Source organism: Elephas maximus, chromosome 6 (genome assembly GCF_024166365.1).
Source record: "Elephas maximus indicus isolate mEleMax1 chromosome 6, mEleMax1 primary haplotype, whole genome shotgun sequence".
Taxonomy (NCBI): Eukaryota; Metazoa; Chordata; class Mammalia; order Proboscidea; family Elephantidae; genus Elephas; species Elephas maximus.
In genome coordinates this window covers 4,744,797-4,816,885 of record NC_064824.1, presented here as the reverse complement: position 1 = coordinate 4,816,885, position 72,089 = coordinate 4,744,797, and the positions used below count along the sequence as shown (strand labels likewise).

Genomic DNA, 72,089 nt, shown 5'->3' with positions numbered 1-72,089 from the left:
AAATCATGATGGCAATTAGAAAAAAATTAGAATTACAAGATAATGAAAATATCATATATTAAAACTAGTGGGATGCAACTGAAGTTATATTTAGAAAGTATGTTATGTCCGCAACTACTGATAGTTTTTAAAAGAGTGAATGAGATGATGAGTTGCAGATTAAATCTAAACTGTGCTATTGAGAAGTTGAAGAAGGGAAGAAGAAAGATGGAGTTGGGATAGGTCTTCTGTTGGAGGGAGATTTGTTGCAAATAACAGTATGGGAAGATAAGAGGTGAAATTCAGGAGGGGTGAGAGTAGGATGCTGGAGACTGCTTGTCAAAAGCATTCTCATCTTCTAGATATACTGCTCTATTAAAAAAAAAAAAAAAAAAAAACTCCGCTGTAAGTGTCTGCTTCTTTCAGGTTGAAGAATTTGCCCAGTGTTTGAAGCCCCATATAGTTACAGAAATAAGACAATTAGGAAGTGGTGGGTCAGTGACAAAATAAAGGGAGCGTGCCTGCTTAAAAACATTCAAATTTGATCCACCCTTCCGCTCCTGCAACAACTCTGAGCCTCCCCAAAATAAACAAGTTTGCCTCTATTTGACTACCAGGCCAACCCCCCAGGTGTTAAATCTAGAATTATAGATTTAGGCTGAGAAATTATTTGAGTATTACTCATGAAATAACTCAGAATGAAAGAATTCTTTCCTCTTGGAATTAAAAATCTAATATTTAACCAAATAAAATATTTTAAAATATAGTCTTCATATTTCAGCATTTGTACACTTCTGTTCTACTCCACTTTCAGTAAACTACATCAATTTTGCAATGTGAAAGAGTTATTTTAGATTTTTTCTTTCTCCAAAGACTTCTATTTTCACTGAGCCCGAATGAGATCTCTTGCCAAAAGCACCCATAACTCAACCTAATAAAAGCTTGGCCTTCAATAAGACACCAGCCTGGGAGTGACTCTTGGCTGCAGCCATTCTCTTCACTGCAGTGTCATGGGTTGTAACACTGAGCAGAGGGCAGTGGGAAGGAATGAGCCCTCTGGCATTTTGGTGCCATCCATGGCCAAATCATTGGTCATCTGGAATTTGGGACTTAAATTCTTGAGTCTGTAAGGTGACTTCAAGCAACAATAATGTTGAAAGGATTTCTCAAATGTCCTATACTCAGCAGATGAGCAGACTACACCCCAGTTCTTGGTGTACCTAACAAGTTTTTTAGATTAGGGAATAGATGTGGTCTTGAAGGCACAAGTTACTTAGCAGGAGAACTTTGCCAGACCTAATTCCCTTTTTAACAACACACACTTGCTTTTGCATAGTTCCTTGTGATAGTCAAAGAATGTTTGCATCTGCCTCTCTTTTTTAAAATTTTTTTAAATTTTTTTTGTTGAGAATATACACCAATTCTTCACTTTCTACATATACAATTTGGTGAGATTGATTACATTCTTCAAGTTGTGCAACCACTGGGAGTAGGATGCTGCAGCCGCTTGTCAACACCCTCTTTTTCCAAATTGTCCCTCCCTCATTATCATAAACTCATTGACTCCTAAGTATCCTATCGAACCTTTGAGTTGCTGTTGTTAATTTGATTCCATATAGATAGTTCTTAAAAGAGCACAAAGTTCAAGGCAGACATTCTATACTAAAAAAAAAATTTTTTTTTTCTATACTAGTTAAGCTAAATTATGGTTTTAAGAAGACTTCAGGGGATATTTCTGGTTTAAGGTTTAAAGATTTTATCGGTGCATTACTTCAGGGATTCATCCAGCCTCCATGACTCCAGGAAGTCTGGAGTCTGTGAGAATTTGAAATTCTGTGCTTCATTTTCCCCCTCTTGATCAAGATTCTTCTATAGAATCTTTGATCAAAACATTCAGTAATGGAAGCAGGGCACCACTCAGTTCTTTTGGTCACATGGCAAAGGGTGAAGTTGTTCATGGAGGACATTAACCACACATTGCATTTCCTCCTCCTATTCCTGACTTTCCTTCTTCCTCTGTAGCTCCAGGTGAATAGAAACCAATTGTTGAAACTTGGATAGCTTTTTGTAAGCTTTTAAGACCCAGGCACTACGTAACAAAGTAGGAGGACAGAAACACCAAAAAAGTTATTAGGCCAATTATTCAAAGAATGTCCCTTGAAACTATAACCCTAAACCTCCAAGCCAAGGAACCAAAGCCCATGAGGTGTTTGGTTGTACATGAGCAGCCTCAGCAACTACTCACTACTCTCTCTTTTTTTTTTTTTTTGTCGTTGTCAATATATCTATCACAGAACTCTTTCCAATTCAGCATCTTACAGGTATACAACTTATTAATAGCAATTACATTAGTCAGCTGTGCAACTCTACCCTTAATCTCGATTTTCCCATCACCATAAACTGAAACTCAGTGCTCTACAAACAGTAACTGTCCCCTTTCCACCCCCCCTCCACCCCTGGCAACCACGAATAAACTTTGGTCTTATACATTTGCTTATCATTGTCTTTTTATATAAGTGAAGTCGTACAATATTTGTGCTTTTGTGATTGCCCTTATTTCACTCAGCATTTTGTCTTCAGGCTTCATCCATATTGTAGCATTTATCAAGACTTCATTTGTCTTATAGGCTAAGTAGTATTCTATTGTATGTACGTACCACATTGCATTTATCCATTTTTCTGTTGATGGGCATTTAGGCTGTTTCCACCTCTTGGCTATTATGAATAATGCTGCAATGAACATTGGTACACGTATATCTGTTTGAGTTGATGCTTTCAAGTCCCTTGGGTATATTCCTAGTAGTGGAATGTCTGGATCATATGGTAGTTTTTTTGAGAATCTGCCTTGCTGTTTTCCACAACACTTGTACTATTTTGCATTCCCATCAGCAGTGGATAAGGGTTTCAATTTTTCCACATCCTCTCCAACATTTGTTATTTTCTGTTTACTTTTTTTTTTTTTAATCTTACCCATCCTAAGCCAAACCAAACCTGTTGCCATGGATTTGATACTGACACATAGTGATCCTGTAGGACAGAGTAGAGCTGTCCCATAGGGAGGAATCAAATTGCTGACCTTTTGGTTGGCAGCAGAGCTCTTAACCACTGTGCCACCAGGGTTCCTAGCCATCCTAGTGGGAATGAAGTGGTATCTCAGTGTGGTTTTTATTTGTATCTCTCTGATGGCTAATGACAGTGAGCATCTTTTTATATGTTTGGTGGCCATTTGAATGTCTTCTTTGGTGAAATATCTATTCAAGTCTGTTGCCCATTTTTTCATTGGGTTATTTGTCTCTTTAACATGTTGAAATTTTGGTTATTTTGGTTATCAGATTCTCATCAGATATATGGATTCTGAAGATAGTCTCCCAGTTGGTAGCTTTTCTTTTTTTGGGGTGGGGGGCAAGTCTTTTGATGAACAACAGTTTTTATTTTTTATGAGGTTCCATTTATTTATTTTGTCTTTTACTGTTTGTGCTTTTGTCTTTAATTAAATAATTCATTGTTAAAAGCTAGGCCATACAGCCTTGCCTCTACATTTTTTCTAAGAATTTTATGGTTTTAGTTTTCATGTTTAGGTCCTAAATCCATCTTAAATTTGTTTTTGGGTATGTGTGAAGCATGTGTCTTGTTTCATTTTTCTGCATGTGGAAATCCAAATTTTCCAGCATCATTTATTGCCAACTCTTCTTTCCCCATCGATGGATTTAGCATCCTTGTCAAAATTCAGTTGATGTGCTGGTTTATTTATGGACTCTCATTTCTACTCCATTTGTCTAAACCAAAACTGATTGCCATCAAGTCTATTCCAACTCATAGTGACCCTGTAGGACACAGTAGAACTGCTACGTAGGGTTTCCAAGGAGCAGCTAGTGGATTCGAGCTGCCAACCTTTTGCTTAGCAGCTGAGCTCTTAACCACTGCACCACCAGGGCTCTTCCATTGGTCTATGTGTCTATTATTATAGTAGTACCAGGCTGTTTTAATTACTGTAGCTGTAAAATATGTTTTGAAATCATGAAGTGTGAATCCTCCTTTGTTCTTCTCTTTCATCTCTGCTTTAGCTCTTTGGGGCCTCTTGCCATTCCATATAAAGTTCAGGATTGGCTTCTCCAGTTCTTTAAAGAAGGCAGTTGGAATTTTGATCAGAATTGTGCTGAATCTGTAGATCTCTTTGGGCAGAATTTAGATCTTAAAAATATTAAGTCTTCCAATCCATGAACATGGAACAGTTTTCCATTTATTTAAATCTTCGTTAATCACTGCCAGCAGTGTTTTTGATTTTTAATTGTGTAATTCTTTCACATCCCTGGTTAAATTTATTCCCAGGTATTTTATTCTCTTAGATGTTGTTGTAAATGGGATCATTTCCCTTTCAGATTTCTCATTGCTGGTGTATAGAACCCCAACTAATTTTGTTTGTTGACCTGTACCTTGCACCTTAATTTCTTCTATTAGCTCTAGAAGCCCTTTTGTGGATTCTTTGAGCATTTCTATATAAATGATCATGTCATCTGCAAATAGAGATAATTTTACTTCTTTTCTGATTTGGATACCTTTTATTTCTTTTTCTTGTCTTACTGCTCTGGCTAGGACTTCTAAGACAGTATTGGATGGAAGAGGTAAGAGCAGGTGATGCAAGTGGAGATTACTCCCCCAACAACCATAGGCTCACTAGGGCTCTGAAACTAACAAGACAGATCCCTTGGAGGTACTTCTGGGGAGCGTTAGGTCTCCTTCCCCTGAAAAGGAGGAAAGTCTACCTGTGCTTTCCCTGAATGCCAGCTCAGATATAAGCAGCCCACAGAGAGCAGGCAAAGACCCACAGGCATAACTGAAGGGCAACACCCAGTCCCTAGCGGGACTCATTGGTGTGAAACTTTTTGAATCCTGATTAAATCAGGGAACGATAAGGAGGTATCACAAAGAGGTAAAGGAAGTGGTAAACAAAAGTTGAAAGCTATGCCACACTAAGAGTTTTTTGCAGAAAGTAGTGTGGGCAAAAGCACAAAATACTGGGGACATCTGAGAAAGTTAACACCCTCAAATTCCAATGCCCCAACAAAAATATCACAAGACACACAAAGAAAAGAGAAACGATTTCCCATCTAAATGAACAGAAGAAAAGGAGTGAAAGTGCATCAATGGAAGCTGGAATAATGAAAATAATGGAAGAATATAATATAAAAACATTAAATATAATTAAAGAGCTAAGAGCAAATATAGACAAATTTTCAAAAAGAAATAAGCAAAACAATGCATGAACAAAAAAATCTAGAAAAAGAGAGAAAAAGAAACAAAACAGAAATATTGCTACTGAAAGGGACAATAACTAAAAAGAGAAACACAATGAAAGTATCTGACAACATACTTAATTGGGCAGAAAAAGAATCAGTCAATTAAAGGATAAGAGAGTTGAAAGTACATACACTAAACAGCAATAAGAATGGAGACTCAAGAAGGCTGAGCACATTTTAATGGAATTATGCGACAGCATCAAGAGACTTAATATAAGTATCATCAGAATTCCAGAAAGAAAGAGGAGAAAGAAAGAGACAGAATATTTGAGGAAATAATGACAAAAAATTTCCCCAGTCTCGTGATGGACATGAATCTACAAATTGAAGAAGCTCAAAGAACTCCAAATAGGATAAACCAAAAAAAGATCTACAGCAAGATACGTAATAGGTTCTCAGAAAATCAGCATAAAGAGAGAATCTTGAAAGCAGTGAAAGAGAAGCAAACAACCACATACAAAGGATCCCCATTAAGATTAAATGCCAGTTTATTCTCAGAAACATCGGAGGCCAGAAGGCAATGGAATGATATAGTTAAAGTACTAAAAAAAACAAAAACAAACAAACGAAACTGTCAATCAACAATACTATACCAAGCAAAACTGTCCTGCAAGGATTAGGGTGAAATTAGGTACTGGTACAACAGGTATATAAACTAATGGAACAGAATTGAGAATCCAGACATATATCCATCCACATATGAGCAGTTGATATTTGACAAAGGCCCCAAAACAGTTAAATGGGGGAAAAGACAGTCTTTTTAACAAATGGTGCTGGCATAACTGGATATCCATCTGCAAAAAAATGAAACAAGACCCATACCTCACTCCATGCACAAAAACTAACTCAAAATGGATCAAAGACCTAAATATAAAATCTAAAATGAGAAAGTTCATAGAACAAAAAATAGGGAAAACGTTATGACCCCTAATACATGGCATAAACAGTATACAAAACATTACTAACAATGAAGAAGAAAAACTAGATAACTGGGATCTCCTAAAAATCAAACACCTGTGCTCATCCAAAGACTTCACCAAAAGAGTAAGAAGATTACCTGCAGACTGGGAAAAAGTTTTTAGCTATGACATTTCTGATCAGCGCCTGATCTCTAAAATCTACATGATACTGCAAAAACTCAACTACAAAAAAGGTAAATAACCCAATTAAAAAATGGGTAAAGAATATGAATAGGCATTTGACTAAAGAAGACATTCGTGTAGCTAACAGATGCATGAAGAAATGCTCACAATCATTAGCCATTAGAGAAATGCAAATCAAAATTACCATGAGATTTCATTTCACTTGAACGAAGCCAGCATTAATCCAAAAAAAACACAAAGCAATAAATGTTGGAGAGGCTGTGGAGAGATTGGAACACTTATACACTGCTGGTGGGAATGTAAATGCCACAACCACTTTGGAAATACATTTGGTGCTTCCTTAAAAAGCTAGAAATAGAACCACCATACGAACAAGCAGTCCCACTCCTTGGAATATATCCTAGAGAAATAAGAGCCTTTACACGAACAGATATATGCACACCCATGTTCGCTGCAGCACTGTTTACAATAGCAAAAACATGGAGGCAACCAAGGTGCCCATCAAAGGATGAATGGATAAATAAATTATGGTATATTCACACAATGGAATACTACACATCAATAAAGAACAGTGATGAATCTGTGAAACATTTCATAACATGGAGGAATCTGGAAGGCATTATGCTGAGTGAAATTAGTTGCAAAAGGACAAATATTATATAAGACCACTATTATAAGAACTCAAGAAATAGTTTAAACAGAGAAGGAAATATTCTTTGATGGTTATGAGGGGGGAGGGAGGGGGGTGTAAGAGGGGTATTCACTAATTAGTAGATAAGAACTACTTTAGGTGACGGGAAAGACAACACACAATACACGTGAGGTCAGCACAGTGGACTAAACCAAAAGCAAAGAAGTTTCCTGAATAAACTGAATGCTTCAAAGGCCAGGGTAGCAGGGGCGGGAGTTTCTGGACCATGGTGTCAGGGGACATCTAAGTCAATTGGCATAATAAAATCTATTAAGAAAACATTCTGCATCCCACTTTGAAGAGTGGCGTCTGGGGTCTTAAAAGCTAGCAAGAGCCATCTAAGATGCATCAATTGGTCTCAACCCACCTGGGTCAAAGGAGAATGAAGAACACCAAGGACACAAGGCAATTATGAGCCCAAGAGACAGAAAGGGCCACATGAACCAGAGACTACGTCAGCCTGAGACCAGAAGAACTAGATAGTGCCCGGCTACAACTGATGACTGCCCTGACAGGGAACACAACAGAGAACCCCTGAGGGAGCAGGAGAGCAGTGGGATGCAGACCCCAAATTCTCATAAAAAGACCAGACTTAATGGTCTGAGTGAGATAGAAGGACCATGGTGGTCATGGCTCCCAGACCTTCTGTTGGCCCAGGGCAGGAACCTTTCCCGAACCCAGCTCTTCAGACAGAGATTGGACTGCACAATGGGTTGGAGAGAGATGCTGGTGAGGAGTGAGCTTCTTGCATCAGGTGGACACTTGAGACTATGTTGGCATCTCCTGCCTGGAGGGGATAGAGGGGGTTAGAAGCTGGTGAAATAGACACGAAAAGAGAGAGTGGAGGAGGAAGTGGGCTGTCTCATTACAGGGAGAGCAATTGGGAGTATGTAGCAAGGTGTATATGTTTTTGTGTGAGAGACTGACTTGATTTGTAAACTTTCACTTAAAGCTCAATAAAAATTAAAAAAAAAAAAAAAGAATCAGAGTGAAATTAAAACATTCCCAGACAAACAGAAGTTGAGCAAGCTTATATCCCCCAGACTGATGCTACAAAAAACACTAACAGGAGTTCCACAGATGGAAGGGAAAAGACACTAGAAAGTAATTCAAAGCCGTAAATAAAAAGAAAGATCTGTAGTAAAGGTAATTGCACGGACAAGCATAAGGGCTACCCAGACCCAGTGCCGTCGAGTCAATTCCGACTCATAGCGAGTAATAAGGTGTTTATGCTTGGTAATTCTTACTGTTTTGTCTTTCATGCTTTTTAATGACAAAAGTATAAAAAGGAAGGATAAAATTATATTACAGGGCAGATGAAATATAAAGACATAATTAGTGATAACAACAACAAAATGGGGCGTTAGAGGTATAGAATTTCTTGTACGTCACTTGGTACCAATTTACCCTAGGATGTTATAAATATAAGCTGTTGAATGTAATATTCATAGTAAGTACTAAGAAAATATCTAAAAAACATACATGAAAGGAAAAGAGAAGGGAACCAAAATTGCTTACTATAATAAACCAAGAAAACACAAAAGTAAGCCGTAGTAAAGGAAAAAAACAAAGCTTAAGACACACAAAAACCAAATCACAAAATGGCAAAAGTAAGTCATTTCTTATCGGTAATTACAGTGAATGTAAATGGACTAAATCCTCCAACCAAAAGACAGAGAGTGACAGAGTGGATAAAAAAAAAAAATGATCCAACTATATGCCGTTTATAAGACACACCTGACACCCAAGGACACAAATAAGATGAAAGTGAAAGGATGGAAGAAATATTCCATGCAAATAATATTGAGGTGGCAATTTTAATATCAAAGAAAATTTTAAGACCAAAACTGTTAAAAGAGATAAAAATGAACATTATATAGTGATGAAAGGGTGAATTCATCAAGATTTAACAATCTTAAATATATATGCACCCAAAATCACCACACACACACACACACCACCCAGTGCAGTCAAGTCGATTCCAACTCATAGCGACCCTATACATCAGAGCACTTAAATATATAAACACTGATAGAAGTGAAAAGAGAAATAGACAACACTACAGTATTAGTTGGAGACTTCAATACACCATTTTCAATATCAGACAGAATGTTTAGAAAGAAGATTGACAAGGAAACAGGGGATCTGAATAACACTATAAACCAACTAGACTTATCAGATACATATAGAACGCTCCACCAAACGACAATACAATATACATTCTACTCCAATGCACATAGATCATTCTCCAGGACAGACCACATGTTAGGTCACAAAGCAAGTCTCAATAAATTAAAAAAATATTGAAATCGTACAAAGTATATTCTCTAACCACAATGGAGTGAAACCAGAAATCAATAACAGAAAAAAAAAAGTGGAAAATACACTAACATATAAAATTAAACAATGCACTGTTAAACTACAGATGGATCAAGGAAGAAACCAAAGAGAAATTACAAATTTCTTAGAGTCAAATGAAAATGAAAGCCCAACATACCCAAATTATGAGATGCGGCACAGTCAGTACACAGAGGGAAACTTACAGCAATAAATATGTATATGAAAAAAGAAGAAAGAAATAAAATCAACACCCTAACTCTACAACACTAGGAACTAGAAAGAGAAGAGCAAACAAAGCCTAAACCTACCAGAGGAAAGGAAATAACAAACAAAAGAACAGAAATAAAGGAAATTCCATTCATCTGTTACTTGTCCTCACCATGATGTGTGAGTTATGTAGACCCAAGGTTATGCTTCCTGTTTTACAGCTGAGATGCCTAGCACCATGAGATAAGTGACAAGAACGCTCATGGGCTGGATAGTAGTAGAGCCAGCCTACTTTACTTCTCTCTACTCCCTGACATGACAACCAAACTGCTCTTCTTTCTAAGCGATTGATTTCTAATGTTCCGTTCCTGTTCCTGACTCCTTCCTCCACCACATATTCAAAACTATAGCGTCACATTATTTCTGATTTCCAGAGTCTACTTTGTCCTTTAAGAGCCTCACATATCACATGTTTTGGAGTTCGTTTGTTTTTCTTCTCTCAATTAAGGGGATTAAAGGCAATTTTCCTTTTGAAAAATTTGTTTATGACAACTCCTGAGAAGCCATGCTTAGGAAGAGTCAGTCAAGTGACTTTCTTCTGTATAAAATATGTATGACAATCCTAACTAAGGAGTGCGGGGATTGCTTGCCCCATTCATGGCCTGTGGATATCTTAGGAGAGTTTGACAATTGAATTTTGGATACAGTGTTATCTCAAATCTCAAGCTGTTGTATGTTTTGGTGACAGTGGCTTCAGGACTCATTCGGGACTTCTTATTTCAGTGTATATCCTATTATTATTACTGATAGAAAACAAAGGCAGCTGCAGCATTAAGTCAGATAACCTTGTAGAAGCTGATGTCTGAGCCCAAGGCAGACAGAGGCATGGAAGAAGCTATAGTAGAAATTTTCACTTGCATGTGAGCATACTCACACACATCGGTGTTGCTTGAACATGAATGGCAAGGGGAAATATGACTCTTGGTGGGAAATTCCTCCCTGGTGGAAACAAAGCACCCCTCTAAACTACAGACATCCTTAAAGAATAAAACAAGGCAGACAACCCAGCCACCACATTGAAGTGAATGGCTATAAAATGCTTTCAAAAGAGAGAAAGGATTATGGGAAGGCAAAGAGCATTAACTGGTTATCTAACAAATGTCAAGTGATATAGCGAGAATTTTAAATTATTTAATTCCTGAAAGCATACTGGGAGAAAATTAATATATCACCCTCATTTTCAAATAGGAAAACTGAGATACAGAGGAGTTACATAGTTTGTCCATAACTCTTAAGGGGCTGAGACAAGATTTGAACCCTGTTTTTTTAGATTAGGAGTTTTGTTCGGTTTCCAGTGCTTCACAAACTTACCTGATTATCAGAGCACCTGGGGCACTTGTTAAAGACACTGATTCCTGGACCCTACCCCAAACCTACTAAGTCAAACTGTCCTGGGAACGGGCCTGGAAATGTGCCCAAGATAATTCTGATGGTGTCATAGATTAATTGTGTCCCCCCAAAAATATGTGTATCAACTTGGTTAGGCCATGATTCCCAGAATTGTGCGGTTGTCCTCCATTTTATGATTGTAATTTTATGTTCAGAGGATTAAGGTGGGATTGTTAAACCACCCATACTCAGGTCACCTCCCTGATCTAAGGTAAAGGGAGTTTCCCGAGGGTGTGGCCTGCACCACCTTTTAGCTCTCAAGAGATAAAAGGAAAGGGAACTAAACAGAAAGTTGGGGACCTCATACCACCAAAAAAGCAACACCAGGAGCAGAGCGTGTTCTTTGGACATGGAGACCCTGTGCCTGAGAAGCTCCTCGACCAGGGGAGGATCGAGGACAAGGACCTTCCTCCAGAGCCAAAGGAGACAGAAAGCCTTTTCCTGGAGCTGATGCCCTGAATTTGAACTTTTAGCCTACTTTACTGTGAGGAAATAAATTTCTCTTTGTTAAAGCCATCCACTTGTGGTATTTCTGTTGTAGCAGCACTAGATAACTAAGATAGTCAAGTGAGTTTTGGAACAGTGCCAAACGTCAGTTAATGTGGAAAGCCTTGAATGAAAGGCCCAGAAAGTTGGAGTCCATAGGCAGCTCTGATGAGCCTTTTCAGACTTTTGATCATGAAACGATGTTGAGTAACAGAGATTTAAATCAGTTGTGTTAGCTGATACGAACACGCAGGTCATCAATGAGGTCAGATTTCCATGTGTCATTTGTCCTTGGGAAAAGCTGGGCATAGGTTTCTTGCCCAAGAATTTGGTACTAACCAGTTGTATGACACTGGCAAGTCATGTCATTCTCTGGACCTCATTTTCACTGTTTAAGTTTCCCAGCCTCTGAAGGATGTTATGATGGTTTGCTTTGATTCTGTGACATGAACTTATTTTGAAAAATCCCAAAGAGCTCTACTGATTAAAGTAAAAAGGTTTATAGGAAACCAGAAGTTTGTTCAGTTTTAAAAATGAGAGTTTTGAATGGTGTCTTTAACTACATAAGAAGTTCATTCTGGTCAAAGGGTATCATCTGAGGCCCAAGCTGAGTTCCTACTAGCTCTTTCAGCCAGATCCTGGGTTCTTTTGGCCACATCTTAGCATGGGTAGACAGGACAAGTTCATCTACAGGGGACTGCCAGGCAAGGGAGCTGGCAGGCCTGTCTTTATCACTCTAGAGATGTTACTGTAAGGATTTGAGTAGACCATGGTCTGTAATGCCAACCTAATGCTAGCCAAGGCCAAGGATCCTGAGCCATAGTAACCAGGCTCTGAAATGTCCCTTCTCCTCCTCATAGGCAAGAGAAACTAGCTTGCCAAAATGTAGATCCTACTCTAAATAGCTTCTAAATGCATAAACAGAAAAACAGTGCCGTTGAGATTCACTTGCTGTGGCATAACCATCCTTGGAAAACCAGGTCAAATCACACCCTGTCCAGAAAGCTTTCTCTGATTATTCCTGTCTTCATCAATCTCTTCTTTCCTTATCATCCTACTTTGATGATTAACCTAATGGCGGTTAATACTGCTTCGGCTTTTGTTTGCTGGAATGATTTGGTTGATTTTTTTTGCAATTGTTTTTGTTGTTTGCTGTTCTATATTTCTTTATTAGCAAAGACGAAGTTTGTTCTTCCTTTTGTATTGATCAAAACTATAAGCATGAATTGTGTACCTGGTAGATACTTTGCTTATTTTGTTATTTATCCAGCCAGCTGGTATTTTCAGAGAACCTACAATGTTTCCAGCCCTTTGCTAGGTGTTGGGGGAGAAACCGGTACAGAGTTTAAGGGAAGGAAGAGATAAAGACTTTCTTGCAGTAGAGATGAAAGGATTTAATTACAAGCACAATGTATAAAGTACTATGAGAATGTTAACCACAAGTACATGCTTATAGTTCCTGAAAGGCCCACCACTAGCTTGTCTCTCCTATGCTATTTTTTGTGCTTTACTTAGACTCTTTATCTCCACCCCACCACCCTCCTTACCTGGTAAATTCCTCATCCTTAAAGACATGCCCAGAGATCACTACCTTTGGAAAGCATTTCCAAGGAGGTTAGATGTTTCTCTCTGTACTACCATATCCTTACATGCCTGCACTCATCGTAATGTTTTTCATTATGTCTGTCTCAATTAAGACATTGTGCTCCCTTCAAAGAAATGGGCAGGGTCAGGTGCTTGCTCATGCTGAATGAATGAAAGGCCTTGACATGTATTGGAATAGCCTTCAGTGAATTTTTGAGTTTGCGTTTTGCTGACAGTTCACAGTTCTATAAGAACTAAATATTTTGACTAAAATTTATTAACAGAATGTTTGGGGTTGGCCACTTCATAATTCTGTTTCTGGTAATGAACAGGGAGATGCAGGGGGCTACCAGTTCACTAATCCTTCAGAGTACCCAGACGAGCTTGACAGTGTTTTCCACAAGCTGTAATTTGGTCTTAATTTGCCAGCAATCTAGGATGTTCTGTCTTTAAGGACGAGGAGTTCACCACGTAAAGAGGGTGGTGGGCGGATAGAGGGAATCTAAGTTAAGCCCTAAAAATAGCACAGGACAGACAAAAAAACACCATGTAAGCAATAAAAGCCACTCAGAATGGAAAGAAAGAAGAAAAATTGTCTTTAGTCAGAGATGACATGAGGAACCAGATAGAGAATTCTTAAAAAACCTAAAGGAGGGACATTACATATTGATAAAAGGATCAAATCCACCAGAAGGCATAATCCTAAATGTCTATATACCACAGAAAAGAGCTTAAAACTACATGAAACAAACAAAAACAAACAAACAAAAAAACTTATCAGCTCAAAGAAGAAATAGAAAAATCCACAATTGTAATTGGGGACTACAACACCTTGCTGTCAGGAATTAATAGTACTAATAGACAAAAAAAAAAAAAAAAGCAAATTTATAGAAAAACTGAACAACTCAATCAACTAACAAGACCTAATTGACATTTATACAACACTTCACTCAACAACAGCAGAATATATATTCTTTTCAAGCACCTATGGCACAGTCGAGGAAACACTGGTGGCATAGTGGTGAAGAGCTGTATCTGCTAACCAAATGGTCAGAAGTTCAAATCCACCAGGCACTCCTTGGAAACTCTATGGGGCAGTTCTACTCTGTCCTATAGGGTTGCTATGAGTCGGAATTGATTCGATGGCAATGGGTATGGCACAGTCATCAAAATAGGCTATGTCCTGGGCCATTAAAAAAGCTTCAACAAAGTTAAAATAATTAAAATACTGCATAGTATATTATATGACCATATTGGAATCAACTAGAAATCAATAAGAGAAAGATAACAGGAAAATCTCTGAATACTTGGAAATTAAATAACACGTATCTAAATAATCCATGGGTAAGATAGGAAATTGCAGAGGAAATTTAAAAATTACAGAACTATATAAATATAAAAATACAACATATTAAAATATGTGGGATGCAGCTATTGCAATGCTGAGAAGAAAATTTGTAGTATCTACTTATATGCTTATATTAGAAAAGTGGAAAGATCTCATATCAGTAACCTGAGTTCCTACCTCAATAAATAGAAAAAGTACAAAATAAACCCGTAATAAGCAGAAATAAAGAATGAAGAGCATAGATCAAAAGAATTGAAAATAGAGAAAATGAATGAAGCACAAAGCAAGACAGGCAAAAATAAAAGCAGAAAAAGCACGAATTAATAATATCAGAAATGAAACAGGGGATATCACTATGGATTCTTCAGCCACCAAAAGGATAATAAAGGAAGACAACAAACAACTTAGAAGAAATGAATCAATCCTCAAAAATCACAAATTACCAAAATTCAACCAAGATAAAAAATATTCCTGTAATCATTTAATAAACTGAATCAATAATTTTCAAACTCTCATTAAAAAAAAAAAAAAAAACTTCAGGCCCACGTGGTTTCACTGGAGAAGTCTATCAAACAGATAAAGAATTAACATCATTTCGACACAATCACTTTTAGAAAATAGAAGAGGAGAGAGCATTTCCTAACTCATTTTATGAGGTTAACATTAATCTGATACCCAAATCAGACAAAACAGTACCAAAAACAAACAAAAACCTATAAACCAATAGCCCTCATGAACTAGATGCAACATCCTCACAATATAGTAGTAATTCAAATGCAGAAATGCAGAAAAAGAATTATATACTATGACCAAGTGGGAATTATTCCAGGTATGCAAGGCTGGTTCAGCATTAAAAAATTAATCACTGTAACCCAGCATGTCAAGAGGCTAATGAATAAAAATCATATGATCATCTCATTAACAAAATCAAACACCAAGTCATGATAAAAACTCTCAACAAACTAGGAGTAGAGAGGAACTTCCTCAACTTGAGAACGAGCTTCTACAAAAAACCCTACAGCTAACATTATACTTAATGGTCAAAGATCGAATGCTTTCTCACTAAGATCAGGAACAATGAGAGGATGTCCACTCTCACCACTGCTATTGAATATAGCACTGGAATTTCTAGCCAATGCCATAGGCACTCTCCCCCTTCCCAAAAAGAATAAAAATGTAAACAGATTGCAAAGGAAGAAATAAAACTGTTCCTATTTGCAGATGACATGATTATCTACATTAAAAAGTCCTAGGAATCTGCAAAAACAAACAAACCCATAACTAATAAGTTAGTTGAACAAGGTCACAAAATACAAGATTGACACATTTCTGTACACTAACATTGAACATGTGGAAGCCAAAATTAAAAGCATAATATCATTTATAATTACACCAAAGAAAATGAACTACCGACATGTGTTGTTATTAGTAAACTTAACAAAATGAAACATGTACAGCATCTGTATGCTGAAAATTACAAAATACTGATAAGAGAAATCAAAGAAGACCTAAATAAATGGATGAGTAAAAAAGCTTAAGAATAAAGAAAAAGAACTTGGGCAAAAACAAACTAAATGCTTGGGACTTTCCTTCTATATTTTTCAATTGTTCTATAAAAATTTCTTTTTTTTAAGTCATAAATAAGTAAGTTTATTTAGTCACAAGATACACAGAAAAAATTGCTTTCCCATATACCAGTAGAATATTGAAAAAAAAAATGCCATTTAAAATACTACTAAGGAGTATTTTAAAAAAACATGAACTACTTAAGGACAAATAGACCAAAATATATGGAGGATTTCAATATTGAAAATTATAAAATATTGCTGAAAGTAAAGAAGATCTAAATAAATGGAGAGATATACTATGTTCATGGATGAAAGGCACAGTATTATTAAGAGGTCCATTCTTCCCAAATTAATCTATAGCTTTATTGCAATTCCAATCAAAACCTCAGAAGGTTTTTGTTTTTTGTAAAAACTGACAAACTGATTTTAAAATTCATATGAAAGTGCAAGAGACCTAAATTGTCAAAACTGTTTTGACCAAAACAGAGTTGGAGGGCTTACACTATCTGGCTCCAATGCTAACTCTAAAGCTGCAGTAATCAAAACAGTATGGTACTGGGGAAAGGATAGATATAGTAGGTCAATGGTACAGAATAGAGCCCCAAAATAGAGCCACATATATATAGTCAATTGCTTTTCAGCCTATGTTCTAAGATAATTCAGTGGGGAATGCATAGTCTTACCCACAAATTTTGCTGGGTCAAGTGGATATTTATATGGAAAAAATGAACCTCGATCCTTACCTTCCACCTGTGCTGATACTGTGCAGTAAATACCCTCCATAGCTGATTGCCAGCTACCCACTTGATACCACTAACACAGAGTTGAAAAGTTGTCACTCAAAAAAATAACAAAATGGATGATAAACTTAAACATAAAAACTAAAATTTTAAAACTTCTAGGAGAAAATGTTTGTAACCTTGGAGTATACAAAGATTTTTAGATAAGACACATAAAACACAAAGCGTAAAACAAAAAAAATAATAAATTAGACTTCATCAAGTTTAAATAAAACCTTCTGCTATTTGAAAGACAGTATTAAGAAAAATAATGCTACGGCTTGTCTATCAGTTTGTCAGACTGTGGTAGTTTGCATGTTGCTAAGATGCTGGAAGCTATGCCACTTGTATTTCAAATACCAGCAGGGTCTCCCATGGTGGACAGGTTTGAGTGAGCTTCCAGATTAAGACATATTAGGAAGAAGGACTTGGCAATCTGCTTCCAAAAAAATTGGCCTGTGAAAACCTTATGTATAGTAACAGAGCATTGTCTGATATAGTGCCAGAAGATGAGTCCCTCAGGTTGGAAGGCACTCAAAATATGACTGAAGAAGAGCTGCTATCTCAAAGTAAAATTGACCTTAATGACTTGGATAAACTAAAGCATTTGTTACCTCCATTTGCTGATGTGGCATGACTCAAAACGGGAAGAAACGGCTACATCCATTAGTAATCAGAACTTGGAATGGACTAAGTATGAATCAAGGAAAATTGGAAGCTGTCAAAAGTGAAATGGAATGCTTGATATTTTAGGCATTAGTGGGCTGAAATGAACTGGTACTGGCCATACTGAATCAGACAATCATATAGTCTACTATGCCAGCTGTCATATGAACCGAATTGTGTCCCCCCAAAATACATGTCAAATCGGTCAGACCATGATTCCCAGTATTGTGTGGTTGTCCTCCATTTTGTGATTGATGTAATTTTCGTATGTGTTGTAAATCCCAATCTCTGCCTGTGGTTAAAGAGGCTTAGGGTGGGGTGTAACACCCTTACTCAGGCCACATTTCTGATCCAATGTAAAAGGAGTTTCCCTGGTACGTGGCCTGCATCACCTTTTATCTTACAAAAGATAAAAGGAAAGGGAAGCAAGCGGGGGGTGGGGTGGGAATGGGACCTCATACCACCAAGAAAGCAGGCACCAGGAGCAGAGCAAGTCCTTTGGACCTGAGTTTCCTGTTCAGAGAAGCTCTTAGACCAAGGGAAGATTGATCACAAGAACCTTCCTCCAGAACTGACAGAAAGAGAAAGCCTCCCCTTGAAGCTGGTGCCCTGAATTTGGACTTCTAGCCTACTAAGCTGTGAGAGAGTTCGTTTCTCTTTGTTAAAGCCATCCACTTGTAGTATTTCCATTATAGCAGCACTAGATAACTAAGACACCAGGAATGAAAAATTGAAGAGCAACAGTGTCACATTTATCATCAAAAAGAACATTTCAAGATCTACTCTGAAATACAACACTGTCCATACACCTACAAGGAAGACCAGTTAATGCAACTATTATTCCGATTTGTGCACCAACCACTAATGCCAAAGATGAAGACATTGAAGATTTTTACCAACTTGCGCGGTCTGAAATTGATCAAACATGCAATCAAGATTCATTGATCATTGCTGATGATTGGAATGGAAAGTTGAAAAGAAGAAGGTCAGTAGTTGGAAAATATGGCCTTGGTGATAAAAATGATGCCAGAGATCACACAATAGAATTTTGTGAGACCAATGACTTATTCACTGTCAACAGCATAAGCAGCAACTATACACGTGGACCTCGCCAAATGGAATACACAGGGATCAAACCTAATACATCTGTGGAGAAAGACGATAGAGAAGCTCAAAATCATTAGTGAGAACAAGGCTAGGGCCGCTCTGTAGAACAGATCATCAATTCCTCATATGCCAGCTCAAGCTGAAGCTGAAGAAAATTGTAACAAGTCCACAAGAGCCAAAATATGACCTTGAGTATATTCCACCTGAATTTAGAGACTATTCAAGAATAGATTTGATGCATTGATCACTAATGACCAAAGACCAAACAAGTTGTGGGATGACATCAAGGACATCATACATGAAGAGAGCAAAAGGTTATTAAAAATATAGGGAAAAAAAAGATCAAAATGTATTTTAGAAGAGACTCTCAAACTTGCTCTTGAACACAGAGTAGCTAAATTGAACAAAAGAAACGATAAAGTAAAAGAGGTGAACAGATTTCAAAGGGCGGCTTGAGAAGACTAAATAAAGTATTATAATGAAATGGGCAAATACCTGGAATTAGGAAAAAAAGGGAAGAATATGCTCAGCATTTCTCAAGCTGAAGAAAAACATTCAAGAACTGAAGAAAAAATTCAGGCCTTGAGTTGCAATACTTAAAGATTCTATTGACAAAATACTGAATGATGCAGGACGTAGCATATGATCAAGAACCAATGGTACTGAAGGAAGAGACCCAAACTGCACTGAAGGCATTGGCAAGAAAAAGACTGCAGGAATTGATGGAATACCAACTGAGATGTTTCAACAAATGGATGCACTGCAAGAAGTACTCACTTGTCTATGCCAAGAAATTTGGAAGACAGCTACCTGGCCAACTGATCAGAAGAGATCAATATATGTGGCCCATTTCAAAGAAAGATGATCCAGTGGAATGCAGAAATTATTGAACAATATCATTAATATCACACACAAGGAAAATTTTCCTGAAGATCATTCAAAAATGGTCGCAACAGTAAATTGACAAGAAACTGTCAGAAATTCAAGCTGGATTCAGAAGAGGACATGGAAAGAGTGATATCATTGCTGATGTCAGATGGCGTTTGCAAAGATTGTTAAATATGCCATGCACTTCCAGAAGAATGAACAAATCAGTCTTGGAAGAAGTACAGCCAGAATGTTCCTTAGGAGCTAGGATGCCGAGACTTCTTTTCACTTACTTGGACATGATTTTAGAAGGGACCAGTCCCTGGAGAAGGATATCATGCTTGGTAAAGTAGAGGGTCAACAAAAAAGAGGAAGACTCTCAACAAGATGAATTGACACAGTGGCTGCATAAATGGGCTCAACACAGCAAAGATTGTGAGGATGGCTCAGGACCAGGCAGTGTTTCATTCTGTTGTACATAGGGTTGCTATGAGTTGAAACCAAAGGACAACACCTAGCAACAACAATTAAGAAAATGAAAAGTTAAGCCACTGTTTGGGAGAAAATAGTCATAATACATGTATCTAACACAGGACTGGTATCTACAATATATAAAGAGCTCTCACAACTCAATAAGAAGACTAACAACCTAATTCAGCAAAAGGCCTGAATAAAAGGTCTTAACCTCAACATCACTATTCATCAGGGATGCAAATTAAAATCACAGTGAGATACCATTACATCTCCACCAGAAAGGCTACAGTTAAAATGACTGAAAAATATCAACTATTGGTAAGGATGTAGAGGAACTGAAACTCTCATATTTTGCTGGAGGAAATGTAAAATAGTACAACCACAGTGGAAAATGCTTTCTTATGAAGTTAAATGTAAAAATAACATATGAGCCAGCAAGTCCACTTTTGGGTAGTAGGAAAATGAAAACATATGCCCTTATGAAGAGTTGTACACCAATGCTTAATTCATGGTAACCAAAAAACAGCAAACAACCCAAATGTCCATCAACAATTGAATGTTCAATTAAATTGTGGCAAATCCATAAAATCAAATACTAATCAGCAATATAAAAGGAACAAACTATCATCACATGCCACAACATGGATGAGTATAATATTACGCTGAGTGAAAGAAGCCAGGCCCGGAAGAGTACATACTGTATATTCTGTTCATCTGAAACTCTAGAAGAGACAAATCTAGACTGTGTGACAGAAAGCAGATCATTGACTGTTGGGAGGAGGAAAGAATGAGAAGGTAGGGATTGACCGGGAAGTGGCAGGAGGGAAATTTTGGGAGAAATGGAAATATTGTATATCTATTTGGTGATCATAGTTACATTGGTATATACATTTGTCAAAACTCATAGATCATACACTTAAAATGGACACATATAAATATATACCTCAATAAAGGTGATCGGGAAATATGTACTGAAAGGGATGAAAAATCTGCAAATATCTAGCACAGTTTTCTACTTTTCTTTCAAAGCTCTCTAGATGAGGGCATTTATAATATCCCAAAATGTGTTTGCAATTCTATTTTGGCTCCAAACTTAGCAAACACCTCTCAGAGCAGGAATCTTTATTTTAAGCCACTTGGCTACATTAAAAATAAATAGAACACAATGCAAACATATATTAATTTGTTCCTTCTTGCTGAAAAAAAAAATTATCCAGGTATATGCTTTTTGCTGTGACTCATGCCACATATTTATACTTACGTAACCTGCTTATGCTCATACGGCCTACTCTGATTTTTTTGATAAGGTGGTTTTAACTATGTGCTACATTTTCTCCCTACCATTTGGTTTTGGTTCCATCACTTGTTTACCACATTGCTGTAAACTAATAAAGTGTAGCTCTTCATACTTAACCCGTTTTCTTTGGGGCGCATGGGGATTTAATGAGACGTTCCTGAGCTTTCCTTCTAATGAAGGAAGGTACAGTATAGTCATGTGGTCAGATGTCCTCAATCCTCATCTCTGACTCCTCTTTTCTTGCTGTTCCAGACTCCAGAGCCAGGTGAACACTTGCCAAGTGAAGGTGAGGCTCAGGATAACCAGCTTCCCTCCTCCCCTGCGGAACCAGAAGGGCAAAGATGGAGCCAGGAAACTAGCCACGATGATTCTGAGACACTGTCCCACCAGAGTGAAAGTCAATCAGACATAAAAACCGATCCTTCTGAAAGTTCTTCCACCACAGAGTCCCTGCCCAGTGACCCCCCTCCTCGCAGCAGTCCCTTGGATAGAGAAGCATACTGGGTATGCCTTGATGCCCCAGCACCTCAGCCTCCTCAGGCTCACCATTCAGCCAGGGCCCCTGGGCTTGACCCAGAAGAAGTAGACTTGTGCCCTGACTTAAAGCAGGAGTCTTGCACAGGTGAGTCCCAAGTCCTTGCTGCAGCCACTGGAGAAGAGAAGGCAGAGCACCTCTGGGACGACGTGATCATCCCGGAGTCTGAGCCACCCATCAAGTCTTTGCTGGCAGGGGCTCCTCCACACCCATGGGGCCACTCCCAAGACGCCCCAGGCAGCTCAAGTCTTCAGCTAGCTAAGGTGGTGACTGAACAAGACCATAGGGGATTCTCAGCATTTTCTCTCCAGAAATCCAAGTCTCAGAGCTGTCTGGGGGTGCCCATGTTCTGTCCTTTCCATTCCTGGGGCTGTGATCTGGGTCAGAATTGGCCACATATCTATGAGAGGACAGGGGGACCAGTGTTTCTTTACAGAGACTCTCTGGACACCACATCCCCCGTAGGAACCAGGACAAAGAAAAGGAAGATTCCCAGCCCAGCAGAAGACACAGATGTGCTCATGTTCCAGCCCTGCTGGCCTCCTCTGGGGACATCTTGCCTGCTACATGCTAAGCTTGGCCTTAGTGCCCCAGAAAATATTGATGGTAAGGGCTGGGCTCCCACAGGGCATCACTATCCACACACAAGGACACCAATAAGAGCCCATTCCATTGCATGTTTTCCTTTAAGAGACCTTGTGGATCCCCCAGGGGTGAACGTGTTGAAGTTTGGGACCCATTTTCAGGGAGGGGTAGAAGCAGAAGGTGATCCAACAACTCAAAACACACTCCATGCCCCTCCTGCTCAACTATTTCATTCACTTTCTGCTTCTCACAGTAGGACTCCTTATTTGAAGAATCTATACAAACCCAGCTTTCTTAGTTTGAAAGAGGCCTCCCAGGACCTACCCCCTGGAGATCTCCAGCTGGAAAATCAGTTGGGACAAGATTCAAGGATGTGCCAAGTTCCTTCATGCCTTGCTCCGGAGTTGGTGAATGTCAGCCTTGAGGAAGTGCCTGTTGAGTTCACATTTGAGCCCAGCCCAGAACACAGATCTGAGAAGCCCCAAGACACTCACCCAGCACCCAAAGCTGCTGATGTGAGTGATAGGCAGAAGCACCTCCCAGATGTTGATGCAGGAAACCATGCCAGTAATCACACATCAAAGCATGTTCCCAATGAGAAAAGAAAGCCATCTATCAAGGTCAAATTCACACATGATTCTAGCGGGAATGGGACCCAGGTGTGGGACAGAGATTTTCTGGGCTGTCCTGAAGTGAATGATTGTGCGGGTGCTCTACAGATCCCCCAGAAACCAAGGAGAACACAGACTTTGAAGGAAGCAGAAAAGGCAATAGTTCTAGAGCCTGGCTGCACGAAGGATGCCCGACAGAGTATTTCAGCAATCACCACAGCCTCGGAGTGTGACTGCGGCAGTGGGTGTGAGGAGTGTGAGCATGGGGACCACGGCCATGGACTGGCTGGTGGTGCCAGGATCCTCGCAGCCTGCCCACAGCTGGATCCCAGAGCACGTATGTCTTCTAGGAGCAAGTGTGCACTCATCATTATCACTGTGGAGCAAAAAGGTCTGCAGGCCACCAGAAGGAAGGTGGACCCTCTTCTGGAAGCACAGTCAAGGGAGTCCCTGGAGGAGTTAGGACCTCCTTGCAGTGCCCACCCGGTGCCCTGTGCCTTTCCCAAGGCTGGGAAAGCACAGTCTGGCGACAAGCCTGAGCTGCCAGCAACCCCCCAACTGGGCACTGATGATGAAGCTTCTGAGCCACCAACTGAGGCCGCAGATCTTGGAATAGTTCTGGTCCCCAGAGCTGCTGAAGAGAACACCCTCAGCAGAGCCGACTTCTCAGAAAAGACTTGTTTCCAGGACCGTGCCTGGAGGGCGCTGAGCACAGATGATCCCTGGGAAGAGAAACTGCTAGGGGCAAATCAGAGCTCAGGGACGAGAGGAGACAGTGACCACGTGGCATTGGCCCCAGGACCCAGGCCTGGTGTCTCTGCGCCTCCTCCAGGTCCTGAGGAAGCACACCTGGCTGAGGTACTGCACCCGGACGGAGGCAGAGGAGAAGGCATTTGGCTGAAGCGGAACTCTGCGGGAGACAAAGATGCAAGCACACTGGCCTGCGCACCTCCACGCCGTCTCCACCGTCGGCCCCAGGACCGCGGTCTCAGGGTCGCTGTGCATAAGCTCAGGAAGGCTGGCGTTTCGGGGAAGGCCGTCAAGCTCCTGGTGTTTCCCAAGATGACCTCCTTCAGAAAAAATAACTCCTCAGCGGCTGAGCCCCCAGACGGGCGCTTCAGCTCCCCTGGTGGGGCGGGCACTAAGGAGCGAACCTCCTCTGGACCGGAGAGCGCGCCCTGGGTGGGACAGGGATCCTGCGCTGAGGACTCCTCAGAGGACAAGCACCAGACTGCAGAGCATCTGCGCGGGGCGGCCAGCGAGCAGCGGGCAGATGCGGCGGCCAGGACTCCTTCCTACGACGTGGGCCAGAGCACTTCCCCCCACGAGGCCTTTCCCAGCACGGGAGACGCGTCAGGGCTGACAGAAGTGGGTGATGTGGAGACCCCAAGGCACTGCGTTAGCAGAAAGGCTTCCTCAGAAAGTTGCCCGGCAAAGAGGCTCAGAACGCCAGAGAAAACGTTCAGGGCCAGGTTGGCCTTAGCCCATAAGACCTTTTCAAATTTTTTTGAGTCAAAAGTTTTAGAAAAAGAGAGCCTTGATGAGTGTTCTCCCTGTTCTCTAAAGGGCGGGGAGGCGAAGAACAGACCACACCATAGCTCCAGGTGTGCCCTGCTGAGAAGCACAGATGCAGAAGGACCAAACAGGCCTGTCTTCAGGAGTCAGGTTCCAGGACAGAAAACCCGGAATCCCCTGGGACCATCCTCCCCAGCGAAGGACAGCCACTGTGAGGGGCAGGCCAGGAACAGTGAGAGCTGCGTCGCTGTCAGAGACCACAGGGCACTCTTACACTCACCTACCCTGGCACTGTCACCCAGCTACTTGGTCTCCACAGACAGCAGGAGAAAAAGTGAACCGACCATCAACTGCACAGACTCCCAGGTGGGGGGTGGGTACCAGACTTCAGGTATTTTTCCAGAAAAGTCTTGGCTTGCAGCAGCCAGCAGCACTAGTGCCCAGCAGGCCAGGAGCAGTAGCAGCCTTCCCTCCCACTCTGTCCGTTTGCTAGCATATGAAAGCCAAGGCCTGCCTTGCAAACCCCTGAGCCCCAAGCCCCAGAGCCCCCATTCTCTTGCACTGTGGAGAGATCTCCCATACTCTGGCAGGGGCAGCACCATCTCCATGGTTTCTCTTGGGAGCTACAGTGATATGGATGGCAGTTCAGAGGTGCCTGAAAGGCCCAAGATGCCCAAGACCGGAACAGGTCTCCTGCTTTCTCTGCAGAGCCTAGACCAGGGTGACCAGGAGGAGGGCAGGAGAAGAGGCCAGTGTCACCATGGCCTGGATGTGGCACCCTCCGCCAGGGGCCTTCCTGCAGGTGAGGTGAGTCATCTGTGAGTTGCATCAACTCCTTTATTTACATCTCAAGAGAAAAGAAGGAAATTTTCCTAGGTAAGGAGAAAGATAAAGTAGGAAAGCCAAATTTCCTTGCATTGAGATTGTACCAATTACACTGTAAGCGTGCCCCCACCTAAATCAACGTCTTGGTATTTTCCAAACTAGCAAGTAGGAATCACCATTTCACTTACTTCATAATTTTATTTTGTTTCTCTTTTCCTGTCTATTTTTTTCTGTATAATTCAAGCCATTTGAATTTCTGCATTATATTGGATGATCTATTGTTAAAAGCTAGGGCCAACAGCCTTGCCCCTGAATTTTGTTCTAAGAATTCTATGGTTTTACTTTTTACTTATAAGTCTATAATCCATTTTGAGTTTGTTTTTGTGTATGGTGTGAGGCATGAATCGTATTACTTTTCTGCATCTGGAAATACAATTTTCCCAAAATAATTTATTAAAGAGACTCTTCTTTCCCCACCCAATGGACCTTGCACCTTTGTCAAAAATCAGTTGATCATACATGTGAGGGTTTATTTCTGGATTCTCAATTCTATTGGTCTATTTTTTTATCCCACCGTGCATCTGACAGTTTGTCATACTGTGGTGGCTTGCCTGTTGCTGTGATGCTGGAAGCTATGCCACTGATATTTCAAATACCACCAGGGTCAACCATGGTAAACAGGTTTCAGCAGAGCTGCCAGACTAAGGCAGACTAGGAAGAGGTCCTGGCCATCTACTTCTAAAAAATTGTCCAGTGAAAACCTTATAAATAGCAGCAGAACATTATTTGACATAGTGCCTGAAGATGAGCCCCTCAGGTTGGACAGGACTCAAAATATGACTAGGGAAGAGCTGCCTCCTAAAAACAGAGTCAACCTTAATAACATGGATGGAGTAAAGCTTTTGAGACCTTTCTTTGCTGATGTGGCATGACTTGACATGAGAACCAAAGGCTGCCAGTATCCATTGACAATCAGAGTGTGGAATGTAAGAAGTATGAATCTAGGAAAATTGGAAGCTGTCAAAACTGAAATGCAATGCTTTAAGATTGATAACCTACACGTTAGTGAGCTGAAATAGACTGGTATTGGCCATTTTGCATGAGACAATCACACGATCTCTACTATGGCAGGAATGAAAAATAGAACAGGGTTGCATACATTGTCAAAAAGAACATTTCAAGATCTATCCTGAATTACAACGCAGTCAGTGATAGGGTAATATCCATACACCTACAAGGAGGATCACTTAGTACATAATTCAAATTTATGCGCCAAACACGAATGCCAAAGATGAATAAATTGAAGATTTCTACGAACTTCAGCAGTCTGAAATTGATCAAACCTGCAACCAAAATGCATTGTAATTACTGGTGATTGGAATATGAAAGTTGGAAACAAAGAAGGATCAGTGGTTAGAAAATATGGCCTTGGTGATAGCAACAACGCTGGAGATTGTGTGGTGTGGTAGAATTTTTAAGACCAATGGTCTATTCATTGGAAATACCTTTTTAAAAACATAAACAGTGACTGTACACGTGGACCTCACCAGATGCAATACACAGGAATCAAATCTACTACATCTCTGGAAAGAGATGATGGAAAAGCTCAATATCATCAGTCAGAACAAGGCCAGGGGCTGACTGTGGAAAAGATCATCTACTGCTCATATGGAAGTTCAAGTTGAAGCTGAAGAAAATTAGAACAAGTCCATGAGAGCCAAAGTATGACCTTGAAAATATCCCACCTGAATTGAGAGACCATCTCAAAGAATAGATTTGACTCATTAAACATTAAGGACCAAACACCAATTGACATTAAGGACATCATACATGAAAGAAGCAAAAGGTCATTAAAAATACGGGGAAGAATGAAAAGACTAAAATTACTGTCAGAAGAGACTCTGAAATTTGCTTTTATATGTAGAGTAGCTAAAGCAAATGGAAGAAATGATGAAGTAAAAGAGCTGAACAGAAGATTTCAAAGGGCAGCTCGAGAAGACAAAGTATTATGATGAAATGTGGAAAGACTTGGAGTTACAAAACTGAAAGGTAAAAACACACTTGACATTTCTCAAGCTGAAAAAACTGAAGAGTAAATCCAACACTCAAGTTGCAATATTGAAGAATTCTAGACTCGATGGCAATGGGTTTTATAGGCAAAATATTCAATGATGCAGGAAGCATCAAAAGAAGATGGAAGGAGTACAGAGTCTCTGTACCAAAAAGGATTGGTCGACCTTCAGCCATTTCAGGAGGTAGCATAAGATCAAGAACTGAAGGTATTGAAGGAAGAAATACAAGCTGCACGAAAGGCACTGGTGAAAAACAAGGCTCCAGGAATTGACAGAATATCAGTTGAGACGTTTCAACAACTGGATGCACCACTGGAGGTGTTCACTCAACTATGCCATGAAATTTGGAAGACAGCTACCTGGCCAACTGACTGGAAGAGATCCATATTTGTGCCCATTCCAAGGAAAGGTTATCCAACAGAATACAGAAAATATTAAACAATATCATTAATTTCATACACAAGAAAAATTTTGCTGAAAATAATTCAAAAATGGTTACAACAGTAAATTGACAGGGGACTGCCAGAAATTCAAGTCAGATTCAGAAGAGAACGTGGAACAAGAGATCTGACATTGCTGATGTCAGAGGATCTTGACTGAAAGCAGAGAATACCAGAAAGATGTTTACTTGTGTTTTACTGACTATGCAAAGGCATTCGACTGTGTGGATCTTAACTAATTATAGATAGTATTGCCAAGAATGGAAATTACAGAACACTTAACTGTGCTCATGCTGAACCTGTACGTAGACCAAGAGGCAGTCATTCCAACAGAACAAGGGGATCCTTGGTAGTTTACAATCAGGGAAGATGTGTGTCAGTTTAGGTAGTTTAGGTAGGTAGTGTGTTTCTAGAAATTTGTCCATTTCCACTAGGTTTTCAAATTTGTTGAAGTAAAATTTCTCATAGTATTCTGTTATGATCCTTTTTATTTTAGTTGGTGTCACGGATTGAATTGTGTCTCCCCCAAAATGTGTGTCAACTTGGTTAGGCCATGATTCCCAGTATTGTGTGGTTGTCCTCCATTTTGTAATTGTAATTTTATGCTAAAGAGGATTAGGGTGGATTGTAACACCACCCTCACTCAGGTCACCTCCCTGATTCAATGTAAAGGGGGTTTCCCTGGGGTGGGGCCTGCACCACCTTTTTTCTCTCAAGAGATGAAAGGAAAGGGAAGCAAACAGAGAGTTGGGGACCTCATACCACCAAGAAAGCAGTGCCAGGAGCAGAGCGCGTCCTTTGGTCCTAGGGTTCCTACGCAAAGAAGCTCCTAGTCTGGGGGAACATTGATGAGAAGGCTGACAGGGAGAGAAAGCCTCCCCCTGGAGCTGATGCCCTCAATTTAAACTTTTAGCCAGCTTCACTGTGAGAAAATAAACTTCTCTTTGTTAAAGCTTGTGGTATTTCTGTTATAGCAGCACTAGATGACTAAGACAGTTGGGTCTGTTATGATATCACCCATCTCATTTCTTATTCAGGTTATTTGCTTCCTCTCCTCTTTTTCTTTTGTCAGTTTGGCCGATAGTTTACTGATTTTGTTGATCCTTTCAAAGAACCAGTTTTTGGTCTTTTTAACACTTTAATTATTTTTCTATTCTCTATTTCGTTTTAATCTTTATTATTTCCTTTCTTCTGGTGCCCGAGGGCTTCTTTTGCTGCTCTCTTTCTATGTGTTCAAGTTGTAGGGTTAATTTTTTGATTTTGGCCCTTTTTTCTTTTTGGATATGTGCATTTATTGCTATAAATTGACCTCCGAGCACTGTTTTTGCTGTGTCCCAAAGGTTCTGGTAACCTGTATTTTCATTATCATTTGATTCTGTGAATTTCTTTATTCCATCCTTAATTTCTTCTACAACCCAGTAGTTTTTGAGCAAAGTGTTGTTCAGTTTCCATGTATTTGATTTTTTTCCCCTTGCTTTTTCTGTTATTGATTTCTACTTTTATGGCTTTATGGTCAGAAAAGATGCTTTGTAATATTTTGATGTTTTGGATTTTGTTAAGGCTTATTTTGTGTCCTAATATTTGGTCTATTCTGGAGAATGTACCATGTGCATTGGAAAAGAATGTATACTTTGCTGCTGTAGGATGGAGTGTTCTGTATATGTCTGTGAGGTCAAGTTGATTGATTGTGGCGCTTAAATCTGTGTCTTTATTGAGCTTCTTTCTGGATGTTCTGTCCTCAACGAAAATGGTGTGTTGAAGACTCCTGTTATTGTGGAGTTGTCTATTTCTCTTTTCAATGCTGTTAGAGTTTGATTTATGTATTTTGGGGCCCTGTTGTTGGGTGCATATGCATTTATTATGGTTATGTCCTCCTGGCATATTGACCCCTTAATCATTGTGATGGTTAAGGTTGTGTCAACTGGGCTGGGCCATGATTATCAGTGTTTATAGGTGATCACTCCCATGATTGAATCTGCTGTGAGTACCCAATCAGTTGAAGGGGAGTTACCTTGGGGTGTGGCCTGCATCCAAAGATAAGCAGACATTCTGGCTTCTTTGCTAACTCTGGATCCTGCCCTGCCTCCTGTTCATCTGACCACCAGCTCTTGGGACTTGAACTATCGGCTTACCTGCAGATCTTGGGATGTGGATCCTGTGGCTGCCTCCTGTTTGTCTGACTTCCAGCTCTTGGAACTCGGGCTGTCAACTTATCTGCAGATCTTGGAATTCGTCAATCTTCACAGCCTGGGAGCGGGAGCCCTGCTCTCCAACCTGCCAATCTTGGGTTCACCAGCCTCTGTGGCTACGCAAATTGAGAGAAGCCTCTATCCTGATAACACAGACTTGGGATGTTTCAGCCTCTACAATCATGTAAGCCATTTCCTTGATATAAATCTCTCTATATACATATATTTATACACTTTACTGGTTTTGCTTCTCTGGAGAACCCAGCCTAAGGCAATCATTATATAGTCTTTTTTGTTTTGTTTTGTAGTATTGGCAGTTTCTTTCTTCCACTTCATTTTCTGTGCTGAGTCATTTTTCTTTATGTATTTTCTTTTCATCCTTTTCATTATTGTTGATTTTTAATTTTGATGGGTAGATTTGTTAGTTTCCATTTTGGTTACCTTAAAATTTACTTCTGTTTTTCTAAGTTTAAACCAGTCTTTTATTTCTCAATACCTCCTTAACTTCCTCTCCATATGGAAGTTCTATGAGTACACTATTTAGTCCCCCTTTTTTGTTTTAATGTTGTCATCATTTACATATTGACATCTCTGTTTCCCTATTTTCAGTGTTTTAGCTTTGACTTATTTTTGTGGCTTCCCTATGTGGGTTGATATCTGGTTGTTCTATCCTGTGTTCTAGTCCTGGGTTGCTGTCTGATATTGTTGGTTCTCTAGCCAGAGGACTCCCTTTAATATTTCTTATAATTTTGGCTTGGTTTTTACACATTCCCTTAACTTCTGTTTATCTGGAAATGCCCTAATTCTGCCTTCATATTTGAGAGACAGTTTTGCTGGATGTATAATTCTTGGCTGGCAATTTTTTTCCTTCAAAGATTATATATGTTGTCCCATTGCTTTCTTCCCTGCATGATTTTTGCTGAGTAATCAGAGCTTAGTCTTATTGACTCTTCTTTGTAGGTGACTTTTTGTTTATTCCTAGCTGCTCTTAAAATTCTCTATCTTTGGTTTTGGCCAGCTTGATTATAATATATCTTGATGACTTCCTTTTGGGATCTGCCCTGTTTGGGGCTCATTGAGCTTCTTGGATAGATATCTTCTTGTGTTTCACAATATCAGGGAAGTTTTCTGCCAGCAAATCTTCAACAATTCTCTCTGCATTTTCTATTACCTCCACCCCCCTCCCCCTTTCTGGCACTCCAGTCACTCATAGGTTATTCCTCTTGATAGTGTCCGACTGAATTCTTAGAGTTTCTTCATTTTTTTTTTAATTCTTTCATCTGATTTTTCTCAAATAGGTTGATATCTAGGGATTTATCTTCAGTCTCACTAATTCTGACTTCCATTGCCTCAATTCTGCTCCTATGACCTTTTATTGGGTTTTTTAATTCTGAAATTTTATTGTTAATCTTTTGAATTTCTAGTTGCTGTCATTGTATGGTTCTTAGCAGCCTGTTAAATTTGTCATTCTGTTCTTGTATTGTTTTCCTGAATTCCTCTATTGCTTTGCCTGTGTGTTCTTTGGCTTGGTCTGAGTTTTGCCTATTCTCCTTCATGATCTCTTGAAGACCTCTTTATATTAATCTTTTGAAATCTAACTCCAGTAATTCCAAGACGTTATCTTCCTCCGGAAAGTTTCTTGGTTCTTTGTTTTGGTTGTTGCTGGAGCCATCTAGACCTGCTTCTTTATGTGATTTGATATTGGCTGTTGTCGCCTACCCATCAATAAGTTATCATATTTATTTATTGTATATTTGCTTACCATGTCCTAGCTTTTTGTTTTGTTTTGTTTTGATATGCCCAGGTAGGCTGGGCATGTGAGCTACTTTGGTTATTGGTGTCTTTGAAGCTCTCCTGTCCTATCACAGGTGGTTAGAGCAGCTACTAGGTATGAAAGCCCAGGAGTCTGTTCATTTTTCTTGTATGGATTCAGCTCAGGTGTCCAGATCGCCAGTCACTGAGGGTGTAGTGCAAGCTATCACCTGCAGTCCTAGATGGACAGGGCTGCATGGGGTGTTTAGAGCAGCACAGGTATCTGGCTGCAGTAGGGGGCTATGTGCCAAGCAAAGTGGGGGGCTGGGGCTGCCCCTGAGTGCCTGGGTGGAAGGCATGTTCCTGTTCCTAGAGCACATAGGTGGGTGGGTTTTGCAGCTCGCCTTTGGTCACCCAATGCTGTTGACTGTAAGGACTGGGAGGCACCACTTATTATCGAACCCCTGTCATGGGTGGCCTGATGGAACAGGTAATACCACCACCCCTGGGCCCCTGATGTGGGTAGGTGAGGACCCTGCTTAGTGGGCAGGGTGGTGTCAAGTGTCAAAAATCTGCCACTCCCCCTTAGCTGTTGCAGCTGAAAATAGGCTTCAGGTATATGCCCTGTTTTTCCATGCTAGTGAGGGCCTACACTGTTGAATTCGCCCATACAGGGCTAGGCAGGAGTGAAGGGCACTAGAAGTCCATGGACCGCTTATGCCAGTGTCTAAGCAAAAGGGCAGTGCCTGCCCTGAGTTCCCAGCTTAGGGGGCATGGGAAATTTTTAAAACAGTGAGACCGGTTTGGGCTCAGATAGTACTGAGTTCCTGGCTTAGAGGGCTTGGTATATTCTTTTTTTTTTTTTAAGCCAGGCAACTGGTTTGGGTGTGGATAGCTTAGAGGGCATGGCAGTTGTTGAATACTGCCAAACAGGTATCGGAGCAGAGCAGGGTGGGTGGTGAGTAGGGGGAAAGAGGCACTTCTTCACTGTGAAAGTCGTGTAGGGGGAGGAGTTATTTTGACCCTGCACAGTAGGTTAGACATTTGTACCTAACTTTCATAGGTCCAGCGCTGCTTCTCTGTCAGCTCTGGAGGCTTGTGCAGACTCTCCACTGCCCAGTCTCTCCCGACATGGTGAAACATGTCCTGAGCATTATTGTTCACCTCACCCTGTATGTGCCAGCAAACCTAGCCTGCAGGGTGCTGGCTGCCTCAAGACTTGCACTTCTTTGCTGCTTCTGAACTGTCTCTCCTTCCCTCTGCCACTCAGTCCAACTCCTTAACTTTGTCTTTGATGATCAGTGCTCCTGGATTGTCATATATAATCGATTCACTTGTTTTTCCGAGTCTTTGTTTATAAGAAGGACTACAGGAAGCATCTGACTATTTCATCATCTTGGTCCTGCCTCCGGCAAACCTAGTATCTCAGTCATCTAGTGCTGCTATAACAGAAATACACAAGCAGATGACTTTAAGGAAGAGAAATTTGTTTTCACAGTCTAGTGGGCTAGAAGTCCAAGTTCAGGGCATTAGCTCCAGGGGAAGGCTTTCTCTCTGATGTCTCTGGAGGAAGGTCCTTCTTATCAATCTTCCCCTGAACTAGGAGCTTCTCTGCAAAGGAACCCTGGGTCCAAAGGATGTGCTGTGCTCTCAGTGCTTCTTTCTTAGTGATATGAGGTCCCCCCTGCCTGCTTGCTTCCCTTTCCTTTTCTTTTGTGAGATAAAAGGTGGTGCAGGCACCAAGGAAACTCTCTTTGCATTGGAACAGAGATGTGACCTTAGTAAGGACGTTACAGTCCCACCCAATTAACATAAAATTACAATACAAAATGGAGGACAACCACACAATACTGGGAATTGTGGCCTAACCAAGTTGACACATATTTTGGGGGGACACAATTCAATCCATGACATTCACCCTTTGGCCCCCCAAAATTCATATCCTTGCCACATGTAAAACACATTCACCCCTTCATATCATAGCAAAAGTCTTAAATCAGCTCCAAGTCCCAAATCCAAAAAATTCTTCCTCATCAGTGAAACCTAGAATATAAGTTATCAGCTTCCAAAATACAATGGCACAACAGGTACAAGGGTAGACATTTCCATTGCAAATGGGAGAAATTGGAGGGAAAGAAGGGATAACAGGCATTAAGCAAGTCAGCAGAACACATGACATCAGCTGTCAAGGCTTTGAAAATAATCCTGTCTCTTGAGACAGTTTACACAATGGCCCTGCCCTCCAGACTCTAGGTATTAGCCACATTCTTCTGACTCTGAGTGGAAGGCCCCTCAGCCCTGGGCTTTCAGCTTCACCTTCCAGGCCCACTGGGATGGCAACTCTGCTCCATCACCTTTAGGCACACCATTCTCCTAGTCCATCTGAGTGGTGACTTCACCCTTAGAAACACCAGAGTCCGTGGCTCCACCCTTTGAAAACCCAGAGGTTGTGGCCATACCTTTTGAGACTGAAGCAACTCGGCTTCATGTGTTCCTTGGCCTCTCAGCTCTCGGGCCTCATGCCCACATCTGTCCTGCTGGACCAACTGTTTCAAAGCTCTGTAGCTCCACTGATAAGTGTCTGGATGCACCTCACTCTGCCAGGAAGCCTTCTGTGCACAGGCATTCAGCTCTCTCATTCTGTGGGTCTGCTCCAGCTCTGTCTGGCACTGTTCTGGTACTGCTGCTGCTGTTTCCCACTATCTGTGCCTTCTCCAGTGTTAACACTTCTCCTTACTTCCTCCTGGGTCTTCTATCCATTCACAGTTTCAAAAACGCTTCCACATTTTAGGTATCTGTTAGAGCAACACCCCACTCTCCCAGTACCAAATTCTGTCTTAGTTATCTAATGCTGCTGTAACAGAAATACCGCAAGTGGATGGCTTTAACAAAGGAAAATTTATTCTCTCACACTATAGTAGGCTAGAAGTCCAAATTCAGGGTGTCAGCTCCAGAGGAAGGCTTTCTCTCTCTGTTGTCTCTGGAGGAAGGTCCTTCTCATCAATCTTCTCCTGGATTGGGGGCTTCTCTGCACAGGTACCCTGGGTCCAAGGGACATGCACTGCTCCCAGGGCTTTTTTTTGGTGATATGAGGTCCTCCCTGTCTGCTTGCTTCCCTTTCATTTTATCTCTTGTGAGATAAAAGGTGGTGCAAGCCACAGTCCAGGGAAAATCCCTTTACACTGGATCAGGGATGTGACCTTAAAAAGGGTGTTACAATCCCATCCTAATCCTCCTTAACATAAAATTACAATCACAAAATGGAGTACAACCACACAGTACTGGAAATCATGCCCTAATGAAGTTGACACATATTTTTGGGGGACACAATTCAATCCATGACACCAAGATATTTTCCAATGCCTCGTATGCATGTGGAGGCTGGACAATGAATAAGGAAAACTGAAGAAGAATTGATGCCTGGTATTATGGTATTGGCAAAGAATATTGAAATGCCATGGACTGCCAGAAGAAGGAACAAATCTGTCTTGGAAGAAATACAGCTGGAATGCTTCTTAGAAGCGAGGATGGCAAGACTTCTTCTTATGTACTTTGGACAAGTTGTCCAGACGACCCAGTCCCTAGAGAAGGACATCATGCTTGGTAGAGTAGAGGGTCAGCAAAAAAAAAAGGAGAACCCTCAACAGATGGATTGACACAGTGACTGCAACAATGGGCTCAAACATAAAACTCATGAAAATGTTTACGCACCAAAAGAAAAATCTTTGGTGGTTACAAGGGAGGGGATGAGTGGGAAAGAAAAACACTAAATAGACAATAGATAAGTGGTAACTTTGGTGAAGGTTAAAACAGTACACAATATGGGGGAAGCCAACACAAGTTGTCCAGTAAGGGGTCATGGATGTTCCATAGACACATCTAACCTCCCTGAGGGACCAAATTACTGGACTGAGGGCTGTGGGGATCATGGCCTCAGGGAACATCTAGCTCAATTGACATAGCATACTTTATAAAGAAAGTGTTCTACATTCTACTTTTGTGAGTTGCACCTGGGGTCTTAAAAACTTGTAAGCAACCATCTAAGATACTCCACTGGTCTCACCCCATCTGGAGCAAGGGATAATGAAGAAAACCAAAGACAACAAGAGAAAGATTAGTCCAAAGGACTAATGGGCCACAAATACCACAGCCTCCACCAGACTGAGTCCAGAACAACTAGATGGTGCCCAGCTACCACCACCAACTGCTCTGACAAGGATCATAATAGAGGGTCCTGGACAGAGCTGGAGAAAAATATAGAACAAAATTCTAACTCTCTCTCTCTCTTTCACACACACAGACACACACAGACACACACACGCACACACACACAAAGACCAGATTCACTGGTCTGACAGAGACTGGAGAAACTTCAAGAGTATGGCCCCTGGAAACCCTTATAGCTCAGTACTGAAGTCATTCCAGGAATGAGCCAAAGATTAGACAGACCCATAAAATAAACTGAGACTAAATGAGCACACCAGCTAAGGGGCAAGGACGAGAATGCAGGATGGAACAGAAAAGCTGGTAGTGGGGAACCCAAGGTGGAGAAGGGGAGAGTCTTGACATGTCATTGGGTTGGCAACCAATGTCACAAAACAATATGTGTATTGTGTAATGAGAAACTAGTTTGCTCTGTAAACCTTCATCTAAAGTACAATAAAAAAAAATAAGCAAAAGGTTTGAATGGGCAAATCACAGAAAAAACCATAAATAGCCAATGAACATAGGAAAATATGGTCAACTTCAGGGGATTTCAGAAAAATGATTTTGACACTCTTTCAGATTGGCAAAAATAAAGTGTTGGTAATGAGTAAAGAAACCAGGACACTTACACATTGCTGGTCTGAGTGTAATTTGGCACAGCCACTTTGAGAGCAATCTGGCAACATTTAGTAAAGCTGAAGAAAGCACTATTCTATCCGAGTAATTCCACTTCTAGGTCCATAACCTGGAGAAGCTCTTGCACATGTGTACAAGGAGACACATACAAAGACATTATAAACTGTAGCACTTGTTTATAATGGCAAACAAAAATTACAGACTAAATGTACATCAAGAAGAAAGTGGATACATTAACTTATTAACAGAACACAGCAGTTAAAACAAATAGCTTGAATTATGTGCACCAAAATGGGAAAATTTCAAAAACAATGTGGAATGAGAAAAAAAAAGAAATTTGAAAGATATTATGTTTCCATTCATATAATTGTAAAACATAAAAATAAGACACTGTGGACACAAACAGTAATATGCATAGGAATAATATACCAAATTCAAATAATAGCTATTTCTGAGGAGGGAGGAAAGGTCTTCAGCTACATCGGAACTGTGTTTATATGAAAGATCTGAACTGTGGCAGTTGCTCGCCCAAAAACAAACAGGAAGTCAACAACGATTGTGAGGATGGTGCAGGACCCAGCAGTATTTTATTCTGTTGCACATACGGCTGCTATCAGTTGGAACCTAGTGGAAGGCACTGACAACAATAACAACAACGTGTCTGTTGTTATTCCAGTAGTAGGCTGTTATGATTACTGTAGCTGAATAATATGTTCTTCTCTTTCAACATTGTTTACCTATTTGGAGCCTCTTGCCATTCCATATAAAGTTAAAAATTGGCTTTTCCATTTCCATAAAGAAGGCTATTGGAATTTTGATCAGAATTACATTGAATTTATAAATTGCTTTGGGTAGTATTGACATCTTAACCATATTATGTCTTGCAATCTGTGAAAGGAGCCCTGCTGATGGCAGTAGTTAAGAGCTAGGGCTGCTAACCAAAAGATCAGCAGTTCGAATCCACTATCTCCTCCTTGGAAACCCAATGGGGCAGTTCTACTCTGTCCTGTAGGGTCTCTATGAGTTGGAATCGACTCAATGGCAATGGGTTTGGTTTTTTATTTTTTAATCCATGAACATGAAACATCTTTCCATTTATTTAAGTATTTTTTAATCTCTTTCAGTATTATTTTGGTATCTGGGTTAATGTAATGTTTCTTTATAGAATGAATTAAGGAGTATTCCTTTTCTACCTTTTTGTGTGTGTGCGTGTGCTTTAAGTAAAAGTTTACAGCTCAGGTTTCTCATACAAAAATTTATACACACATTGTTATGTGACCCTAGTTGCTATCCCTATAATATGTCAGCACACTCCTCCTTTCCACCCCAGATTTCCCGTGTCCATTCAACCAGCTCCTGTCCCTTTCTGCCTTCTCATCTCACCTCCAGACAGGAGCAGCCCATTTAGTCTCATGTATCTACTTTAACTAAGAAGCACACTCTTCACGAATATTATTTTATATCTGATAGTCCAGCCTAACCTTTGTCTGAAGAGTTGGCTTCAGGAATGGTTTCAGTTCTGGGTTAACAGAGAGTCCGGAGGCCCTGGCTTCTGGGTTTCTTCCAGTCTCAGTCAGACCATTAAGTCTGGTCTTTTTACTAAAATTTGAGCTCTGCACCCCACTTTTTTCCTGCTCCATCAGGGGCTCTCTGTTGTGTTTCCTGTCAGGGTGGTCACTGGTGGTAGCGGGCGCCATCTAGTTCTTCTGGGCCCAGGCTGATGGAGTCTCTGGTTCATGTGGCCATTTTTGACTCTTGGGCTAATATTTTCCTTGCGTCTTTGGTGTTCTTTATTCTTCTTTGCTCCAGGTAGGTTGGAACCGATTGATTATTAACAGTATTTTCTTTTTCTTTTTGGTTCAGGTCATTATGTTTTTATTGTGCTTTATGTGAAAGGTTACAGTTCAAGTTAGTTTCTCATACAAATATTTATATACATATTTTTGTGACCCTAGCTGCTATCTCTGTAATATGTCAGCACACTCCTTTCCACCCCAGATTTGCCATGTCCATTTAACCAGCTCCTGTCCCTTTCTGTCATCTCGCCTCTGGACAGGGGCTGCCCATTTAGTCTCATATACCTACTTGAGCTAAGAAGCACACTGATCACAAGTATCATTTTATGTCTTATAGCCTGGTCTAATCTTTGTCTGAAGACTTGGCTTTGGGAATAGTTTCAGTTTTGGGCTAACAGAGAGTCCAGGGGCCATGTCTTCTGGGGTCCCTCCAGTCTCAGTCAGACCATTAAATCTGGTCTTTTTACTATCTCTCCACAACCTCTCCAATATTTATTATTTTGTGTTTTTCGTGTTTACTAGAATTTGAGTTCTGCACCCCACTTTTCTCCTACTCTGTTGGGGACTCTCTGTTATGCTCCCTGTCAGGGTGGTCATTGGTGGTAGCCAGGCACCATCTAGTTCTTTGGGTCTCAAGCTGGTGGAGTCTCTGGTTATGTGGCCTTTTCATCTCTTGAGCTCATATTTTCCTTGCCTTTGATGTTCTTCATTCTCCTTTGCTCCAGGTGGATTGGGACTAATTGATTCATCTCAGATGGCCGCTTGCTAGCTTTTAAGACCCCAGAAGCCACTCACCAAATTGAAATGCAGAACATTTTCTTAATAAACTTTGTTATGCCAATTGACCTAGATGTCCCCTGAAACCATGGTCCCCAGACACCTGCCCCTGCTACTCTGTCCCTCGAAGTGTTTGGTTGTATTCAGGAAACTTCTTAGCTTTGGTTTAGTCCAGATGTGCCAACTTCCCTGTATTGTGTGTTGTCCTCCCCTTCAACTAAGTTAATTCTTGTCTATTATTTAGTGAATACCCCTCCCCACCCTCGTAACCATCAAAGAATGTTTTCTTCTCTGTTTAAACCTTTCCTTGAGTTCTTATAATAGTGGTCTCATACTATAATTGTCCTTTTGCAACTAATTTCACTCAACATAATGCCTTCCAGATTCGTCCGTATTATAAGATGTCTCGAGGATTCATCATTGTTCTTTGTGGTTGCTTAGCATTCCATTGTGTGAGTATACCATAATTTGTTTATCCATTCACCCACTGATGGGAATCTAGGTTGTTTCCATCTTTTTGCTATTGTGAACAGTGCTGCAATGAACATGGGTGTGCATATATCTATTTGTGCATATATCTATTTGTGTGAGTGCTCTTATTTCTCTAGGATGTATTCCAAGGAGTGGGATTGCTTGAATTGTATGGTACTTCTATTTCTAGCTTTTTAAGGAAGTGTCAAATCAATTTCCAAAGTGGTTGTACTATTTTACATTCCCACCAGCAGTGTATAAGTGTTCCAGTCTCTCCACAACCTCTCCAACATTTATTATTCTGTGTTTTTTGGATTAATGCCACCCTTGTTGGAGTGAGATGGTATCACATTATAGTTTTGATTTGCATTTCTCTAATGGCTAATGATCATGAGCATTTCCTCATGTATCTGTTAGCTACCTGAATGTCTTCTTTGGAGAAGTGCCTGTTCATATCCTTTGCCCATTTTTTAGTTGGGTTATTTGTCTTTCTATTGTAGATGTTTTGCAGTATCTTGTAGATTTTAGAGATTAGTCCCTGATTGGATTTGTCGCAGCCAAAAATGTTTTCCCAGTCTGTAGGTTGTCTTTTTACTCTTTTGGTAAAGTCTTCTGATGAGCATAAGTGTTTGATTTTTTTTTTTTTTCAGTTACCTAGTTTCTCTTTTGGTGTTTGTGCACTGTTACTAATGTTTTATATTCTGTTTATGCCATGTATTAGGGCTCCTAGCGATGTCCCTATTTTTTCTTCCAGGATCTTTATCGTTCTAGATTTTATGTTTAGGTTTTATGCATGATGTGAGGTATGGGTCTTGTTTCATTTTTTTTTGCAGATGGGTCTCCAGTTATGCCAGCACCATTTGTTAAAGAGGTTATCTTTTCCATTTAACAGACTTTGAGCGTTTGTCAAATAGCAGCTGCTCATTTTTTTTTTAGGGGTATGAATTTATGCCTGGATTCTCAATTCTGTTCCACTGGTCTATGTATCCGTTGTTATACTGGTAGAGGACTGTTTTGACTACCATGGTGGTATAACAGGTTCCTTTTCGGTATCTGGGGCCTCTTCCCTTTCCATATGAAGTTGGTGATTTGTTTCTCTATCTCATTAAAAAATGGCTGTTGGACTTTGGTTCAGGATTACATTATATCTATAGATCACTTTGGGTAGAACTGACATATTCACAATGTTGAGTCTTCCTATCCATGAGCAAGGCATGTCTCTCCACTTATGTAGATCTCTTTTGCTTTCTTGCAGTAGTGTTGTGCAGTTTCCTTTGTATAAATCTTTTACATTTCTGGATAGATTTATTCCTAAGTATTTTATCTTCTTGGGAGCAATTGTAAATGATACTGATTTGGTGATTGCCTTTTTGAAGTTCTCTTTGTTGGTGTAGAGGAATCCAACTGATTTTTGTATGATTATCTTATATCCTGACACTTTACTGAAATCTTCTATTAGTTCCGGTAGTTTTCTTGTGAATTCTTTGGGGTTTTCTGTGTATAAGATTGTATCATCTGCAAATAAAGATCACTTTTTACTTCATCTTTACCAGTTTGGATGCCTTTATTCTTTTTCTAGCCTAATTGCTTTGGCTAAGACCTCCAGCACAATGTTAAATAAGAGTGGTGAAAAAGGGCATCCTTGCCTGGTTCCCGCCCTCATGGGGAATGCTTTCAGGCTCTCTCCATTTAAGATGATGTTGGCTGTTGGCTGTTGGCTGTGTATAAATGCCCTTTATTATGTTGAGGAATTTGCCTTCAGTTTCTATTTTTGCTGAGAATTTTTATAGTGAATGGGTGTTGGACTTTGTCACATGCTTTTTCTGCATCAATTGGTAAGATCATGTGGTTCCTGTCTTTTATTTATGTGATGGATTACATTGATTGTTTTTCTAATGTTCAATCTTTCCTGCATACCTGGTATGAATCCCACTTGGTCATGGTGAATAATTTTTTTGGCAGGTTGTTGAATTATATTGGCTAGAATTTTTTGAGGATTTTTGCGTCTATGTTCATGAGGGATACCAAAAAACAAACCAAATCCACTGCCGTCGAGTCAGTTCCGACTCATAGTGACCCTATAAGGCAGAGTAGAATTGCCCCATAGAGTTTCCAAGGAGCGCCTGGTGGATTTGAATTGCCGACCTCTTGGTTAGCAGCCATAGCACTTAACCATCAGGGTTTCCCATGAGGGATATAGGTCTGTAATTTTCTTCTTTTGTGGTGTCTTTACCTAGTTTTGATATCAGGGTTATTCTGGCTTCATAGAATGAGTTTTGGAGTCTTCCTTTCTTTTCTATGCTTTGAAGTACTTTGTCGTAGTGGTGTTAACTGTTTTCTGAACGTTTGGCAGAATTCTCCAGTGAAGCTGTCAGGGCCAGGGCTTTTTTTTCTCGGGAGTGTTTTAATTACCTTTTCAATCTCTTTTTTTGTTATAGGTTTATTTATTTTTTCTACCTTTGTTTTCATTGGTTTAGGTAGGTAATGTGTTTCTAGAAATTTGTACATTTTCTCTAGGCTTTCAACTTTGTTAGAGTACAATTTTTCATACTATTCTGTTAAGATTCTTTGAATATCACTTGGGTCTATTGTGATACCCCCATCTCATTTCTTACTCAGTTATTTGCTTCCTGTCCTGTTTTTCTTTTGTCAGTTTGGCCAATGGTTTATTGATTTTTTTGATCTTTACAAAGAACCAGTTTTTGGGCTTGTCAACTCTTTCAATTTTTTTGTTCTCTATTTCATTTAATTCTGCTCTAATTTTTATTATTTGCTTTTCTTGTAGTGCCCAAGGGCTTCTTTTGCTGCTCTCTATTTGTTCGAGCTGTAGGGTTCTTTTGTAGGGTTAATGTTTTGATTTTGGCCCTTTCTTCTCTTTGGATATGTGCATTTATTGCTATAAATTGACCCATGAGCACTGGTTTTGCTATGTCCCAAAGGTTCTGGTAGGAAGTGTTTTCATTCTCCTTTGATTCTGTGAATTTCTGTATTCCATCCTTAATTTCTTCTATAACCCAGTAGTTTTTGAGCAAGGTGTTGTTCAGTTTCCATGTGTTTGATTTTTTTTCTTTGCTTTTTATGTTATTGATTTCTACTTTTGTGGCTTTATGGTCAGAAAAGATGCCTTGTAATAGTTCGACACTTTGGATTCTGTTAAGACTTGTCTTATGGCCTAATATTTGGTCTATTCTGGAGAATGTTCCATGTGCATTGGAAAAGAAAGTATACTTGGCTGTTGTTGGATGGAGTGTTCTGTATATGTCTATGAGTTCACCTTGGTCAGTTGTGGCATTTAGATCTTGCACATCTTTATTTGAGCTTCTTTCTGGATGTTCTGTCCTTCACTGAGAGTGGTGCATTGAAGTGTCCTACTATTATTGTGGAGCTGTCTATCTCTCTTTTCAGTGAGTGCTGTTAGAGTTTCTTTTATGTATTTTGGTGCCCTGTCATTGAGTGCCTAAATATTTATTATGGTTCTGCCCTCCTAGTGTATTGAATCTTTAATCATTATGTAGTGTCCTTCCCTATCCTTTGTGGTGGGTTTTACTTTAAAGTCTTTTTTGTCAGAGGTTAATATTGCCACTCCTGTTCTTTTTTGATTGTTGTTTGCTTGATATATTTTTTTCCATCCTTTGAGTTTTACTTTGTGTCTTTAAGTCTAAGGTGTGTCTCTTGTAGGCAGCATACAGATGGATCATGTTTTTTAATCCATTCTGCCACTCTCTGTCTCTTTTGGTGCATTTAGTCCATTTACATTGAGCATAATAGTGCTGTCATTTTGATGTATTTTTGTGTGTGTGTGTTGTTGACAGTTTCTTTGTTCCAGTTAATTTTCTGTGCTGAGTCATTTTTCTTCACATATTTTCTTTTCATTGTTATTGTTGTTGTTTGTTTGTTTTTAGCTGAGTATTTATTTATTTTTTTGACAAATAGGATTGTTAGTTTCCTTTGTGGTTACCTTAATATTTACTCCTATTTTTCTAAGTTTAAACCAATCTTCTATTTCTTCATATCACCTTGACTTCCTATCCATGTAAAAGATCTATGACCGCATTTTTTAGTCTCTCTTTTTGTCTTAATGTCATTATTTACATATTAACATCTCTGTTTTCCTATTTTCAGTGTTTTTAGCCTTGATTTATTTTTGTGATTTCCCTATCTGGGTTGATATCTGGTTGCTCTGTCCTGTATTCTAGTCTTGGGTTGTTATCTGATGTTATTGATTTTCTAACCAGAGAACTCCATTTTGTATTTCTTGTAATTTTAGTTTGGTTTTTTGTAAATTCCATAAACTTCTGTTTATCTGGAAATGCCCTAATTTTGCCTTCATATCTTAGAGACAGTTTTGCTGGATATATAATTCTTGGCTGGTAGTTTTTTTCCTTCAAGTCTTTATATATGTCTTCCCATTGCCTTCTTGCCTGCGTGGTTTCTGCTGAGTAGTCAGAGCTTAGTCTTATTGACTTTCCTTTGTAGATGAGTTTTTGTTTATCCCTAGCCTCTCTTAAAATTCTCTCTTTATCTTTGGTTTTGGCTAGTTTGACTATAATATGTCTTGGTGACTTTCTCTTGGGATCTACCTTGTGTGGGGTTTGATGAGCTTCTTGTACAGCTATCTTACCATCTTTCACAATATCAGGGAAGTTTTCTGCCAAGAAAACTTCAACAGTTCTCTCTGTATTTTCTGTTATGTCCCCCTCCCCCGTTCTGGTACTCCAATCACTCGTAGGTTATTCCTCTTGATAGAGTCCCACATAATTCTTTGGATTTCATTTTTTTTTAATTCTTTTATCTGATTTTTCCTCAGATAAGTTGGTGTCAAGTGCTTTGTCTTCAATCTCACTAATTCTTACTTCCATTGCCTCAATTCTGCTTCTATGACTTTCTATTTAGTTGTCTAATTCTTAAATTTTATTGTTAGTCTTCTGGATCTGTGTATGGATTCCTGAAGCCTGTTAAATTTGTCACTATGCTTTTCTACAATTTTCTTAAGTTCTTCTATTGCTTTGTCTGTGTGTTCCTTGGCTTGTTCTGCATTTTGCCTGATCTCCTTCCAGATCTCCTGAAGATTTCTGTATATTAATCTATTGTATTCTACCTCTGGTATTTCCAAGAGATTTTCTTCCTCTGGAACCTTTTTGCTTCTTTGTTTTGGAAGCTTGCTGGTGCCATCATGGTCTGCCACTTTATGTGATTTGATATTGACTCGTGTCTCCAAGCCATCAAGAAGTTATTCTGTTTATTTTGTGTTTGCTTATTGTGTCCTAGCTTCTTGTTTTGTTTTGTCTTGATGTACCCAAATAGGGTGCTTGTGTCAGCTAGTTTGACTGTTGGAGACTTTGAAGGTCTAACATCTTGTCACCAAGTGGTTAGATCTGTTTCTTCGTGTATGAGCCCAGGAGTCCATTTACTATTCTTGTATGGATTCAGCTTAGGTGTCCAGGTAATCAGTCATCAAGTGTGTGGTGCAGGCACTCACCTGCAGTCCTAGATGGATAGGGGTGATTGGTGTAGGCACAGGTATCTGGCTGTAGTAGGGGGTCATGCACTGAGCAAGGCAGGGGGCTGACAGCTGCTCCTGAGTGCCTGGGAGGAGTGTCCCTGTTCCCTATAGTGCATACATGGGTGGGTTTTGCACCTGGACCGTGGGCACCCAATGCTGTTGGCTGTAAGGACTGGGAAGCACCACCCATGTTGCCGTGGTCTAGGTGTCGTGGGTGGAACCACCAGTCCTCATGCCCCTGATGTTGGAAGGTGAGGACCCAGCTTAATGGGCAGAGTGGTGTCAAATGTCACCATCCTGCCTGTCCATCATTTGGCTGATACAGTTGACATTAGGCTTCAGGTATATACCCTTTTATATTGTTCTAATTAGGGCCTACATGGTTGCAATGGGCCCACACAGGTCTATGCAAGTGTGAAAGGCATTCAAAGTCCATGGGCCCCTGTGCCTGTGATGGGTCCTACTTCTAGCCTAGGGGACATGGCAATCTCTGAAGCCAGCCTGGTACCCAGTGCAGAGCAGGAAGGGGGCAGGTAAATGGGAGAGAGGTTTTTCCCAAAGGGGTCTTTTTTGATCTGCATGGGAGGATAGGCACATATACTTATCTTTTGGTGATTGAGCTCCACTTTTCACTGGTTCTTGAGCATTGAGTAGACTCTCTGCCACTCGGTCTCTCCTGACTTGGTAAACATGTCCCCTGCACCACTGCTTGCCTCACCATGCATGCCAGTAGATCCAGTCTGCAGGGTGGCGGCTCCTTCCAGGTCAGGTCTGGCAACTACTTGCTGCTTCCAAACCAACTCTCCCTCTCCCTGCCACTTGGGTGGACTCTTCAACTTTACCTTTGATGTTTGCGACTCCTAGATTGTCATGTATAATGAATTCATTTGTTTTTCCGGGTCTTTGTTGTAAGAGGGACCACAGAAGCATCTGAGTACTCTGACATCTTGGCCCTGCCCCCCCTTCTCTATGTCTTGAAAGAGGTTAAACAGAGTTGGTGTCAATTCTTCTCTAAATGGTTGGTAGAATTCTGTAGTAAAGCCATTTGTTGCAGGAATTTTGCTGTCACTGAGAGGTTTTTGATTACTAATTCCATTTTTTCACTTGTTATCGTTCTGTTGTGATTTTCTATTTCATCTTGAGTAAGTTTGGGAAGGTTTTGTGCTTGTAAAATAGTGCATTTCATCTAGTTTGTTGCCATACAGTTGTTAATAATTTGTCATAATTCTCTTTATTACTGTCAGGTCATGTAATGTCTCCTCTTCCATTTCTTCTTTTGTTATTTGCATCTTTTCTCTTTTTTTCTTTGTCAATCTAGCTAAAGATCTCTCAATTTTATTGACCTTTCCAAAGAACACACTTCTGTTTTTATTGATTATCTCTATCATTTTTCTGTTTTTGATTTTATTCGTTTATGCTCTGGTCTTTTATTTCCTTTCTTTTGGTAGATTTAGGCTTAGTTTACTCTTTTCTTTCTAGTTCCTCAAGTTGTAGAGTTAGGATATTGATTTGAGTTCTTCCTTTTATTTTCATGTAGGCTTTTATTGCTAAGAGTTTCCCTCTGAGTACTGCCTTTTCTGCATCCCGTAGTTTGGGTATGTTGTGCTTTCATTTTAATTTGACTCTAAGAAGTTTGTGATTTCTCTTTTAATTTCTTCCTTGACCCATTGGTTATTTAATAGTTGTTGCTTAATTTTTCATTTTTTAAAAATTCTTTTATCTGGAGACAATTTTAAGAACAGCTAGGAATAAATGAACAATCACCTACAAAGGACAGCCAATAAGAATAAGGTTGGACTACTTGGCAGAAACCGTGTAGGCAAAAAGGCAATGGGATGACGAATTTAAAAAATTGAAGGAAAAAAAATGCCAGCCAAGAATCATATACCCAGCAAAACTGTCTCTTAATTATGAAGTTGAAATTAGGACATTTCCAGATAAACAGAAGTTTAGGGAATTTGTAAAAACCAAACCAAAACTACAAGAAATAGTAAAGGGAATTCTTTGGTTAGAAAATCAATAATATCAGGTATCAACCCAAGACTAGAACACTGGGAAGAGCAGTCAGAACTCAACCCAGAGAGGAAAATCAAAAAAAACAAAGCTAGGTTAAAAAAAAGTTCAAAACAGGGTAACAGCAATGTTATTATATAAAAGAACACAACATTAAAAAAATAAAGAGGGACTAAAAATGTAATCATAGATCTTCTTTTATGGAGAGGAAGATACAGTGATACAAAAAAATAAAAGGTTGAAATTTAAAAGAACGTGGGTAAATAATAAGGTAACCACAAAGGAGACAAACTAACCTACTCATTAAAATAAAATACCAGAAAAAAATAGAGACTGAGCAGAAACAAAATCAACAATGAATATGAAAAAAGGACAATATATAATCTACTCAGCACATAAAATTAAGTGGGGAAAAAGAAACTGTCAACAACACACACAAAAAGACATCAAAATGATAGCACTAAATTCATACCTATCCATAATTACCCTGAATGCAAATGGACTAAATGCACCAATAAAGAGACAGAGAGTGGCAGAATGGATTAAAAAACACAATCCATCCCTATGCTGCCCACAAGAGACACACCTTAAACTTAGAGACACAAACTAAAACTCAAAGGATGGAAAAAAAATTATCAAACAAACAACAATCAAACAAGAGAAGGAGTGGCAATATTAATTTCTTACAAAATAGACTTTAAAGTTAAATCCATCATAAAGCATAAGGAAGGACACTATATAATGATTAAAGGGACAACGTATAAGAAGATATAACCATATTAAATATTGATGCACCCAATAGCAGGGCTGCAAGATACATAAAACAAACTTTAACAGAACTGAAAAGTGAGATAGACACCTCCACAGTTATAGTAGGAGACTTCAACAAACCACTTTTGGTGAAGGACAGGGCATCCAGAAAGAAGCTCAACAAAGACATGGAAGATCTAAATGCCACAATCAACCAACTTGACCTCATAGACATATACAGAACACTCCACCCAACAGCAACCAAGTATACTTTCTTTTCTAATGCACATGGAACAGTCTCTAGAATAGACCACATGTTAGGTCATAAAGCAAGCCTTAGCAGAATCCAAAACATTGAAATACTACAAAGCATCTTCTCTAACCATAAGCCCATAAAAGTGGAAATCGGTAAAAGAAAAAGCAGGGAAAAGAAATCAAACATTTGGAACTTGAACAATACCCTGCTCAAAAAAAACTAGATTATAGAAGACATTAAGGATGGAATACAGATATTCATAGAATCTAATGAGAATGAAAACACTCCCTATCAGAACCTTTGGGACACAGAGAAAGCAGTGCTCAGAGGTCAATTTATATCAACAAATGCACACATACAAAAAGAAGAAAGGGCCAAAATCAAAGAATTATCCCTACAACTTGAACAAATAGAAAGAGAGCAACAAAAGAAGCCCTCGGGCACCAGAAGAAAAAAAATAATAAACATTGGAGCAGAACTAAATGAAATAGAAAACAAAAAAAACAATTGAAAGAATTAACAAGACCAAAAGCTGGTTTTTTTAAAAAAAAAAAACAACAAAATTGATAAACCACTGGCCAAACTGACAAAAGAGAAACATGAGAGGAAGCAAAAAACCCAAATAAGAAATGAGATGGGTGATATTACAATAGACCCAACTGAAATTAAAAGAATCATATCAGATTACTATGAAAAATTGTACTCTAACAAATTTGAAAACCTAGAAGAAATGGATAAATTCCTGGAAACACACTACCTACCTAAACTAACACAGAGGTAGAACAGCTAAATAGACCCATAACAAAAAAAAAAAAAGATTGAAAAGGTAATCAGAAAACTCCCAAAAAATAAAAGCCATGGCCCGGACTGCTTCACGGCAGAGTTCTACCGAACTTTCAGAGAAGAGTTAAAACCACTACTACTAACAGTATTTCAGAGCATGGAAAAGGACGGAATACTCCCAAACTCATTCTATGAAGCCACCATATCCCTGATACGAAAACCAGATAAAGACACCACGAGAAAAGAAAATTGTAGGCCTATATCCCTCATGAACTTAGATGCAAAAATCCTCAACAAAATTTAGCCAATAGAATTCAACAACATCTCAAAAAAATAATTCACCATGGCCAAGTGGGATTCATACCAGGTATGAAAGGATAGTTCCACATTAGAAAAACAATTAATGTAATCCATCACACAAATAAAACAAAAGACAAGAATCACACGATTTTATCAATTGATACAGAAAAGGCATTTGAAAAAGTCCAACACTCATTCATAATAAAAACTCTCAACAAAATAGGAATAGAAGGAAAATTTCTCAACATAATAAGGGGCATTTATACAAAGCCAACAGCCAACATCATCCTAAATGGAGAGAGCCTGAAAGCATTCCCCCTGAGATCGTGAACCAGACAAGGATGCCCTTTATCACCGCTCTTATTCAACGTTGTGCTGGAGGTCCTAGCCAGAGCAATTAGGCTAGATAAAGAAATAAAGGGCATCCAGGTTGGCAAAAAGAAGTAAAATTATCTCTATTTGCATACTATATGATCTTATACACACAAAACCCTAAGGAATCCTCAAGAAAACTATTGAGCTCAGCAGAGTATTGGGATATAAGATAAACATACAAAAATCAGTTGGATTCCTCTACACCAACAAAAAGAACATCAAAGGGGAAATCACCAAATCAATGTCATTTACAGTAGCCCCCAAGAAGATAAAATACTTAGGAATAAATCTTACCAGAGATGTAAAAGACTTGTAGAAAGAAAACTACAAAACACTCCTGCAAGAAACCAAAAGAGAACTACACAAGTGGAAAAACATACTTTGTTCACAGATAGGAAGACTTAACATTATAAAAATGTCTATTCTACCAAAAGTGATCTATACATTTAATGGAATTTCGATCCAAATTCCAACGACATTCTTTAAGGAGCCCAAAAAGGCTGGTTGTGTGAATTTGTTTGATTATTGCTGTCTTTGAAGCTCTCACATCCTGTTTCCAGGTGGCTAGAGCTGTGATTAGGTATGTGAGCCCAGGAGTTTGTTTACCTTTCTTGCATGGATTCAGCTCAGGTATCCAGGTCATCGGTCACCGAGTGTGTGGTGCAGGCTCTCACCTACAGCCCTAGATGGGCAGGGTGATTGGAGTAGGCACTAGTATCTGGCTGCAGTGGGGGGTCATGTGCTAATCAAGGCAGGGGGCTGACTGCTGCCCTTGAGTGTCTGGGTGGAAGGTGATGTTGTTTAACTTTTACATGTTAGTGTTTTTCCAGGGTTTTTTGTTTGTTTGTTTGTTTGTTTTTGCTGTTATTGATTTATAGTTTCACTCCACTGTGGTCAGAGAAAATACTTCGTATGATTTCAGTATTTTAAAATTTATCAGGACTTGCTTTGTGGTCTATTTGGCCTATCCTGGAGAATGATCCATGTGCACTGGAGTAGAATGTATATTGTGCTGTTTTTGGGTGGAGTGGTCTACATATATCTCTTAAGTCTAGTTGATTTATATTGTTATTCAAGCCCTCAGTTAGCTTGTTCATCTTCTTTTAGATGTTCTGTCCAATATTGAACATTGTGTATTGAAGTCTTCAACTATTATTGTAGTGCTGTCTATTTCTCACTTCAATTTTATCAGTGTTCTCTTTATATACTTAGGTGCACTGATATTGCATGCATATATATTTATGATTGCTAAATCTTGATGCATTGACCCTTTTATCACTATATAATATCCATATTTATCTCTTCTAACTGATTTTGTCTTAAAGTCTACTTTGATATTATGATTGTCACCCCAGCTCTCTTTTAGTTATTATTTGGATGGAATATTTCTTCCATCCTTTCAATTTCAACCTATTTATGTCCTTGGGTCTAAGGTGTGTCACTTGCAAACAGCATATAGTTGGATCGTTTTCTTTTTAATCCATCCTGCCACTTTCTGTCTTTTGATTGGAGCATTTAGTCCACTAGAGTTCACTGTAATTACTGGTACAAAGTGACTTCTACCATTTTATTTTTTCTTTATGTGTCTTAAGCCTTCTTTCTCATTGTTCTTTACTATTGCTTGGTTTTGTGTTTTGTTGGTATTGTACAACGCCATCCTGTTTTTCTTCTCCTTTCCTGTCGTGTGTGTTTTTTAAAATACATTCTTAGTGGTTACCATTACCATCACATTTAACTGCTTGTATTTATAATATCCTAGGGTTATTTGGTACCAACTTAACTTCAGTCATATACAAGAAATTCTATACCTATACCATTCCTCCCCCATCAACCTCCAATTTTATTGTTGTTCTCACTGATTACATTTGTATATTTCATGTGCCCTATAATATTTTTTCCTTGCTTTTTGTACATTTGTCATTAGAAAGCATGAGGGACAAAACAATTGTAATTGTCAAGCATAGATACCTATTACTAGCCCTTATACTTGTCCATGCAATTACCTTTACTACAGATCTTTCTTTTTGTGTATGGCTTTGTATTGCTTTCTAGTGTCCTTTCTCTTCCATCTGCAGAATTCCCGTTAGTATTTTTGTACGGTCAGTCCGGGGGATAGGAACTCTCTCAACTTCTGTTTGTCTGGGAATGTTTTAATTTCACCCTGATTCCTGAAGGACAGTTTCGCTTGGTATAGTGTTCTTAGTTGACTTTTTTTTGGTAACTCTTTAAATGTATCATTCCATTGCCTTCTGGCCTCCAATGTTTCTGAGGAGTAATTGGCATTTAATCTTAATTGAGATCCTTTGTATGTGATTGTTTGCTTTTCTCTCACCAATTTTAGGATTCTCTCTGTATCCTTACTTTATGAGGGCCTATTAAGTATTTGGTGTAGAATCTTTTTGGTTCATCCTCTTTGGAGTTCTTTGAGCTTTTTGGATTTGGAGATTCATTTCCATCATCAGATGGGGAAAACTTTCTGTCATTATTTCTTCAAATATTCTTTCTGTCCCTTTCTCTCCCCCATCCCCTCCTGGAATTCCTATGATCTGTATATTCTCTTGATGCTGTCCCATAATTCCATTAAACTGTGCTCAGCCTTCTTGAGCCTCTGTCCTTGTTCCTCTTCAGCCTATGTAATTTTGATTATCTTATTCTCTAATTCACTGACTCTTCTGCCTGATTAAGTCTGTTGTTAAATCTTTCCACTGTGTTTCTCATTTTAGTTATTGTCCCTTTTATTTACAATATTTCTGTTTGGTTTCTTTTTATCTGTTTTTTTTTTTAGGTCCTCATTTTGTTCTTGCATTGTTTTCCTCAGTTTTCTCTTAACTGTTTAATTATGTATAACGTTGTTGTATTATAGTCTTCCAATTTTTTCATTATTCTGTCTTACAATGATGTGCAATTTTTTCTCTTTCTTCATGTTTGTCTTATGATTTTCCTGTTGGGGTATTGGTATTTTTGATGGCGTTAACATTCTGTTTTCCCCAGTATTTTTTGCCCACACTACTTTCTGCAAAAAATTCTTAGGTGGACAGAACTTTCACCCTTTGCTTACTGTTTTTTCTTCCTTTCTGTGGTAGCTCCTTGTCTCTCTTTGTTTAATTAGGATTTCAAAGTTTCAGCTATCAGTTTTCAGTTTTTAATATCTCCCAGACACACCAGAGAACATGCTGTGGTCAGTCTGTCCCCTGGCGAGCACTGTCACTCAGATGAGATATTGTGCAGTAATCAGTCTGTCCACTCTTGGGCACAATCCTCTGTTCATTACTCTCCTCTGTTTCTGCAACCACTATTCACAAGGAAAACCCACACCAGTGAACCCCCTTCGGGACTGGGTGCTGCCCTCCATTTGTGCCCAAGGGTTCTTCCCTGCACTGTGGGGACTGCTTATATCTGAGCTAGCATTCGTGAGAAGCACAGGCAGACTTTCCTCCATTTTAGGAGGAGGAAAAGCTTTCACTTTTGTTGGCTTCAGAGCCCCAGTGGTCCTATGGTGTTTGGGAGAGAAGTCTCCACTGAGGTGACCTGCCTTTCTGACTGCACTGTGGGAACCTCCTGTAGGATTTTTCTACTGTATGCTACTGATTGTTAATTTGTTTATCCTTGCCTGTCTGTGGGAAACCCTTGTGGCATAGTGATTAAGAGCTACGGCTGCTAACCAAAAGGTCAGCAGTTCAAATCTACCAGGTGCTACTTGGAAACCCTATGAGGCAGTTCTACCCTGCCCTCTGGGGTCACTATGAGTCAGAATCGACTTGACAGTAATTTTTTTTTTCTTTGCCTATCTGTGGTTTCCTATTTCTGTCCTTGGCTCTTAGTCTCAGAGTCCCTCAAGACCAAGCATCAGCAGCCTAAAGTCACCGAATGGGGAAGGGGCTCTCGCAGTCCACACAGTCCCCCAGGAAAAAAAAAAGTCTGCCTTATTACTGCCAGAGGTCCCCCCGCCGCCCCATAGTATGTTGACTGTAGATTTAGCTTCCACTCAAGATGTATGCTTCTTAGCACACTGCAGCCTCAGTCAGCAATCCTCAACTGGCCAGAAGGAGGACCAGACAGATCCAAAATGACCCCTAGGGAGGTCTGTCCTGTTGGTTTCAGAGGCCTGAGCTATGGGGTGTGCAGGGAGGCAGGTAGAGTATTGACTGTGGGAGCAGACTCCACTGCAGGAGCCTTCTGTAGCAATTCTCAGGAGTCTTACAGCCAACTGTAACCAGGTAAGGAAGATGCTGTCAAGCTCTAAACAGACCCTCAGGGAAGTCTGTTTTGTTGCTTTCAGAGGCCTCCGCTCAAAGTATGTTGCCTGTGGGTTTTGAAACCACTCAAGGTGCCTGCTTCCTAGCACACAGCAGCCTTAGCCAGCATTCCTCAGCACCAAGTGGAAGGGGGGCAGACAGGCCTGAACAGGTAGTCTTTCCAGTTGGTTACAGAGGTCTGAGCTATGGGGGTGTGCAGGGAGGCAGGTCGAGTGTTGACTGTGGGGGCAGACTCCACCGCAGGGGCCTTCTGTAGCAATTTCCAGCAGCCTTGCAGCTGACGTGTCTGGGTGGGGAGTTGCTGCCTTGTTGATTTTAGAGCAGAAGGTTGGGGTCCTATCTGTTTGTACAGATAGGGGATGTGGTGGCTAGGGAAGCAGGCTCTTTTGTCGGTGCCTCTTCCCCCATTCACAGCAGCCGGCAGCCCATGTGCCTGGTTGGAAGAGCAAGGGTTTGTTGGAGAAGTAATTTTCCTACTCCACGCAACTTGTTGCTTTGTTTATTGTTGCCTGTCTGCAGTTCTCTGCTTTTGTCTTCTGCTCCCTGATTCAGAGTCCCTCAGAGCCAAGCACGGTTTCCTTGTTGTATTTTGGGGGGGGGGTTGGAATGATGGTCTATTTATGCCGCCACCTTCCCAGAATCTCAACGTGGTTTTAATTTGCATTTCCCTGATATCTAAAGAAGCTTAGCAACGTTCCTTGTGCTTATTGACTAGTGGGATATCCTCTTTTGGACATGTCCATCCAAGTCTCTTATACATTTTTCTGTGGGGTTGTCTCTTTCTTACTGATGGTATGTATTCTGGATATGAGCCTGTTGTTGGTTAAATGTGTCCCAATTATCATTCCCACTCTGTGGCTTCTCTTTGCCTTCATTAGTGGTATCTTTTGATGGACAAAAATTCTTAATTTTAATATTGTCAAATAGTTTCTCTATCAAGGTCATAAAAAGAATCCCCTGAATTACCGTTTTAAAAGCTTTTATGGTTTTGCTTCTTACATCAAGGTATCTGAGATACCTAAAACTGACTTTTGTGCTCTATTGGTCTGTTTGCCTATACTTGTGCCCATACAGTGTCTTAATTACTGCAGCTGTACATATTAACAGTTACTGTCCAGTAGATCAAAGCCTGTCACCTTGTTCTTCAGTAAATATATATTGAGTGCCAACTATGGGCCTATGGATCAGAAATGACTCAATGGCAGCATTTTTTTTTTTTTTTTGTAACTATGGGTCAGGCAATATTCTAGGTGCTGTAACTACAATATTGAATAATACAGAAAGGCAGGGGCAGGAATGGGAACAGAAAATAAGTAAGTGAGCAAATGAGGAATAATAATCATTTCAACAAACAGTGCTGGAGCATTCGGATATACATAGACAAAATGATAATAATAACCAGCCATGAGCTTAAATGTAAATCGTAACACTGTTAAACTTTTAGAAGAAAGCATAGGAGAAATTCTTTAGGATTTAGAGATTGGTAAAGAGTTCTTAGACATAACACCAAAAGCACATCCATAAAAGGAAATTGGATTTAATCAAAATTAGAAACAAACTTTTGCTCAGTGAAGACACTGGTAGGAGGATGAAAAGAAAAGCTACAGATGGAGGAATTTATTTACAATCCACCTACCTGACAAAGGACTAAAAAAGCCAGATAACCCGTTGACATCAAGTCAATTCCGACTCATCGCCACCCTATAGGACACAGTAGAACTGCCCCATATAGTTCCTAAGGAGCGCCTGGTGGATTTGAACTGCTGATCTTTTGGTTAGCAGCTGTAGCTCTTAACCGCTCACCACCAGGGTTTCCAACAAAGGACTAGTATCTAAAATGCATAAAGAAAGCTAAAAACTCAATAATAATAGTAAAATCCAATTAGAAATGAAAAATAAATACATTTTATCAAAAAGGATATACGGAAAGCAAATAAGCACATGAAAAGGTGTTCAACATCTTTAGCCATTGTGGAAATGAAAATTAAAACCACAATCAGAATTTTTTTTTTAATGACAGCCCCAAATGTTGGCAAGGATGAGGAGAAACTGGATCTCTCATACATTCTGGTGGGGATGTAAAATAGTACAACCACTCTGAACAAAAGGTCTGGTAGTGTCTTATGAAACTAAACCATTGCCATTGTTTGCTGCAGCCTATTGAGCCCCCAACTCATGGCAACCCCATGCACAATGGAACAAAACGCTGCCCAGTCCTGTGCCATCCTCATGATCAGTTGCTGATCAGACCGTTGTGCTCTGTAGGGTTTTCACTGGCTGATTTTTGAAAGCAGACTGCCAGGCCCTTCTTCCTAGTCTGTGTTAGTCTAGAAGCTCCACCGAAGCCTGTTCAGTATCACAGCAGCATGCAAGCCTCCGCTGGCAGGGGGCTGTGCAGGAGGCACATTAGCTGGGAATCGAACCCGAGTCTCCCTCATGGAAGGTGAGAATTCTACCTATAATCCAGTAATTTCGATCAACTGGGCAGGAAAAGGAAACTTAGTTCACACAAATGTTCATAGCAGCTTAATGTTTAATAACCCAAAGCTAGAAACGACCCAGATAATCTTCAAGAGGTGAATTGTTAAACTCTAGTATAGCCATACGATGGAATAGTACTCAGTCATGGAAAGGAATGAACTATTGATACACTCAGAAATTTGGATGGATCTGAAGGGATTTAACTGGGGGGGGGGGGCGGGGACCCAAAAGGTTATATAAAGTATGGATTTATTTATATAACATTTTTGAAATAAAATTATAGAGATGAATAGCAGATTAGTTGTTGCCAGAGGTTGGGAGGAAGGAGGGTGGTTATAAAAGGGCAACTCAGGGACCCCTGCAAGTAAAACTTGAAAAATCTAAATAAGATCTGTGTGATGGTATTAATGTCAATATGCCGGTTGTGTAATTGTACTGCAGTTTTACAAGATGTTACCATTGGGAGAAACTAGATAAAAAGTACATGGTATCTCTCTGTATTGTTTCTTACAATTGCATGTGAATCTTTGATTATCTCAAAATAAAAAGTATAATTAGAAATAAAATCATTTGTGTTAATAGTTTAATAGTTGCTTGGTATTTGCTCATAGGTGTCTATCATAATTTTTAAACAATTCTCAATTGTTTTGAACAATTTTCAGGTTAAATACAATTTTTACTGTAAAATTATTACATTGAGCATCCTTGGAAACCCTTGTGGCATAGTGGTTAAGTGCTAGGGCTGCTAATCAAGAAGTCGGCAGTTCAGATCCACCAGGTGCTCCTTGGAAACTCTATGGGGCAGTTCTACTCTGTCCAATAGGGTCGCTGTGAGTCGGGATTGACTCAATGGCAGTGGGTTTTGGTTTTGGTTTTTTTGAGCATCCTTGTAAAGGAGCCCTGGTGGTGCAGTAACCAAAAAGTCAGCAGTTCGAATCTATCAGCCACTCCTTGGAAACCCTATGGGGCAGTTCTACTCTGTCTCATACAGTCGCTAGGAGTCAGAATCAACTTGATGGCACACAACAACAACTTCCAGTTGTGATGGATGAAGATTCAGCATCTTGTATTCCATTCTCCTCTTCAATCTCCATTTCATCTCTCTGTTTCCTACCCACTTAATATAGTTTTCCTGGTATATAGTTAAATCAATAACGGGTGTTTATAACATTACAGGTATGAAAATATTGTTCACTGTAAAGTCAAGTAGTGGACTACAGTGATATTTCATTTTTTTCTGGAGTTAATCATTGCTGCATGTTTCATATGTGTAATTTTCCACAAATCTACCCTTAAACTTGGCTTACCTTTCTATGAGATCATCTACGAACCATTGTCCAAGTCTTCAAACATATCAGTATTCTATAAAGTTTCTCCTTTCTCCTAGATACCTTCCTCCCAGAACCTTTAATCTCCTGCTGTAATTTGGACTAGTTGTTCTCCAGGAATCCTACTCAACTTCTCTGATTTTCTGTTTCTTTGATTCTGTCTTCTTTTATCTTTCTTTGCTCCTTTGTTGTGTTCAAACACACCCCCCACCAGCTTCCTAAGTAAAGATACATAGAAGGTATAGTGTTTGAGTCCTTGCATGTCTGACTTCCCCCACATTACTTTTTTTTTTTATTGTGTTTAGGTAAAAGTTTACAGCGCAAACCAGCTTCTCATTCAAAAATTTATACACAAATTGTTTTGTGACATTGGTTGCAATCCCCACAATGTGTCAGCACTGCCCCCCTTCCCTTTACGCCCTAGGTTCCCAGTGTCCATTTGTCCAGGTTTCCTTTCCCTTCCTGCTTTCTCGTTTTTTGGGGAGGTGGGGGCAGCTGTTGCCCATTTGGTCTTATATACTTGATTGAACTAAGAAGCACTTTCCTCACATGTGTTATAGTTTTATAAGCCTGTCTAATCTTTGGCTGAAAGGCGAACTTCGAGAGTGTCTTCAGTTCTGAGTTACCAGGGTGTCCTGGGGCCATAGTCTCAGGGGTTCCTCGAGTCTCTGTCAGACTAGTAAGTCTGGTCTTTTTTTGTGAATTGAATTTTGTTCTACATTTTTCCCCTGCTCTGTCCAGAACCATCTATTGTGGCCCTTGTCGGGGAAGTTGGTGGTTGTAGACAAGCACCATCTAGTCCCTCTGGGCTCAGACTGGTGGAGGCTGCGGTTCATGTGGTCCATTAGTCCTTTGGATCGATATTTTCCTTGTGTCTTTGGTTTTCTTCATTCTCCTTTCCTCCAAACTTGATGGGACCAATAGATGTATTTTAAATGGCTGCTTGGCAGCTTTTAAGACCCCAGATGGCTACTCACCAAAGGAAGATGTAGAACATTAGCTTTATCAACTATGTTATGCCAATTGACCTAGATGTCTTTCATGTCCATGGTCCTCAGCCCTCAGCCCCAGTAACTCCCTCAAGGTGTTTGGATGTGTCTAGGAAGCTTCTATGGCTTTGCCTTGGTCAGGTTGTGCTGACTTCCCGTATATTGTGTGCTGTCCTTCCTTTTACCAAAGTTAACACTTGTCTATTATCTGTTTAGTGATTTCCCTTCCCCACCTCTCCCTCCCTTGTAATCATCAGTATTTGTCCTTTTGTGATTGACTTGTTTCACTCAGCATAAGCCTTTCAGATTCATCCATGTTGTGAGATGTTTCAGGAATTCATCATTGTTCTTTATTGTTGTGTAGTATTCCATTGTATGTATGTACTACAATTTATTTATCCATTCATCTGTTGATGGGCACTTAGGTTGTTTCCATCTTTGTGCTATTATGAACAATGCTGCAGTGAACATGGGTATGCATATGTGACGGCTCTTATTTTTCTAGGATATATTCCTAGGAGTGGGATTGCTGGATCATACGGTATTTCTATTTCTAGCTTTTTAAGGAGGCACCATATAGTTTTCCATGTGGTCATATCATTTTACATTCCCACCAGCAAAGCATAAGAGTTCCAATCTCCCCACAACCCCTCCAACATTTTCTGTGTTCTTGCTTTTTTATTCCTGCCAGTAATGTTGGCGTGAGAAGCTATCTGAATGCAGTTTTGATTTGCGTTCTCTAATGACTAATGATTGCCAGCATTTCCTCATGTGTCTGTTAGCTGCCTTTGGGAAGTATCTGTTCATATCCTTTGCCTGTTTTTAACTTGGATTATTTGTCTTTTTGTTATTGAAGTGTTGAAGTATTCTGTAGATTTTAGAGATTAAGACACCTGTCAGATATGTCATAGCCCAAATTTTTTCTCAATCTGTACATTTTCTTTTTTTGACTTTTTAAAAAAAATTTATTGTGCTTTAAGTGAAAGTTAACAAATCTGGTCAGTCTCTCATACAAAAATTTATATACACCTTGCTATATACTCCTAATTGCTCTCCGCCTAATGAGTCAGCACACTAATTCCCTCCACTCTCTCTTTTCCTATCCATTCCACCATCTTCTGACCCCCTCTGCCCTCTCATCTCCCCTCCAGATAGGAGATGCCAACATAGTCTTATGTGTCTTCTTAATCCAAGAAGCTCATTCTTCACCAGTATCATTTTTTATCCCATTGTCCAGCCCATTCCCTGTCTGAAGAGTTGGCTTTGGGAATCGTTCCTGTCTTGGGCTAACTTAAGGTCTGGAGACCATGACTACTGGGGTCCTTCTAGTCTCCGTCAGACCATTAAGTCTGGTCTTTTTACGAGAATTTGAGGTCTGCATCCCACTACTCTCCTGCTCCTTAAGGGATCTTCTGTTGTATTCCCTGTCAGGGCAGTCATCGGTTGTAGCCAGGCACCATCTAATACTTCTGGTCTCAGGCTGATGTAGTCTCCAATTTGTGTGGCCCTTTCTGTCTCTCGTGCTCATAGTTACCTTGTGTCCTTGGTGTTCTTCATTCTCCTTTGCTCCAGGTGGGTTAAGACCAACTGATGCATCTTAGATGGCCGGTTGCTGGGATTTAAGACCCCAGACACCACTCTCCAAAGTGGGATGCAGAATGTTTTCTTAATTGATTTTATTATGCCAATTGACTTAAAAGTCCCCTGAAACCATGGTCCCCAAACCCCTGCACCTGCTACCCTGGCCTTCGAAGCATTCAGTTTATTCAGGAAACTTCTTTGCTTTTGGTTTAGTCCATTGTGCTGACCCCACCTGTATTGTGTGTTGTCTTTCCAGTCACCTAAAATAGTTCTTATCTACTAATTGTGAATACCCCTCTCCCTCCTTCCCTCCCTCCTCCCTCTTATAACCATCAAAGAATATTTTCTTCTCTGTATAAACTATTTCTCGAGTTCTTATAATAGTGGTCTTATACAATATTTGTCCTTTTAGACCTAATTTCACTCAGCATAATGCCTTTCGGATTCCTCCATGTTATGAAATGTTTCACAGATTCATCACTGTTCTTTATTGATACATAGTATTCCATTGTGTGAATATACCATAATTTATTTACCCATTCATCCATTGATGGGCACTTTGGTTGCTTCCATCTTTTTGCTATTGTAAACAGTGCTGCAATAAACATGGGTGTGCATATATCAGTTAGTGTGAAGGCTCTTATTTCTCTAGGATATATTCCAAGGAGTGGGATTACTGGATCATATGGTAGTTCTATTTCTAGCTTTTTAAGAACGCACCAAATTAATTTCCAGAGTGGTTGTACCATTTTACATTCCCACCAGCAGTGTATAAGTGTTCCATCTCTCCACAACCTCTCCAACATTTATTATTTTGTGTTTTTTGGATTAACGCCAGCCTTGTTGGAATGAGATGGAATCTCATTGTAGTTTTGATTTGCATTTCTCTAATGGCTAATGATCGTGAGCATTTCCTCATGTATCTGTTAGCTACCTGAATGTCTTCTTTACTGAAGTGCCTGTTCATATCTTTTGCCCATTTTTTAATTGGGTTATTTGTCTTTTTGTTGTTGAGTGTTTGCAGTATCATGTAGATTTTAAAGATCAGGCGCTGATCGGAAATGTCATAGCTAAAAACTTTTTCCCAGTCTGTAGGTAATCTTTTTACTCTTTCAGTGAAGTCTTTGGACGAGCATAGGTGTTGGATTTTTCGGAGCTTTTTTTTTTTACCCAGTTACCTAGTTTCTCTTCTGCATTGTTAGTAATGTTTTATACACTGTTTATGCCATGTACTACAGTTCCTAATGTTGTCCCTATTTTTTCTTCCATGTTCTTTTTAGATTTTATATTTAGGTCTTTGATCCATTTTGAGTTAGTTTTTCTGCATGGTGTGAGGTATGGGTCTTGTGTCATTTTTTTTTTTTTTTTTTTTTTTTTGCGGACGGATATCCAGTTATGCCTGTACCACTTGTTAAAAAGACTGTCTTTTCCCAATTAACACTTTCAGGGCCTTTGTCAAATATCAACTGCTCATATGTGGATGGACTTATGTCTGGATTCTCAATTCTGTTCCATTGGCCTATGTATCTGTTGTTGTACTAGTACCAGGCTGTTTTGACTACTGTGGCTGTACAATGGGTTCTAAAATCAGGTAGAGTGAGGCCTCCCACTTTGTCCTTCTTTTTCAGTAATGCTTTACTTATCCGGGGCCTCTTTCCCTTCCATATGAAGTTGGTGATTTGTTTCTCCATATCATTAAAAAACGTCCTTAGAGTTTGGATCAGAATTGCGTTGTATCTGTAGATGGCTTTTGGTAGAATAGACATTTTTATGGTTTTAAGTCTTCCTGTCCATGAGCAAGGCATGTTTTTCCACTTATGTAGGTCTCTTTTGGTTTCTTGCAGTAGTGTTTTGTAGTTTTTCTTTTACATCTCTGGTAAGATTTATTCCTGAGTATTTTCTAGAGGGCTACTGTAAATGTTATTGATTTGGTGAATTTCCTCTTCGATGTTCTTTTTTTTTTTTTTTTTGGTGTAGAGTAATCCAACTGATTTTTATATGTTTATCTTGTAGCTTGATACTCCCCTGAACTCTTCTATTAGATTCAGCAGTTTTCTTGAGGATTCCTTAGGGTTTTCAGCATATAAGATCATATCATCTGCAAACAGAGATACTTTTACTTCTTCCTTGCCAATCTGGATGCCCTTTATATCTTTATCTAGCCTAATTGCCCTGGCTAGGACCTCCAGCACAATGAGGTGATAAAGGGCATCCTTGTCTGGTTCACAGTCTCAAGGGAAGTGTTTTCAGACTCTCTCCATTTAGGATGATGTTGGCTGTTGGGTTTATATAAATCCCCTTTATTGTGTTGAGGAATTTTCCTCCTATTCCTATTTTGCTGAGAGTTTTTATTATGAATGGGCGTTGAATTTTGTCAAATGCCTTTTCTGCATCAAATAATAAAATCATATGATTCTTGTCTTTAGTTTTATTTATATAATGGATTACATTGATTTTTTTTTTTTAATGTTGTACCATCCCTGCATACCCAGTATGAATCCCACTTGGTCCTGGTGAGTTAATTTCTTGGTATATTGTTGAATTCCATTGGCTAGAGTTTTGTTGAGGATTTTTGCATCTAAGTTCATGAGGGATATAGGCCTGTAACTTTCCTTTACCTGGTTTTGGTATCAGAGATGTGGTGGCTTCGTAAAATGAGTTTGGGAGTATTCCGTCCTTTTCTATGCTCTGAAATACCTTTAGTAGTAGTGGTGTTAACTCTTCTCTGAAAGTTTGGTAGAACTCTGCAGGGAAACCATCAGGTTCAGGGCTTTTTTATGTTGGGAGTTTTTTGATTACCTTTTCAATCTCTTGTTATGGGTCTGTTTTGTGTTAGTTTCTAGGAATTCATCCATTTCTTCTAGGTTTTCAAATTTGTTAAAGTACAATTTTTCCTGGTAATGTGATATGATTCTTTTAATTTCATTTGGGTGTGTTGTAATATCACCGTCTTATTCGGGTTCTTTGCTTCCTCTCCTGTTTTTCTTTTGTCAGTTTGGCCAATGGTTTATCAGTTTTAATTTTTTCAGAGAGCCAGCTTTTGGTCTTTTTAATTCTTTCAATTGTTTTTCTGTTTTCTATTTCATTTAGTTCAGCTCTAATTTTTATTATTTGTTTTCTTCTGGTGCCTGAGGGTTTCTTTTGTTGCTCTCTTTCTATTTGTTCAAGTTGTAGGGATAATTCTTTGATTTTGGCCCTTCTTTTTGTACGTGTGCATTTACTGATATAAATTGACCTCTGAGCACTGCTTTTTCTGTGTCCCAAAGGTTCTGATAAGAACTGTTTTCATTCTCATTGGATTCTGTGAATATCTTTATTCCATCCTTAAGGTCTTCTATAATCTAGTCTTTTTTGAGCAGGGTATTGTTCAGTTTCCAAATATTTGATTTGTTTTCCCTGCTTTTTCTGTTATTGATTTCCCCTTGTATGGCCTTTGTAATATTTCAATGTTTTGGATTCTTCTAGGGCTTGCTTTATGCCCTAATATGTGGTCTATTCTAGAGAATTGTTCCATGTGCACTAGAAAAGAAAGTATACTTGGTTGCTGTTGGTTGGAGTATTCTGTAGATGTCTATGAGGTCAGTTTGGTTTATTGTGGCATTTAGATATTCTGTGTCATTATTGAGCTTCTTTCTGGATGTCCTATCGTTCACCGAAAGTTGTGTGTTGAAGTCTCCTACGATTATTGTGGAGCTGTCTATCACACTTTTCAATGCCGATAGAGTTTGTTTTATGTATCTTGCAGCCCTGCCATTGGGTGCATAAATATTTAATATGTTTATATCCTCCTGGTATATTATCCCTTTAATCATTATAGAGTGTCCTTCCTTATTCTTTGTGGTGGATTTAGTGTTAAAGTCTATTTTGTTAGAAATGAATATTGCCACTCCTGCTCTTTTTTGATTATTATTTGCTTGATATATTTTTCAATCTTTTCAGTTTTAACGTTTTTGTGTCTGTAAGTTTAAGGTATATCTGTTGTAGGCAGTATATGGACGGGTCTTTTTTTTTAATCCATTCTGGCACTCTCTGTCTCTTTAATGGTACATTTAGTCCATTTACATTCAGCGTAATTATGGATAGGTATGAATTTAGTGCTATCATTTTGATATTTTTTTGTATGTTGTTAACAGTTTCTTTTTCCGACTTAATTTTTTGTGCTGAGTAGTTTATATATTGTCTTTTCCTTATATTCGTTGTTGTTGATTTTGTTTCTACTGAGTATTTTTTTCTTGTGTTTTATTTTGATTTGTAGGATAGTTTGTCTCCTTTGTGGTTACCTTAATATTTACCCCTGTTCTTCTCATTTTAAACCTAACTTTTTTTTCCTTGTATCGCCTTATCTTCCTCTCCATGAGAAAGATCTATGACTACATTTCTTGGTCCCTCTTTATTGTTTTAATGTTGTCTTCTTTTACATAATAACATCGCTGTTTCCCTCTTTTGAGTGTTTTTTTTAATCTTGATTTATTTTGTGATTTCTCTGTCAGGGTTGACATCTGATTGCTCTGTCCAGTGTTCTAGTCCTGGATCGATACCTGGTATTATTGATTTTCCAACCAGAAGAACTCCCTTTAGTATTTCTTGTAGTTTTGGTTTGGTTTTTATGAATTCCCTAAACTTCTGTTTATCTGGAAATGTCCTAATTTCACCTTCATATTTAAGAGATGGTTTTGCTGGATACATGATTCTTGGCTGGCAATTTATTTACTTCAATACTTTATAAAAGTTATCCCATTGCCTTCTTGCCTGCATGTTTTCTGCCGATTAGTCTGAGTTTATTCTTATTGACTCTCCTTCGTAGGTGACTTTTCATTTATCCCTAGGTGCTCTTAAAATTCTGTTTTTATCTTCGGTTTTGGCAAGTTTGATTATAATATGTCTTGATGACTTTCTTTTAAAATATACCTCTTTGGAGTTCGGTGAGCATCTTGGATAGATATCTTCTCATCTTTCAAAATACCAGGGAAGTTGTCTGCCAAGAAGCCTTCGACAATTCTCTCTGTATTTTCTGTTATCCTTCCCTGTTCTGGTACTCCTGTCACTCTTAGGTTATTTCTCTTGATAGAGTCCCTCATGATTCTGAAGCTTTCTTCATTTTTTTAAATTGTTTTATCTGACTTTTCTTCAAATATAATAGTGCCAAGTGCTTTATATTCTATTCACCAATTCTGCCTTCCACTTGCTGAATCCTGCTCCTCTGACTTTCTATTGAGTTGTCCAATTCTGAATTTTATTATTAAACTTCTGAATTTCTGATTGCTGTCTCTGTATGGATTCTTGCAGCTTATTAAATTTTTTTTTATGTTCTTGAATAACCTTTTTATTTCTTCAACTGTTTTGTCTGTGTATTCCTTGGCTTGTTCTACTTATTGCCTGATCTCATTCCTAATTTCATTCCTGATGTCTTGAAGAGTTCTGTATATTAATCTTTTGAATTCTGCATCCAACAATTCCAGGAAGGCACCTTCATCCAGAAGATTACTTAATTCTTTGTTTTGAGAGCTTGTTGAGGCAATCATGGTCTGTTTCTTTGTGTGACTTGATATTGACCATTGTCTCCAAGCCATCTATAAGTTATTGTATTAGTTTACTTTATGTTTGCTTACTATATCGTAGCTTCTTACTTTGTTTTGTTTTGATATGCCCAAATGGGTTGCTTGAGTGAGCTAGCTTGATATTTTTGCCTTTGAAGCTCTGACAACCTGTCATCAGATGGTGCATTTAGTCCATTTACCTTCAGCATAATTATGGATAGGTATGAATTTAGTGCTGTCATTTTGAAGTCTTTTTTTGTGTGTTGTTGACAGTTTCTTTTCCCACTTAATTTTTTGTGCTGAGTAGTTTATATATTGTCTTTTCCTCATATTTGTTGTTGTTTATTTTGTTTCTGCTGAGTCTTCATTTTTTTTCTTGTGTAGGATAGTTTGTCTCCTTTGTGGTTACCTTATTATTTACCCCTATTTTTCTAAATTTAAAGCTAACTTTTATTTCCTCGTATCGCAGTGTCTTCCTCTCCATAAGAAATATCTATGACTACATTTCTTAGTCCCTCTTTCTTGTTTTAATGTTGTCTTCTTTTACATAACAACATCACTGTTTCCCTGACTCGATGGCAATGGGTTTAATGGGTTCTACTTTACCAGAGATGATGCCCTTTCCTAGCAATTGGTCTTTCCTGATTTAAAAAAAAAAAAAAAAACCAAACCAAACCTGCTGCCGACAAGATGATTCCGACTCACAGCAACCCTATAGAACAGAGTAGAACTGCCCCATACAGTTTCCAAGGAGCTTCTGGTGGATTCGAACTTCCAACCTTTTGTTTAGCAGCCGTAGCTCTTAACCGTTACTCCACCAGGGTTTCCCCTTTCCTGATGGTGTATCCAAAATAAGCAAGGGGAAGTCTCACCATCTTCAGTTCTAAGGAGCATTCTGGTTGTTTTTCTTCTAAAACTCATTTGTTCATTCTTCTGGCAGTCCATGGGAATATTCAATATTCTTCACCAACACCACAATTCAAATGTATCAGCTTTTCTTCTGTCTTCTTTTTTCATTGTCCAGCTTCCACATGCATATGAGCCAACTGAAACACCTTGGCTTGTGTCAGGTGTACCTTAGTCATCAAAGTGACATCTTTGCATTTTAGAACTTTAAAGAGGTCATTTTCCACACATTTGCCCAGTGAAATACATCATATGATTTCTTGACTACTGTTTCCATGGGCATTGATTGTTGATCCAAGTTGAATGAAATCCTTGACAGCTTCAATTTTTTTTCTCCCATTTGTCATGATGTTTTTCATCAGTCCCGTTGTGAGGATTTTCATTTTCTTCACATTCAGGCATAAGCCTTCATCAGCAAGTGCTTCAAATTGTCTTCATTTTCAGCAAGCAAAGGTGTATCACCTGCATATCACAGGTCATTAATGAATAACAGCTTTTCCATTTCTCCAAGAAAAAAAAAAAAGCCATTGGGCTTTTGACAGCATTGCACTGAATCTGTAAATCACTTTGGGAATTACTACCATTTTACGATATTGTTTTCCAATCCATAGACAGGATATCTTTCCATTTATTTAGTTCTTCTTTAATTCTTTCAGCAACATTTGCTAATTTTAAGTGTACAATTCTTCTACCTCCTTGGTTAAATTTATTTTTAAGTATTTTATTATTTTTGATGCTATTATAAATAAAACTGTTTTCTTAGTTTTCTTTCAGATTGTTCACTGTTTGTGTATAGAAATACAACTGATTTTTGTGTGTTGATGTTGTATCCTGCGACTTTGCTGAATTCATTTATTAATTCAAATAGTTTTTTGTGGATTCTGTAAGATTTTCTATATATAAGATCATGCCATTTAAAAATAGTGATAATTTTTCCTCCTTCCTTTCCAATTTGGATGTCTTTGATTTCTTTTTCTTACCTACTTGTTCTTGATAGAACTCCTAGTACAATGTTAAATAGAAGTGGTGAGAGTGGGCATCCTTGTCTTGTACCTGATTTTAGGGGAAACCTGTGGGTTTTTCACAAATGTCCTTTATCTTGTTGAGGAAGTTCCCTTCTGTTTGTAGTTTTCTGAGTGCTTTTATAATTAAAGAATGTTGGATACTGTCAAATGCTTTTTCTGTATTAACTGAGGTGAACATGTGTTTTTGTTTTTCTCCTTCTTTTCTGTTGATGTGGTGTATTACATTGATTTGTTTTGGTATGTTGAATCACCTTGCATTCCTGGAATAAATTCCACTTGGTCATGGTGTATAATCCTTTCAATATACTCCAGAATTCAGTTTGCTAGTATTTTCTCGAAGATGTTTGTGTCTACATCCATAAGAGGTTTTGATCTGTAGTTTTCTTTTCTTGTGATATTTTTGTCTGGTTTTGCTACCAGGGTAATGCTGGCCTCATAGAATGAGTTTGGAGGTGTTCTTTTTTCTTCTGTATTTTGGAAGAGTTTGAGAGGGAGTGGTGCTAATTCTTCTTTAGATGTTTGGTAGAATTGGCCAATGAAGCTGTCTGATCATGGGATTTTCTTTGTTGGGGTTTATTGATTACCAATTCAATCTCTTTGCTTATGATAGATCTGTTCAGATTTTCTATTACTTCTTGCATCATTTTAGGCAATTTTTGTGTTCCTAGGAATTTGTCCATTTCATCTAGTCTTCTGTTATATTTACCCATATATTTATCATTTCTGTTGCTCTTCCTTCATTCCTGAAGTTTCAAGTTTCCTTCTGTATCATTTTCCTTTCATATGAAGATCTTCCCTTAATGTGTCTTTTAGAGCAGGTTTTCTGTTTGGTTATGCATTCTCTTAGTTTCTCTTCAAATCTGAGAATTTATTTATTTTGCCTTCATTCCTGAAGTATATTTTTGTTGGATATAGACTTCTGAGTTGACAGTTGGCTCCTTTCAGCATTTTAAAAATATTCATCCACTTCTTTCTTCATTCATGGTTTCTGATGAAAAACTTACAGTCATTTGAATGACTGTTCCCTATATATAATGTGTTGTTTGTTTCTTGCTGCTTTCAAGATTTTTTCACTGGCTTTAGTTCTCAACAATTTCATTATGATGTTTTGGGCATATATTTCCTTGTATTTTCCTGTTTAAAGTCTGCTGAGCTTCTTGTGTCTGTAAGTTCATCATACTTGGGATGTTTTCAGCCATTATTTCTTCAGACATTTTTTTCTGCACCACACTTTTCTCCTCTCCTGCTGGAACTCCAATTACATAAGTGTTGTACCTTTGTTGTCCCAGAAATCCCTGAGGCTCTTTTATTATTATTATTACTATCGTCATATTTTTCTCTTTGTTTTTGACTGATAATTTATATCGAGCTATTTACAAATTTTCTCTTTCCGCTGTCATCTCCATTCTGCTATTGAACCCTTCCAATGGATTTATTTATGTTTTTCAGTTCTAAATTTCCATTTAATTCTTTCTCCTATCATCTTAAGCAACCACCAACCTCGCTGAAGTACAATACTATTGTTACGCTATTTCGTAGCTGCAATGTCGTTAATCATCTATTTCCTGATAATGTTTTTCATTCATTTGAAGTGTTTGTCCTTGCTTCTTTGGGCATGGTGATAACAATAACAACAAAAACTGGTTCCTATCCAGTCAGCTCCAAATCATGGCAACCCATCTGTGTCAGAGTACAACTGTGCTCCATAGGGTTTTCAATAGCTGATTTTTTGGAATTAGATCACCAGGTCTTTCTTTTAAGGCACCTCTGGGTGGACTTGAACCTCCAACCTTTTGTTTAGCATCTGATCATGTTAACTGTTTACACCACCCAGGGGTTCCAGAGCAGTTATAAGAGATGCTTAAAAGTCTTCGCCTTATAATTACAACAACTATGTCATCTTGGTATTACCATTTATTGTCTTTTCCTTTGCAAGTTATTGAGATTTTCATGGTTCTTTTTATGCCAAGTAATTTTGGATTGTATCTTGGAAATTTTTAATATTATCTTTGAGACTCTGGGCCTTGTTTGGTTCCTATGCAGAATAATGATTACCAAATTTTATTAAACAATTTACCCAGTTAAATTCAAGCTTCAAAATCTGTCTCTGGACTTCTGGTAGTATGTTTCTTGTGTCAGTTCACACTTTTCAAAGTATTTGCAGTGATATTTATAATATCCTGTATGTGGATTGCCCAGTGGCCAGTTCGGGACTTGTAAAATGTTCTATCCCATTGTTAAGTTCTCAAAGGTTTTGGTGTAATGTTTAGACTCAGATCCACTCATACACAGTTTGGCGTAAGCCCAGGAGTTCATACACAACTTCACGGGATTTTTTTGTTTTTTTGAGCTCCCTCCTCTCTGCAATCTTCCAGGCACTTCCTGGCTTCCAGAAGCCCCTGCCCCCAGTCTTTTGACTAGAGAGCTGGGACTTTAATTTTCCAACTTTGCCACACATTTCCTGTGACTGTGCCTGTCTTTAGAGTCAAGAAGAAGGAGCACAGAGAAAGAAATAGAGATTCTCACCCATGCTGTTGGGAACATAGTTCCCCTGGTCAGAGAAGATTCCCCTCCCTCCAAATTTTAGGTGTTTGCTTGGTTGCCACTGCCATTACCATAATAGGATTTCTTGAGGGGCTTCAATGGGAGAAAACATCAACAAAAATACCATGAATTTCCTCCATTCCCTTGGATTCTCTGTGGTCCCTTCCCCTCTATTCAGCCAGAGAGGGCTTATTTTAGAACCCTTTTTGTCCACACCTGGTTTTGAGCTGCCACTGGGTTCAGGCCAGGGGATAACAGAGGAAGAACAAAAGAAGAAACTCACCACCAAATTAGTGTAACTTCAAATTCTGGCTTCCTTCCCAATCCATCTGTTACTGTTTACTTTTAAGAGTCCTCAGAGAGCTACTCCATGCATTCTGCTTATGGTTTTCATTTGCATTCAAACAGAAGAGGTAGGGTGGAGTTCAGTGCTCCATCTGAATCCATCTTTGTATCTTTATGTTTCCAGAAATCACTAAAAGAATTTGCTAAGCACTGTTTGCGTAATAGGGTGAAGGATACAAAGAGAAAAATAAAGGGAACAAATATTTATTGGAATTCATATCATGATTTTTTAGTTAATCCTCACAATCACCTTATAAGGTCCACAAAGCTTTGGATGGTAGGATGATAAAGAAAGGGAAAATATCCCTTATCTTCTAAGTCCCCATTCACCACTGGTCCTTACTGCCCAAAGAGTAGTGTCTGTCTCAGAATTATGGGTTGTCAAACTTCATGAGTGGCATTTTAATGAAGTGCCCCTAAAGATAGATAGATGCCTTAGCTAAAACTAATAGTCTTGTTTGTGGGGAAATCTCAGGCTGTGTGGATGACTGGCTGAGGGAGATTTGGGAGCTGGGAGATCTTCCCAACAGTCCTCATGACAACTTATTCTCCAGGGTTGCCACTTAAGGCCATGCAGGTTGCATACTGCAGACTCCAAGAGATTATGGATTATGATGTGAATGGTGCCCCCCAGAGCTGTTTATGTTCTGGCTGGGTGCTCTGCTCACAATTAAGGTCCTTGGCAATTAGGAAAATTAGGAGGTGGCAATGACAGCATGTCATCTGTCAGGACTTTTTCTTCATTTACTTTCTGCTTCTTTCCTCTTCTTCTAGTGTTGGAAGATCATTACCTCTCCAGAGTGTTTAAATCACCTTAGAAGAAACCATTCATTCTCCCAGAGTGCCCCGATGGGACTAAACCACATGAGCTGGCCAAACCAAATACCTAACACTGGTGAGTCCCATGCCTTTATCTTTTGTTACATACTTGGTGTCCTAGCAAAAAGGACAAAAGTGGGGAGGTGTTGTTGACAATTATGTTTACTTGGCTGGCAAAAGTAGCTTGAAGACAAGAGTGATAAACCATTTTCTCTTATCTCTTCATTTAGGGATGGGTCCCTCCCACCCAGAGAAAGGGAGTTCTTAGCCTGGGGCAGATTCATTTATTGAATCTGCAAGCCTGGCTCCATTTGTTTATTTTGAACAGAAATTCTGACTGTACTTTGGGTCTTATAATAGGATATATTTTGCAGAGGAATTAATTATGCAGTGGGATATCTCTAATCTCAAGATGGAACTTGGGTGTTCTCCCTTCTGAGGGACAGCAGCCCTTCCTCAAGTTTTATGGCAGCCTCTGTGAGTGCCTTTCCCAAAACTATAGCAAATAGCATCACATATGTGTCCATAAAAGGCTGGCTTTTGTGTAGAAGGGTACTGGGCCTCAGATAAGAGCCAGGATGGACCCTTCTTAGATCTAACTCAGGAGGAGCTGAGGATACTGAGAAATTCTCAAGGGCTCCTGGAG

General features: G+C 39.3%; 1 protein-coding gene across 1 annotated transcript; it reads left to right on the top strand.

The window, feature by feature from the left end:
• The first annotated feature begins 20,239 nt into the window (after positions 1–20,239).
• LOC126077927 (uncharacterized) lies at positions 20,240–71,712 on the top strand. The gene is made up of 3 exons (XM_049887700.1): positions 20,240–20,263; positions 21,495–25,295; positions 71,399–71,712. The coding sequence occupies exons 1-3, from the start codon at positions 20,240–20,242 to the stop codon at positions 71,594–71,596; spliced, it is 4,023 nt and encodes a 1,340-aa protein (XP_049743657.1). The 3' UTR covers positions 71,597–71,712.
• Positions 71,713–72,089: the final 377 nt, after the last annotated feature.

Excerpts from the sequence above, each read along its gene's own strand:
- LOC126077927 (XM_049887700.1), top strand. The coding sequence starts at position 20,240 with ATGACTGAAAAATATCAACTATTG. Across the intron at positions 20,264-21,494 it reads CTGAAAAATATCAACTATTG|ACTCCAGAGCCAGGTGAACA; the intron begins GTAAGGATGTAG and ends TTGCTGTTCCAG. Across the intron at positions 25,296-71,398 it reads GGGGCCTTCCTGCAGGTGAG|TGTTGGAAGATCATTACCTC; the intron begins GTGAGTCATCTG and ends CTCTTCTTCTAG.